Here is a 72,089-nt window from a genome sequence, read left to right as displayed (position 1 = left end):
TTCCTTCTGAGAGTATCCTTTGGTCACTAACTCATCTTGTACCTGATACCTCTCTGCTCTAAAGCCCCTCCTTGTGTTGGTAAATCCATTTGCAACCAATGAGTTTCTTCCCTTGTGGCAACTGCACCAATCACCACGTCTCGTTCTTTGGAGATACTGCATCTCCTCGGACATTGCTTGGACCCACCTCTCTGTCCTGACACTCCATGGCTTCCTCATAGGTGTAAGGGTCTCCATTCACTATAACCAGGTATATGACAATGTCTCCTCGAAGCCATATTGTTCTAGTTGCCTAACGTTCCTTTTGGGCTTGTGCAGTGCAACCCCGATGTCCATCCTAGGTCCAGCTTGCTCCTGTTGGACCTCTTGGTTTCTATTACTTGTCCAAGCTCTCTCACCTGTGGAGTCACATCTGAAGAGTGCTCCACCTGAATACCAATTCCTCCGATGCACCTGCAAGAGGCAAAAGAGAATAGAATGTAAGTTGTCTAGCGCTGCCCTGCTGGACCTCCTGCTGCTCTTGTTGCTCTTCCATGCCATCTCATCTTTGGAGAACTGAATTTTCATTGAAGGTGACATCCCTACTGATGACAACCTTCTTCTCTAAGAGATCCCACAGTTGGTATCCCTTAATTCCTCATGGATACTCCAAGAACACCATCTTCTGTGACCTGACATCCAACTTGATCCACTCACCAGCATCGATGGTACATATACTGTGCACCCAATCACCTTAGATGGCTCAGCCCAATCTCCCTTTTAGACCATTTCTCCTCTGAAATACCACCATCTAATCTTGTGTGAGATGATCGATTCATCAAATAGCAGACTGCATCCACTATATCAACCCAGAATGCCTTAGGAGCCCTGCCTACAGCCTCATGCACCGTGCCTTTTCTAAAAAGTTCTATGATCCTCTCGGCCATCCTATTTTGCTGAGAAGTTCTCTCATCGAGAAGTACCTTTTGATGCCGCACTCCTCACAAAAAATATGAAACTTCCTGCTGGTGTACTCTCCATCTACTGGTACTCTCATCATTGTCGGACTGCAGACACTTCAAGCTCTGACCTGTCTCCTTCTCTACCTCAGCTTTCCACACTTTAAATTTGGTGAAGACTTTTAATTTTTCTTCATGAAGTAAACCCATACCTTCCTTGAAAAATTATCTATAAAGGTCAAGAAGTATCTTACCCCATTTCTTGGCTGAAATTGGGGCCGATCCCCACACATCAGTGTGAACTAGTTCCAGTGGGACTGTACTGCGAGCTGAACTGCTGGCAAACTGCACTCTCCTCTGCTTTTCTATCTGGCATGGCTCACATACCTCTAAAATACCTCTATCCAGATCTGAAATCAGACCATGCTTACTCAGCTCCTTCATTCCACGATCACCCATGTGGCCTAGGCGGTAGTGCCACAACCGATGAGCCCCTGCTGATCCTGCACTGCAGCTGCTGCATCAGATTCTCCGATCACCATAGATCTTTCCAATCTGTAGAGGTTATTCTCCATCTTTTTACCTCTCATCACTATCATGTCTCCATTTAAGATGTTCAAGACTCCACTTTTGGCACAACTGCTGAAGCTGAAGCCGCTCCGCTCCAAATAGTCCAGTGACACCAGATTCTTCTTCAATTCTGGGACGTGCTTCATATTTGTGAGAGTCTGTACTATCCCATCAAACATTCTCATCCGAATACTCCCTATACTAGCAACCTTGCATGGGTGATCATGTCCGAGTGTCACGGTCTCCTCATCAATTTTTGTGTATGTCACGAACCAAGATCGATTTGGGGTGTAGTGATGCGAATAGGCTGAATCTAGGGTTCATACATCTGTGTATCATCTGTGACCATCAGATACCACCAAGAGGTCATTCTCTACCTCCTGATCAACCATCGTACTCAGTGCATCAGATCCTCCCTTGTCTTTTTTCTTGCTCTTCCACTGCGGGCAATCTCGCTTGAAGTGCCCGATCTTATTGCACTTGTAGCATGAGCCTCTTTGTTGCTTCACTTTTTTGGGACTTTGATCGTCCTCTTGACTTGCCCTTTTCTTTTCCTCTTCCTGACCACTCCCCCATGGCCAAGCCCTCCTGGGGAGCTCCATCCTTGGTCATCTTTTTCGCTATTCATTGGAGCGCAGCATCGAGACTATGTCTTCATACTCCAGAGTCTTCTTGCCATACAACAGCATTGTCACCAATGGATCATAGGAAGGGGCAGCGAGCATAGCAATAATAGAGATCTATCTTCCTCCTCCATCTTCACCCCGACATTCAGCAACTCGTTGCACATCTGGTCGAATCTCTGAATGTGACCCAAAACATCTTTGCCTTCCTGCATCCGAAGGCTGTACAATCTCTTCTTCAATATCAGCTTGTTGCACATACTTTTTTCCATATACATGGTGTGCAATTTTGACCACAAACCCTTCAAGGTCTTCTCCTCTAACACCGAATAGAGAGCTGCATCTATTAAACATCTTCTAATCATCGAATAAGCCTTCTTCTCCAGGGACATCCATTGATGATCCGACATCCCTTCAGGCTTCTCCTCCAATATCTGATCTAGATCTGCCTGAATCAAGAGATCTTCAACCCTAACTTTTCATATAGAAAAATTCTCTTTTTCATCAAACTTCTCAAAATCGACCTTCATGTTGCTTGCCATGACTAGATCCAAGCAAAATCACAACAGAAAACTCCAAGAGATTTGAGAAATACCTTGACAGGGATCTTGCTGAAATTTTAGCCTTTGAAGATCTTCACTTCTGGTGTCTCGTTCTCCCTCCACGCAACATGGGCTCTGATACCACTTATTGTGCCATATTTTTAGGTGTGTGGAGTACCTCCCACCAGGAGATCAATGAAGAAAACTCCCTGGAAGGGGATGAAACACATTGAAGAAGAATGGTCTTTCTGGTTGCAGCAGCCTTGTAAATCCTGTCGTTATGATTTCTTTCTTTGATTTGAACCCCTTCTTCATCAAATCTGAAATCTACCTGTTGGGTATAAAATTCCCCACCCCGATCGAAGCTTGTAAAGGATCGATCCTTCCTGCGCTCTTCCGGCTCCCGACCTTGTGCGTGGTGCCTCTCCGAACCTCCTCGATCGTCCGGATTTCTCCAATAATGAACTTCTGCATTCATCCATCGGGCCGCCCCGAAGGTCCTCTGAGGCTTACTGTCAGCCGACCTTCTACAGCAACCAACTACCCTCCATACTTTTTTCGGACTTCGTCAGTGTCCGAGCTTCCCCGACAATGAGAGTTCTACGGTAATCAGACTCCACCCGAGTTTCTACGACGGTAGACCACCCCCCGGATCCTAATCGAGCTCCCGCGAGAGCCGAACTTCTACTACGAATGGTCTACTCCAAACACCTATAGCAGGCTGTCTACCTCAAATGTCTACTATAAGCAAATTCCATTCGAGCCTCTACTATGAACAAAATTTTTTTGAACTTCTGTTACAGGTAGACCTCAGCCAAGCTACTCCATAGCGAGGAGATTCCGGACGAACTTCTACAACGGGACACTACTCTGATTTTCCATGACAACTGGCCCTCGCCCGAGCTCCTACAACAAATGGCCCCCTTTCGACCTCTCGCGAGAACCGGATCCCATCCGAACTTCTCCAGCAGATGGATTCTGGATGAGCTTCTGTGACAGACGAGCTCCAACAGCTGGGTCCCTGCGATGGCCGATCGCCCCCGATGTCTGCCGAGCCTCCCCAGTGCTATCCGAAGTCCATCACCGACCGACCTCCTATCAGGCTCCCCGTAAAATCGGGCTTCCCCAGCAGATGATCTTCGGATGAGCCTCCATATCAGATAAATCCCAAACGGACTTTCGTAGCGATCGAACTTTCCCAGACTCCGCCAACAGAAAATCTATATCCGAGCTCCTGCGGCAGGTGACTCCCGCCTAAAACGTCAGCGACATCGAAACATCCGAGCCTCTCCTAGAACGATGATGTGAAGAGCCATTCTGCTCCATCAGGCATCCCAGCTGAGCTTCAACCGACGGATTTGAACTCTCTGACAAGCTACGATAAGAGCCGTCACCCTACTCCACTCTCTGCAATGGATTTCACACAGCTCCACCACTCTCTGACAAGCCACGACAAGAGCCGTCACCCTGCTCCACTCTCTGCAATGGATTCCACGCAGCTCCACCACTCTCTAGCAAGTCACGATAATGGACACCACTCCACTCTCTGCAGCAAGCTCCACGTGGCCCTGGGCGACCTCTGATGCCATTACTCTCCGTAACAAACTCCGCACGTCTCTAAATGGCCCACTTCCAGATGGTTACAGACATCGCTGTCAGTCAGTTACGCTCTCTGTCTATAAATAAGGTGTTGGAGCATGATCCCGGCTCCTCCCATGGACCTTTGGAGCAGTGGAACCAGCAACGAATAGATCTGGAGTCGTCTAGACATGATCCAAGGCCCTTGACAAAATCAGCCTGGTTGTTGTCTTCTTCGTCAGCCTTTCGTTCCAAATGAAGAATGCCTTTGAAACCACTTCTAAAAAATTCAAGATCTGGTACCCAACCAGATCAGACCTGGACCAAGGTCCTCCAATTCATAGATCTCAAATCAAGGTGTTCTAGATGGGATAAAAGATAGATGAAGACAGACCTCGCAGATCTGTCCTGCTGCAGCCTTTCTTGTAGATCTGTTGATAGAGATCTCACCCGTGCCTCAAACGACCTCAGATCAACTCCAGATCTGAGAGAGACTTGTACCAACCTCTTCTCAAGAGATTTCAGATTCTGAACCTGGTGTTTGGATGCCTGCAAGTGGGGGAGAGCAGATCTGGTAGGCGGCTGCAAGGGGGAAGGGGCTAGCGCCTCCCTTCCTTTCTTTCCTTTTATGGACTGGCGGCAAGAAACCCTAGGGTTTCTTGCTCCTGGGGTGTGGAGAATTGTTGGAGAGAGAGGGAGAAGAGAGAGAAAGACTTGGGAGAAAGAGTCATCTATTTTCTTGGCTTCATCAAACCTATACAAGTACATGTATATATAAACACCGGGTCAAGTGACCCAAACCCAAAACTCCCTTGACCAACTCTATGAGAGATTAGGTTAACCCAAGCCCATGTACACCCATGACTTGACCTAATCTCACCTATCCTGGACTCAGACCTGGCCCATAAAGAGTTGGTCCCTTGAGGCCCACATAACCTAGACCTCAAGAATCTGAAAGGCCTACAGCCTTTCAACCTCGGACCCAACTAGCCCTAGAGTCTCCATGAAGCCCTCATGAATGATGGACCTTGGCCTTAGTCTTGGTCCCCTGGGCCTTGGGCACACCACCTGGATCATAACAATCTCCACTTTGGGGTCTCAAGGCCTCAACCAGCTCCATTCTGTCCATCAGTCGAATCAGCTCAACACATCTCTGAAAGCTGTCCCGTGGAATTACCTTCGTAAGTGCATCAGCTGGGTTCTCCTTGGTGTGTACCTTTACCAGCTCTACCTCGCCATCCTCCACAAGCTCCCTAATCCGATGATACCGAATGTCGATGTGCTTTGTCCTTGCATGATAGACTGAGTTCTGTGCTAATAGAAGTGCACTCTGGCTGTCACAGTGCACTCTAATGGCCTCCTGAGTAAGGCCCATCTCTGTCAACAAACCCTTCAGCCAAATTGCCTCCTTAGCTGCTTCTGTCAGCCTGATGTACTTTGCCTCTGTAATGGGTAGGGTCGTGATAGGCTGCAGACTCGATCTTCAAGAAATAGGACCTCCATACAGGCTAAAGATGAAGCCTGTCGTAGACCTTCGGGTATCCACATCTCCATCGAAGTCTGCATCTATATAACTGCCAATCAGCCCCTGAGCCTCCCTGGACATGTCAAAGTATCCCACTGTACCTCCTCGCTGTCCGTAGCAGATGCCAACTCCAACTGAATCTGCCAGGTATCTGAATATCCACTTCAGAGCTCTCCAGTGCTCCCTGCCAGGCTGCGCCATGAACCTGCTAACCTGACTCACTGCATGAGCGATGTCTGGCCTACAACAGACCATCGCATACATCAAGCTCCCAACTCCTGAAGCATAAGGGACCTTCTCCATCTCCTGAGCCTCCACCTCAGTCTGTGGCACCATGGTCTTCGAGAGTCTGAAGTGACCGACAAGTGGCAGCTCCGTCGGCTTTGCTCCCTTCATCCCGAACCTCTTTAAGACCTTCTGTATGTAGCTCTCCTGAGATAGATGCAGCACCCTCCGGGCTCGGTCTCTGAAAATCTCCATGCCTAGGATCTTCCTTGCAGGGCCCAAATCCTTCATCTCAAACTCCCGAGATAAGGATGTCTTCGGATCCTGCACAACCTTCCTACTCTTGCATGCTATAAGCATGTCATCCACATACAAGAGTAGGAACAACCTAGAACCATCCTCAAGAGACTGAACATAAACACAGGGATCAAACTCACACCTGGAAAGTCCAATGCTTAGCACATAAGAGTCGAACCGCTTGTACCATTGCCTCGGCAACTGCTTCAGCCCGTACAGCGACTTCTGCAATAGACAAACCTTTCCCTCTGATCCTGGATCCCTGAAATCGGGTGGTTGCTCCATGTAAATCCTCTCCTCCAAATGCCCATGGAGGAATGCCGTCTTGACATCCATCTGCTCCAGCTCTAAATCCTGAGCTGCTACGATGCTTAGCAACACTCTGATGGAAGTGTGTCTGACGATGGGAGAGAAGACCTCGCTGAAGTCGATGCCTTCCTTCTGGGAGTATCCCTTGGCCACTAATCTCGCCTTGAATCTGATACCTCCCTGCTCTGAAATTCCTTCCTCGTGACTGTAGACCCATTTGCAGCCAATGGGCCTCTTCCCCTGTGGCAATTGCATCAATCGCCACGTCTGGTTCTTGTGGAGAGACTGCATCTCCTCGGACATTGCTTGGACCCACCGCTCTCTGTCCTGGCTCTCAATAGCCTCCTGATACGTATATGGGTCTCCATTCACTATCACCAGGGCATATGACAGCATCTCCTCGAAGCCATATCGGTCCGGTTGCCTAATGGTCCTCTTGGGCTTGTGTAGGGCAACACCGATATCAGTCCTCGGTCCAGCTCGCTCCTGCTGGACCTCTCCACCTCGATCATCCATCCGAGTCTTCTCCACCTGTGGAGACACTTTAAGTAGGTTCTCCATCTGAATGTCATGTCCTCCCGTAGTACCTGCAAGAGGCAAAATAAAAGAGGTAAGCTGTCCAGTAGTGCCCTGCTGGACCTCCTCCTGCTCCTGCTGCTCCTCCATGCCTGCTCGCCTCCATAGGACTGATTCCTCATCAAAAGTCACATCCTGACTAATGATGACCTTCTTTTCCAAGGGATCCCACAGCCTGTATCCCTTGACTCCTCGTGGATAGCCTAGAAACACCGCCTTGCATGATCTGGCATCTAGCTTGCTCCGCTCACCAGCTCCAATGTGCACATAGGCCATGCACCCAAATATCCATAGATGGTCCAGCCCAACTGTCCTCCCAGACCACACCTCCTCTGGAAGCCTACCATCCAACCTGGTTTGAGGTGACCGATTGACCAAGTAACCCGCTGCGTCAACTGTGTCAACCCAGAACTCCTTTGGAAGCCCTGCCTGCAGCCTCATGCATCGTATCTTTTCCAAAAGTGTTCTGTTCATCCTCTCGGCCACCCCATTCTGCTGTGGAGTCTCCCTAACTGAGAAGTGTCTCCTGATCCCACACTCCTCACAGTAGTCCTGGAACTCTCTGCTGGTGTACTCTCCACCATTGTCTGACCTCAAACACTTCACGCTCCTCCCCTGCTCCTTCTCCACCTCCGCTCTCCAGATCTTGAACTTGGTGAAGACCTCTGACTTCTCTCTCATGAAGTAAATCCAGAATTTTCTTGAGAAATCATCAATCAGGGTCATGAAGTATCTGGCCCCATTCCTAGCTAAAACTGGGGCTGGTCCCCACACATCCATGTGTACTAACTCCAGAAGGGCTGCACTCCGGGCTGTACTGATGGTGAACTGAACTCTTCTCTACTTTTTCATTTGGCAAGGCTCACAGATCTCCCCTGTAGCACCATCCTCCAGATCAGAGATGAGTCCTCTCCTGCTCAACTCCCTCAGCCCTCTGTCACCCATGTGGCCTAGGCGGTAGTGCCACATCCTGTAAGCCCCCTGCTGGTCCTGTGCTGCAGCTGCTGCATCAGACTCTTCGGTTACCACAAATTCCTCCATGCGATAGAGGTTATTGTCCAACCTCCTGCCTCTCATCACTACCATAGCTCCATTGGAGATGTTCAGTACTCTGCTTCTAGCCCTACTGCTGAAGCTGTATCCACTGCGCTCCAAGTAGCCTAGTGACACCAGATTCTTTTCCAGCTCCGGGATGTGCTTTACATTTGTCAATGTCCTCACAATCCCATCAAACATCCTCATCCTGACTGTCCCTATCCCAGCCACCTTGCAAGGATGATTGTCGCCTAGAGTCACTGATCCCTCATCTGTCTTGGTGTATGTCGCAAACCAAGACCTGTGTGGTGTGTAGTGATGTGAGCACGCAGAGTCTAGTGTCCACTCCTCTGTGTACTGTCTGTGACCATCTGATACCACAAGTAGATCATCCTCCACCTGCTGCCCAGCAACTGCACTCACTGATTCTGAGCCACTTCTTTCTCCCTTCTTGCTCTTCCATAGTGGACATTCTCGCTTGAAGTGCCCGAACTCATTGCACTTGAAGCATTTCACCTCTTTCTTTCCCTTTCTGGACTTGGATCACCCGCTGGACTTGCTTCTGCCTCTGCCTCTATCTGTCCTCTCCCCTACTGCCAAACCCTCTTGGGGAGCCCGATCTTTGGTCAACTTTTCTCTCTGCTCATTCGACCTCAGCACCGAGACCATGTCCTCATACTCCAAAGTCTCCTTGCCGTAGAGCAGTGTAGTCACCAAAGAATCATATGATCCGGGCAGCGAACATAGAAGCAATAGAGACTTGTCCTCCTCATCCAGCTTCACTCCAATATTCACCAACTCCGTGCACAACTGGTCGAACCTCTGAATGTGGCCAATCACATCAGATCCCTCCTGCATCCGAAGACTGTACAACCTCTTCTTCAGCATCAGCTTGTTGCACATATTCTTCCCCATGTACATGGTGTGCAACTTCGATCAAAGGCCCTTCGAGGTCTTTTCTTCCAACACCGAATACAACGCCGCATCCGCCAAACATCCTCTAATCACCGAGCATGCTTTCTTCTCTAACGATGCCCACTGTCTATCTGTCATTTCCTCAGGCTTCTCATCCAAAGCCTGATCCAGATCTGCTTGCACCAGAAGATCCTCCACTTGGATTTTTCACATGAAAAAATTTTTTTTGCCATCAAACTTCTCGAAATCAACCTTCATATTGCTGCCTATGACTGGATCCAAGCCAAACAAGCAATATAAATTCAAGAAGTGTAGAATATACCTTGATGGTACCTTGCTGAAAATTTTCAGCACTTGGGATCTTCAACTTCTCGCACTTGGAATCGCTTCCTCACCATCGTAGCTCTAATACCAACTATTGGAGCACAATCCCGGCTCCTCCCACGGACCTTTGGTGTAGTGGAACCAGCAACGAATAGATCTGGAGTCGTCTGGACACGATCCAAGACCCTTGACGAAATCAGTCTGGTTGATGTCTTCTTCATCAGCCTTTCGTTCCAGATGAAGAACGTCTTTGAAACCACCTCTAAAAAATCCAAGATCTGGTACCCAACCAGATCAGACCTGGACCAAGGTCCTCCAATTTATAGATCTCAAATTGAGATATTTTAGATGGGGAAGAAGATAGATGAAGACAGACCTTGCAGATCTGTCCTACTGCAGCCTTTCCTGTAGATCTGTTGATAGAGATCTCACCTGTACCTCAAACGACCTCAGATCAACTCCAGATCTGAGAGAGATTTGTACCAACCTCTTCTCAAGAGATTCCAAGTCTTGGACCTGGTGTTTGGGTGCCTACAAGAGGGGGAGAGCAGATCTGATAGGCAGCTGCAAGGGGGAAAGGGCTAGCGCCTCCCTTCCTTTCTTTCCTTTTATGGACTGGCGGCAAGAAACCCTAGGGTTTCTTTCTCCTGGGGCATGGAGAATTGCTGGAGAGAGAGGGAGAAGAGAGAGAGAGACTTGGGAGAAAGAGTCATCTATTTTCTTGGCTTCATCAAACCTATACAAGTATATGTATATATAAACATCGGGTCAAGTGACCCAAACCCAAAACTCCCTTGACCAACTCTATGAGAGATTAGGTTAACCCAAGCCCATGTACACCCATGACTCAACCTAATCTCATCTATCCTGGGCTCAGACTTGGCCCATAAAGAGTTGGTCCCTTGAGGCCCACATAACCTAGACCTCAAGAATCTGAAAGGCCCACAGCCTTTCAACCTAGGGCCTAACTAGCCCTAGAGTCTCCATGAAGCCCTCATGAATGATGGACCTTGGCCTTAGCCTTGGTCTCCTGGGTCTTAGGCACACCACCTGGATCATAACATAAGGATCCTCAGATACGTTCTATTCTAAGCTCTAAACTCTATCTTGAAACTCTGCCAAAATTTTCGTTCGAGCACTCCATTTCTGTTGAAGCAGAGTACTGACTTGAGCATCGGAGGGTCTTACCGGAGCACCCCCAACTCTGGTTTAGACTTTCTTTGCAGGTCCCGGTAGCGGCCGCCGTCATCCCAGCTCCAGCTTCTCCAACTTCGACAGAATTCTGCACCAACAGAATTGATGCTAGAGGAAGGGTTCGTGTGTCTTCGTAGTCCCCTTGTTCTTAAAGGAGTGCTCAACAGGACTGACCCCGATCATCTTCTTCGACATCCTCTTCTCCTTCCTCTACTAGATCTTCACCCGATGCCTCCCTGCAAAGCATCCACCAGGCGATCCACGGCCTCCGCGGTCAGATCTCAGGCTCCGGCCTCACCTCCAGTTTCTCAGGCTCCTCCTCCGGCGATGGCGGTCGGCGTAGAGCAATTTGACCTGCTGGTTCAGCAGGTCAGAGGCCTCGCTGAAGCGGTGCAGGCCATGCAACAGCAATAACAGCCGCAGGCATCGGTGCGGTTGGAGAGAACGTCATCAGAATTTCAAAATCCGACGGTAGGGCAGGCCACTTGGGCCAGTCGCCCCGTCTTTCTCGGAAAGATGAATCCGAGGGTGGAGAGCCCTCTATCCGATCATGATTCTACTCTTGAAAGATCTCTACCTCCATTCTGCCCGAAGACCCTCGATACCCGCAGTCGAGAGGACTTTCTGGATCAAAGGCTCCAGGAGATGAACCGACGGATCGAAGAACTCCACCACGCTCCCTCTGCTTATGGTGAGGATATCTGTACTGACCCTCCCTTCTCTCAAATGATCATGCAGGAACCAATCCCGTCAAACTTCAAGCTCCCTCAATTCAAAAGCTACGACGGGACCTCGGACCCAGTCGACCACCTGGAGGCCTTCCGGATAATGATGCTGCTTCATGGCGTGCCAGACGCCATCCTGTGTCGAGCTTTTCCATCCACCTTGAAGGGAGCAGCAAGGAACTGGTACTCGACATTGAAGTCGGATACCATCTTTTTCTTTGATCAGATGAGCCACCAGTTTGTGGCTCATTTTGTTAGCAGCCGGCATTCCTGGAGAGGTTCGGAGTCCCTCATCAACATCAAGCAGAGGGAGGGGGAGTCCATCCGGGCTTATGTCAACCGTTTCAATGTCGCCGTGTTGGAGGTCTGAAACTTGGACCAATCGATCACGATGGCCGCTCTGAAAGGCGGCCTTCAAAAGAACGACCTTCTATTCTCCCTGGAAAAGAAGTACCCCAGAGATTTTGTCGATTTGCTGGCTCGGGCCGAAGGATATGCCCATCAGAAGAAGCCTTCAAGATGAAGGATGAGGAGACCGTGAGGGAGCGGCAGGTGGGAGACTCGAGCAAGCCCGTAGTCGAAAAAGAGCCGAGTGAAGCTCGGCCACATTCTCGAACTCCTCCCAGACATAGGCACGTCCGGACTCCTCTCCGAGCCCGTAAACAGAGAAGCCCAGACTGTTGAGTTCGGTGAGGCTCTCCTCCCGAAAGATTCTACAGCTACGCCCCTCTCAACGCATTGAAAACTCAAGTGCTGATAGAGGTTAGGGAGTAGCTTCCAAGATCGGAGAGGATGCGCTCGCACCCCGAAAAGTGCAACCCAAACAAATTCTGCCTCTATCATCGTGACCATGGCCACGATACGAAAAAATATATTCAGCTCCGAGATGAGATCGAGGAGCTTATCAGATGAGGTCGGCTCGACAGATTCATTCGATGTCGGTCTGAAGGAAGAGAAGATCGGCCTAGGACCCTGCCGCAGTCGGAACCGCCAAGGAGGGAGGAGCAGCCAGGAGATCGGCCTCCAATTGGTATTATCAACTCCATCTCGGGGGGACCCCGACGGGGAGCAGACCTTCTGCAGTTGTAGGGTTCAAAAAATCTACGAATGTATTACCAACAACTTTGCCCTGAATAAAAATTCTTTTCATATTTGTGCATTTTTTCTTTTGATATGAGCTTATAACGACAGGAGATAACTCCCCCATACAAACGAAATTAAGCACGTTAGGAACATGAGAAGAACCTCATCCTAACATGAGCAAAGTCGAAGGCCCAGTTTCTTAAAGACCAGATGGAGGGAGAGGCCCTTACAACGGCCCTTATGTGCCCCCACAGCCTTGTTAGGAACAGGAGGAGAACCTCGTCCTAACATGAGCAAAGTCGAAGGCCCGATTTCTTAAAGATCAGATGAGAGGAGAGGTCCTTACAACGACCCTTATGTGCCCCCACAGCCTTGTTAGGAACAGGAGAAGAACCTCATCCTAACGTGAGCAAAGTCGAAGGTCTGGTTTCTTAAAAATCGGATGGGGGGAGAGACCCTTACAACGGTCCTTATGTGCCCCCACAGCCTTGTTAGGAACAGGAGGAGAACCTCATCCTAACATGAGCAAAGTCAAAGGCCTGATTTCTTAAAGACTGGATGGAGGGAGAGGCCCTTACAACGGCCCTTATGTGCCCCCACAGCCTTGTTAGGAACAGGAGGAGAACTTCGTCCTAACACGAGCTGAAACCGACTGTCGGAAATAAGGGGAGGACCTCGTCCCGACGCAAGCAAAGACTCGATTGATCGACAAGGAAGAAAGCTTCCTCAATGACTCCTCTACACTCTCACGACCCCGTCAAGAGCAGAGGGAAGACCCTCTTCACTGAAATACAGAAGAAAAGGAGAGGTGAAAAGAAAAAACGACGAACGACACCGATGATAGGTGAACAATGAACTACATCAAAGGCACAAGGGACCTCGTCTCGATGAAAGAGAAAATCCTTATCGAAAATCTCTGGTCCCTAAGGGCAAATCGACACGGCAATGATCAGAAACCTTCAAACTATGTCGGCATCAAATAAGATGGAAGACAAAAGAAGTTCGACAAATGATGACTCAAAGCAAGAACCGGAGAGGGATTACGAACTACATCGACGCCAAACAAGACAGAAGACAAATGGAGTTTGGTAAACAACCATTTAATACCAGAATGGACAAGGTAATAGATAATTTTATTTCCATTTCATTGGTGAAGTACACATTACAAAGCCTTAAAGGCCAAAAACAAAAAGATAAAGAAAAAGAAAAAAAAAAGAGGCTCTAAGGAAGCCCAGTTTCTTCCGACTTCGAGCTCTCGATTCCAGCCCCTGCTATGGATTGTCTTAAATTTTTGACTTCCTCTTCTAGTTCCATCTTTTTTAGCAGCATATCCTGGAACATCCGGTGGAACTGTCAGCGCTCGTCCTCCGACTCTCGAAGCCTCCTCCTCAATACCTCGGACTCCGCCTCGGCGTCCTTGACTGCCTGCTGCTCGTGGATCAGCTGAACTTTCAGCCACCGTAATTTGGCTTCCTCCTGCCCAAGGGCTACAGACAGTTCCACCATAGTCCCCCTTAAGGAGCAAAGCTCATCAAAACCTTGTGCTGGGACAAGCTGGACTCTCTCGGACAGCCGCCTTTGAAGGCGGGCAACTTCGTCGGTCGCCGTCTGGAGCCTCCTTTGGTAGTCCTCTACTTGTCTGCTCTAGCTGACTCGGTGGGTGTCGTAAGTCGCCTCGACATCCCATAGCTATTTTTGAAGGTCAGAGAACCTCTTCGACCAATCTTGGTCGCGGTCAGTCTGGACTATGAGCCGGGACGAGCTCCCTTCCAGCTGGCCGATCTTCTCCCATGCGACCGCCAGCTCGACTTTAAGGGAGCTGATCTTGGAGGCCTGAGCCCAAGACCGATCACTGGCACATTTACGGAGTTTCTCAAGCTCCGTGATGAAGTCGGCTTTCTTTTTGGTGTATTCCATGAAACTTTTCTTGTGGAGGTCCCGAAAGCGAGTAGCCTCCGCAGTGGCCTCTGAATGGCTCACCCTCAGCAAGCGAAGTTCGTCTTCCAGCTTCTTGAATTTTCTTGTCAACTGACGAACTTTCCTTTGGAGGTCTCGTATCATCGACTTCAAGGGAACACCCTCTGACAGGGGAAGAGCTTCGATAGGACACTGTCGTTGGAGGGCAAGAGCACCACGACTCAAATTAATACCAGAAGATAAAAAGAAGAAAATGGATACAAAAAAAAAGAGGGGGGGGACCCTCCGTAAAGACAAATTCGACTTCATTGATGAAATAAATTTCAAGTACAAGAGAATGAGGAAAAAATCACCACAACGAAAAAATATAAAACTAGAGGTTCCGGACCTCTGGGGTAGAAGTAGAGGGGGTCGGCATCCCCGGAAGATCGTCAGCGGCAGCCACGGCAGTCGACGAGGTCCCGACTGGAAGAGGATCGACGGTGACTCCAGATGGTCCAGCTTCATCATCGGATGCCTCGTTCAGGAAGTCGAGATCCAATTCGGAAAATCTCCCAGCCACCTTCTCTTGGCAGAGCTCAAACCCCTTGATGAAGGCATCCTGGCCGAACTGGACCTTTAAATCCTCCATCTCGGAGGAGACTTTAAACTCCTCCACCGCTCGAGCCCTTGCCTCTGAGACCAGAGATGGAATCCGCACCTTCAGCTCAAAAATCTGCTCCTTCAGCTCGAAAACCTGCACCCTCAACGTGGAGACCTCGGCCTCAGCCTTTCCTCTCTCCTCCTCCAAGGCGGTCCTCAGATCGGATGAGGTTTGTCCCTCCTTTTCTAGCACCTCCTGGAGGCTCAGGACCTCGACGATCTTCTCCTCAAGGCGGGCGGCTTCGGCTAGGCGACCTTCTTCTGCTCGAGCTGCCTCCCTCTTGGCGATCTTCGCCGCCTCGACGTTGGTGACGAGCTGATGCCCAATCTGCAAGAAAGGTCGGAGAGTCGATATGAGGGCTGGAGAATAAGTTGAAGAAGCAGGAGGGAGGAAAAAGGTGAGTTAGCCTACTTCGAGGAAAGATCCTAGAGAGTTTCAGACCCGTAGCTCGGGATCAGCAAGGATGATCCTCTCGACAACCTCGGGCAGGATGCACCCTTCGACCAGCCTCTTTATTAAGTCCCTGTTGTTGAAGGAATTTTCCCCCAGGTCTTCCTCGGAGCCACCGACCCCCTCGGCGGCAGCCCTACGACTGCGGCTTCTCCGGACTAGGGTCTTCTTTCTCTTCCTCCCTTCGGCCCCGGGCGCCCCCTCGGGACGAACCTCCGAAATGGGACCCTCGGTCGGGGGGCTCTGTGAAAGGGTTCGAGGGACTTCAGGTTCGGCGTCAGAAGGGACTTCGACGGCAGCGGGCATCGGAGCAGGCGCGGTCGAGCTTGTCCCCTCTGTCCTGGCTTTCTTCACCGACCCCAAAGTTGAGGCGTCCTTTCTTTTGTGGGTCTTGAGACCCTGAGCTAACCTCCGAGCCACGCTTGCATCCATGTCTGCGATAAAAGAAGATCAGCATGGCTTCGAGATGGAATAAGAAGAAGGGAAAGTACAAAAAAAAGAAAGAAGAAGAAGAAGAGAAAAAATGAAATAAAAAGGGGAGAGGTACCGGCAGGGTTAAGGGGGCTCAGGCCGACGTTGAACAAAAGTTGTTCCCTCAGAAGTTCGGGGAGGAGGAGGGCTCGATAGGCCTCGAGTTTTTTTGAGGCATCGAGGTCGTCCCTTTCCAGGTTAGAGGCCCGACGGGCGGAATCTCTCAGAGAACCTCAAGGGGGTAACCCTAGCTCTAAGGTCGGGCATCGGACGTAGAAGAACCTCTCCTTCCAATTATGGACAGAAGAGGGGGCACCTTTCAGCAACCCCTTTCTACCAAACTAGGGGGAGAAGTACCACCAATCCTTTACCGAGGGATGACGCTTAAAGGTGTAGAAGTTTCTAAACAAAGAAAGAGTCGGTCGAACTTCGGCTAAACTACAAAGGGAAAGAAACCCTATCAAAAATCTAAAGGAGTTCGGCACGACGGAAACTAGAGAAATGTTCAAAAAATGAAAGAGAGCAATAACAAAGGGCGGCAGTGGGAGCCGAAGTCTAGCACGGAAGGCCTCCTGATACAGACAGAAGCGGCCGGGAGGAGGGGCGCTAGCCCAGTCAGATGGCTCGGGAAGCTCCAGCTCGTACTTCAGAGGAACTCCATACTGAATCCTTATCAGTGAGAGCTCATCCGGAGTCAAGGAGTCGGGGATGGTATCTGGTGCAAAGGCCGGATAAGGTTCGGTCCTAGCTACGGGTTCATCTACGGTACCAGTACTATAGGGAACCGGGGCTGACGAACTCCTAGAACTGCTAGAAGAGAATATATCAGAGGACATTTTGGATCAAACGGAAGCCACAAAAATCCCAAAAAATTGGGAAAAAATAGCAGACAGGCCCCCGAGAAAGTTAAATAAATAGAATACGAAGAAGAAAGGACAGAAAAATAACAGAAAGTTCCAGAACTAACCTAGATCGACCCTAGGAGCACAGGGGGATGGCGAGGACGACGGAGGTCGACTCAGAGAGCGCCTAAGGTCGGAAAGGATGCTAGAGGAAACTGAAGCTCTCGGGGAAGAGGAGGGGAACCGAGGGATTCTCTCAAGCAAAGTGAAACCCATGAAGGAGGAGAACGTATTTAAATAGACTCCGAGATCCGGCGCAATTATGATTGCGGATCTCCGCTGGCCGGCCTACATTCGCCGCATCTCCCACCTACCTTGACAGACTGTTGGAAACGGCAGGCAGCTGACAAAGTTATTATTATGCCGTACCTAGAGCCACGCCCTGGCAGGAATTCTAAAAAGATGAAATCTTTTTCAAAAAGGCTCCAGTACCAGTGTGTCAAACGTCAAATATCTGGCAACCGTCAAGCACGAAAATTGAGGGGGACAGCTTCGGCCATGAAAATTTCTCTGTACTTCCTTCATTTGTAGTCCGAACTCGAAAGTAGGGGGACTGATGTTGGATATAAAATTTCCCATCGATCGAAGCATGTAAAGGACCGATCCTTCCTGCGCTCTTCCAGCTCCCGACCTTGTGCGTGGCACCTCTCCGAACCTCCTCGATCGTCCGGACTTCTCTGACAATGAACTTCTGCATTCGTCCATCGGGCCACCCCGAAGGTCCACTGGGGCTCACTGTCAGCCGACCTTCTACAGCTACCCTCCGCACTTCTTTCGGACTTCGTTAGCGTCCGAGCTTCCCCAACAATGAGAGTTCTACGGTAACCAGACTCCACCCGAGTTTCTACGATAGTCGACCACCCCCCGAATCCTAATCGAGCTCCCGCGAGAGCCAAACTTCTACTACGAATGGTCTACTCCGAACATCTACAGTGGGCTATCTACCTCAAATGTCTACTGTAAGCAAATTCCATTCGAGCCTCTACTATGAACAAAATTTTTTCGAACTTCTGTTACAAGTAGACCTCAGCCGAGCTCCTCCGTAGCGAGGGGATTCCGGACGAACTTCTACAATGGGACACTACTCCGATTTTCCACGACAACTGGCCCTCGCCCGAGCTCCTACAACAAACGGCCCCCTTTCGACCTCTCGTGAGAACCGGATCCCGTTCGAACTTCTCCAGTGGATGGATTCCGGACGAGCTCCAGCAGCTAGGTCCCTGCGATGATCGATCGCCCCCGATGTCTGTCGAGCCTCCCCAGCGCTATCCGAAGTCCATCGCCGACCGACCTCCTATCAGGCTCTCCGTAAAATCGGGCTTTCCCAACGGATGATCTTCGGATGAGCCTCCACATCAGATAAATCCCAGACGGACTTCCCTAGCGATCGGACTTCTCCGAACTCCACCAACAGAAAATCTCCATCCGAGCTCCTGCGGCAGGTGACTCCCGCCTGAAACGTCAGCGACCTCAGAACATCCGAGCCTCTCCCAGAACAACGATGTGAAGAGCCATTCTGCTCCATCAAGCATCCCAGCCGAGCTTCAACCGACGGATCCGAACTCTCTGACAAGCCATGACAAGAGCCATCACCCTGCTCCACTCTCTGCAATGGATTCCACGCAGCTCCACCACTCTCAGACAAGCCACGATAAGAGCCATCACCCTGCTCCACTCTCTGCAATGGATTCCACGCAGCTCCATCACTCTCTGACAAGTCATGACAACGGACACCACTCCACTCTCCGCAGCAAGCTCCACGTGGCCCTGGGCGACCTCTGATGCCACTACTCTCCATAACAAACTCTGCATGTCTCTGAATGGCCCACTTCCAAAAGATTACAGACGTCGCTGTCAGTCAGTTACGCTCTCCGTCTATAAATAAGGACCCCCAGATACGTTCTTTTCTAAGATCTAAACTCTATCTTGAAACTCTGCCAAAATTTTCGTTCGAGCACTCCATTTCTGTTGAAGCAGAGTACTGACTTGAGCATCGGAGGGTCTTGCCGGAGCACCTCCAACTCTGGTTTAGACTTTCTTTGCAGGTCCCGGTAGCGGCCGCCGTCATCGCAGCTCTAGCTTCTCCGACTTCGACGGAATTCTGCACCAACAGAATTGACGCTAGAGGAAGGGTTCGTGTGCCTTCGCAGTCCCCTTGTTCTTAAAGGAGTGCTCAACGGGACTGATCCCGATCATCTTCTCCGACATCCTCTTCTCCTTCCTCTACTAGTCTTCACCCGATGCCTCCCCGCAAAGCATCCACCAGGCTATCTACGGCCTCCGCGGTCAGATCTCAGGCTCCGGCCTCACCTCCAGTTTCTCAGGCTCCTCCTCCTCCTCCAGTGATGGCGGTCGGTGTGGAGTAATTCGACCTTCTGGTTCAACAGGTCAGAGGCCTCACTGAAGTAGTGTAGGCCATGCAACAGCAACAACAGCCGCAGGCATCGGTGCGGTTGCAGAGAATGTCGCCAGAATTTCAATATCCGACGGTAGGGTGGGCCACTTGGGCCAGTCACCCCGTCTTTCCCGGAAAGACGAATCCGAGGGTGGAGAGCCCTCAGTCCGATCACGATTCTACTCCTAGAAGATCTCTACCTCCATTCTGCCTGAAAACCCTCGAGACCCACAGTCGAGAGGACTTCCTGGATCGAAGGCTCCAGGAGATGACCGGCGGATCGAAGAACTCCACCACGCTCCCCTTGCTTATGGTGAGGACATCTGTACTGACCCTCCCTTCTCTCAAATGATCATGCAGGATCCAATCCCGCCAAACTTCAAGCTCCCTCAATTCGAAAGCTACGATGGGACCTCGGACCCAGTCGACCACCTGGAGGCCTTTCGGACAATGATGCTGCTCCATGGCGTGCCAGACGCCATCCTGTGCCGAGCTTTTTTATCCACCTTGAAGGGAGCAGTAAGGAACTGGTACTCGACGTTGAAGTCGGGTACCATCTTTTTTTTTGATCAGATGAGCCACCAGTTTGCGGCTCATTTTGTTAGCAGCCGGTGTCCCTGGAGAGGTTCGAAGTCCCTCATCAACATCAAGCAGAGGGAGGGGGAGTCCATCCGGGCTTACGTTAACCATTTCAATGTCGTCGCGTTGGAGGTCCGAAACTTGGACCAATCGATCGCGATGGCCGCTCTGAAAGGCGGCCTTCAAAAGAACGACCTTCTATTCTCCCTGGAAAAGAAGTACCCCAGGGATTTTGTCGATTTGCTGGCTCGGGCCGAAGGATATACCCGAGCAGAAGAAGCCTTCAAGATGAAGGATGAGGAGACCGCAAGGAAGCGGCAGGCGGGAGACTCGAGCAAGCCCGTAGTCGAAAAAGGATCGAGTGAAGCTCGGCCACGTTCTCGAACTCCTCCTGGACATAGACACGTCCGGACTCCTCCCCGAGCCCGTAAACAGAAAAGCCCAGACCGTCGAGTTCGGCGAGGCTCTCCTCCCGGAAGATTCCACAGCTATGCCCCTCTCAACGCATCGAAAACTCAAGTGCTGATGGAGGTTAGGGAGGAGCTTCCAAGGCCGAAGAGGATGCGCTCGCACCCCAGAAAGTGCAACCCGAGGTTTCTTGGTTCTAGGGCGTGGAGAAGACCAGAGAGAGGGGGAAAGGAAAGAAGAGAGAGAGAATTCTGAGAAAAAATAATTTGATTGATTGAACCTTTCTTACAAACCCTAAATACAAATGTATTTATATAAGGTCAATGTGACCCAACCACAAAACTCCCTTGGCTAACTTGATATGAGATTTGTACTCACCCAAACCCATGTACACCTATGATTTGAATAAATCTCATCTACCTAAAACTCAAATTTAGTCCAAAACAAGTTAGCCCCTTGAGGCTCAAGTCTCCTGAACCTTAAGACCCGAAAGGCTGACAGCCTTTCATCCTAGGACCCAAACTAGTCCTAGAAACTTCATGAGCACCTCATGAACTTTGGACCTTATCCTTAGCCTTGGTCTCCTGAGCCTTGAGAGCATCACATGAGGCCCAACATGTACTCCTGAACAGTCTGATTCTGATGAGATACAGTCTAAAAAGTATTTAAATCACATAAGTTAAAATTAAATACAATTGTCAGTATAATGAAAAATTCACAAGTTATAAATTAAATATGAGATTCTTGGGTCCTCCAATGCCTGACCATCCTCTCCCACATACTCTGGGGATAGTTCTGGATCTAAGAAACAAGCTCCTCCTCTATGTCCCTATGGTGCTCTAGCCACCCTTTTATGGAGCTTGACCTAGTAGTTTTGATACAACTCTCCAATCTTCTACAGTCAGACATCTCGAGCCCTCTTATCATCTGAAAAGTCATACCTCCTCTGCACAAAGTTATCAAAAAGCAGTTATGAAATTATTCTAATCAAACATAGTGTAAATATATCGCATGTATATATATAAGATACACTTATGCAAACCTCCTCCCACATCTGATCCTTGACACCAGCATCCATCAATCATCAATCTATGGGCAGTACGAGAATGATGTCAAATCATCTCACAAGCACATCAAAAAAGGAATGCACCTCTCGCACGATCTTCCCTACTGGCCCCCCCTCCGCATCGTACTCTACCATAACCTGATGCTGACAGTTTCACATATGCGGCATGCATGTGGGACTATGAAAGATCCTATTGGATAATGCACCTGCAATGAAAATATATTACGAACATATAAGAGTGTGCAATAACTATATAAAAAATAAATAAATAAATAACATAATGAAAATCTATTCTTACTAGGATTGTACGACATGGATGTCGATGGAGCCTCATTGGTGGGTGGAGTCTATGCCGGAGATAGAGCTGTCAATTTGGATTGGGCCCGTCGGGTTGGCCCTTCCCGCTATGTAAATGGATGGGTTGGATTTATATTTTAGCAATCCATTTAAAAGCGGATCAAATGACCCGCCCCGTTTGGGTTGGTGGATCGGGGTGGGTTGGGGTGGGCTGATCCATCTCTTTTTATTTATACATATATATATATATATATATATATATATATATATATATATATATATATTTTAAAAAATAATTCTAATATTATTGAAGAGATAATTGATGAAGAAGAAGAGGAAGATGAAGAATTGAATAATGAGGACCACAATAATGATATGGAGGATAATTTTTTGGAATTTTGATTTGTCTTTAAATTAGTTTGAAAATTAGAACTTAAAGTCTTTTAAGTTTGGGTTGCATTAAATATTTAGTTTAAGTTTGATAATTTTATTTTATGACTCTAAGAATCAAGATATAAGACTCTGATAGGTTGATTTGAGCTCAAATTAAATATGAAATTCAGTTTATATTACTATTTATAAGTTTTTTTTTTGAATTTTGGTGGGTTGGTCCATTTAACCAACGGCCCATGACGGGTTGGGTCGGATTGAAATTTTTTCAACCCATCAGTTAAACGGGCTAGCCTGCCCCGACCCATTTAGAGGTGGGTCAGGGTTGGTCGAGGTAGGTCGGGATGGGCTGGTCCATCTTGATAGCTCTAGCCAAAGATGCATAGACTGACGACGTGGCTACTAGAGAAGGCTTAGATGTGTCGGTGGGAGAAGTATGTGCCTGTCAAGTCGAAGCTAATATGGAGGTCGATGGAGTATGCGTCGGTAGCGGCTCAGATGCTGAGCTCTGTGTAGCCCACCAAGGGATGGGGGTGAAAGCTAGATGGCATTTTGGTGCCATCGTAATCTGCAACGGTAATGAATATTAACAAATATAACATGTTGAACAATAATATTAGTAGAGCATCAATAAATAAATACTAACATTTATACTAGGATGTTGAACTCATCATCTACTGGCATCTATAATATGAACATCATTGCTCCTAACAAATATAATGGGATCTCGATAACATCAGATAAGTTTGGTCCTAGAGGAATACTTTGTATGCATGGTCCAACATCATCAACTAATAGGTAAAGATAAATCCTATCCCATTCAGAAATTATATTAATTCTATAGATCAATTATAGTAATCAAATGATATGCAATAGAGGTCAAAAAAAATTTCAACAGTATTTTTTCTTAGTTCTCCCATATAGGAAGAATAAAAAAAAATATTATTCGAAAATTTTTTCGAACTCTCAGCATACCGTTTGATTGCAGTAATTAGCTATAGAATTACTTATATTTTTCAAACTATTCATAATGGATAATCAATTGATCAATGTACATAATTCTTCCATCCATACAAAAATATATAGATGTATAGATGTCATAGAATATATACATTAATCAAATAATAGGTCTATGATTTTATGTAATGTAAAAGAATAAAAGATTTAAAAAATAAAAAAATAAAAGTAAAAAAGATGCTCAAATTCATCATTTAATCATGCATTGCAACGTTACTTTCGGTATCCACTACAATTAAATCAAATTGACTGCGAACGGTTGCCCGTTAAACAGTCGCAGGCCATCCAAGATCGCCTTACCGTCGGAATTGTTAAAATATTTGTAGAAGATGAGAAAAAATAAGAAAAAAATATCATTAAAATCATGCTAAAATTAATCATTTTTTGCCCAAAATTATCCTAACCTCTTTATAAAAAAAAAAAAAAAGAAAAGAAAATACTGTTCATAAAGTGGCATGGCCCATAATCCATCGGCACAGTTTAGAATCTGACAGCCCAGAACCTGCCGACACAGCCCAGAACGCACCAGCACGATCCAAAAAAAATAATTCTAAAAGCAATAATTTGCTTGGTGACAAGAAAAAATATCAAAAAATTTATTATTCTAAAAAATTATTTATTTATTTTAACTAAAAAATGATAAATTTTAAGAACTTATTTTTAAATTTTAAAAGAAAAATAATAGAAATATTATTCTATTCTTCATAGATTTTCTAACCATGAGACATATCTAAGATGAATTTTCATTGAAAGATCAAAAATCATTAGAAGGATCAACTATATTCAATCTGATCTTTTAATCAATCTTTGATATTTTTTGAGATTATTTTTAATATTAAATACTCAAACTAACTAGTTAAGTCATAGTTGATTTTGGATATGTTTGTTAATATTCTCTAATTTCAGAGTCCACCAAAGTGCTTATCACTGAAAATATTAGAAAAATCTCAAGCTCTCACTCTGTTTTAACTTACCTAATGGGCCATATAACCTCAATATTATATTCAAAAAGAGAGAACAAAATGTAAATAAAAAAGAGGAGGGCATGCACAAGCTTAAAGCAATCACAAAAGAATAGATGATAAGAAATCAAAAATCATATGATATGAAGTTTTTAAAGCATCCAAACTCCATCAAATCTATAAACTCCCATGACACAGAGTAATTAGGGAGCCTTACCAAGCATTGCATGGAGGATTTCCGCACCAAAGAACTCCAACGAATGGAGGAGATGGGAGAGGAGGCATGAAGAAATGAAAAGAGAGGATTTTACTTTCGATTAAAGAATGCGGTGGTGGGGCCAAAGGGGCCGAGGCTGAGGGAGGCTGGGCATGGGGCCAAAGGGGGTTGGCACCAAGGGAGGCGGGGCCAAAGGGGGCTAGGGCCAAGGGAGGCGGGGCCAAAGGGACCCGGGCTGAGGGAGGCTGGGTGCGGGGCCCAAAGGGGTCGAGATCGAGGGAGGTGGGGCCGAGGGAGGTGGGGCTAAAGGGGGCCGGTGGTGACCACTATAATAGAACCTATAGCAGCGATTACAGCTCAACTGCTGCTATAGAGGTAGAATATAAATTTTTTTATTTTTTTTTGAATATAATATAATTTTAAAATTTAAAATTTATCTTTATCATTCATTATCTAAATAATTATCGTTAGAATATCATCACAAAAGACCACCTTGATCCGATAGCCCTAGCTATATCGATTAATAAAATTTGATTCAACGGTCATGAACAACCATGTGATGATCTGACAGATAAAGATCATCGATGGATCCAAAAACTTACAACGATGATCTCGATAATATTTATAATATAATATCAAAATTTTATTTCAATCAGACATCATTATCATGATCAATTTAGTAGAAATGATTTCGATCGTTAAATAAAAAATGAATGATCAAAAGGTCAAAAGACGTTCGATTATAAGATAATTTTTTAGATAAATGATCTTTGCTACTATTTTAATTATTTGCATAGTGGTGATCATAAAATTCAACTCGTACCTATATGAACCATCTATGTTAAGCAGATCGTACAAAAGCACATGCATAATTATTTAAGAACTTTAAGAATGAGTATTAAGAGATATATAATTTTAGATCGTTCATATATGTACGGTTTGAATTTTATGATCACTATCATATAAATGATTAAAGTAGTAGTAAAGATTATTTATCTAAAAAATCATCTTATAATTGGATGTTGTTTGGCTTTTTGATCACTCATTTTTTATTTAACGATCCAAATCATCATGTGCTAAATTGATCATGATAATAATATTTGATTGAAGTAAAATTTTGATAGTGTGCTATAAACGTCATCGAGATCATCATTTCAAATTTTTGGATCTATCGATGGTCTTTATCTATTAGATCATCATGTGATCGTTCGCGACCATCGAAATCAAATTTTATTGATTGACATAGCAAGGGCTATCGGATCGAGATAGTCTTTTGTAACGACACTCTAATGATAATTATTTAAATAATAAATAATAAAGATGAATTTTAAATTTTAAAATTATACTATATTCAAAAAAAATATGAAAAAATTTATATTCTGTCTATATAGCAGCAGTTGCACAAAATCGCTGCTATATATCTATAGCAGCGGTTAGGTAACTTCTGCCATATACGTATGACAGCAATTATATATAACCATTGCAATAGATTTGAGATATGCAAGCAGTTATGTATAACCATTGCCACAGGTCACATCTATGACTGCGGTTATACATAACTACTTCCATAAGTCAAACCTATTACAGTAGTTAATCAACCGCTGCAATATCTCAAACATATGGCAGCGATTATGTATAACTGTTGTCATAGATTTGAACAATGATAGTAGTTATCCAATAACCATTGCTATATGTAACCTGTGGTAGTGGTTATCAATAACCGCTACTATAGGTCAAATTTATGACAGCGGTTATATATAACCGCTGTCGTAAACTCTATGGCAGCAGTTTTTGAACCGCTACAGTAATAAATGCTGCCATAAATCTTTTCTGTAGTAGTGAAAATCAATAAAAATAAAGAAATTAAAAGATAAAATCTTTTTCTACATGGATCGATCATTTTTCTTTTCCTTTTTTCTTTTTTTTCTTTTAATTTCTTTCTCTTTTTTGGAGATATGGAAAGGCAAGCAGCTGGGGGAGATTGGAGGGGAAGGCCAACACCAGTGATGATGGGGATGAAGGTGATGAGAGATATCGATGGGAGGTGGTGGCGAGGAGAGCAAGGAGGAGGTCGGCTTCGATCTGTGGGAAGGAAAGCACTTGAGGGAGATTGAAGGGGAAGGTCGAGAGGAAGGCAACAGCAGAGACCGATGGGAGGCGACAATGAGGAGAGCAGGACGGAGAGGAGGTTGGCATCTGCGAGGGATCGGAAGTAGATTGGCATCCACGAGGGGTCGGAAGTAGGTCGGCATCCACGAGGGGTTGGAGAGCTTCAAGAGGGATCGAAAGAGATCTGAAGCCCAAAAAGAAGAGAGAAAAAAGGAGAGTTCAGAGCTAGACACGTGGTGCATCGGGAGAGCCTTGAACTTCCCTTTCATGTATAGTATAGATATAGATATTAATCAAATACAATCCTAACCCTAGCAGAGAGGTGCATATGACCTCATATTATGTAGGTCCTACATTTCTCTGGGACCACATTATCATTATGGAACCCTTCCATAAAACCAACATAGCCCCCATCATCCCAACCTTATTCAAAAGCAATCCATACTATTCCATCAAGACAAATTACCCCACATCAACATATCATCAAACAACATCGCATTTCTTCAAAACAAAGTAGTAGATCCATCCATCACCGGCCATATTACACCGATCGTTACGACAAGCCAACTTGTTGGATCTCCCACTTCCCAGCATAGTTCATCACTATGCTTTGATTGCAATAAAGCCTTAAGCTCTCTATGCCTACAGCCCTGCCTCGATCCCTCTACATGGACACTCATTGGCCCACACAACAACTCAGAATAGGACAATTGTTGAAAGTGGATTGGATAATATCCATCTATGCCTTTTTCATATCCTAATACATCCGAATATAAATAAAAAATTGAGTATCTAATTAATATCTATATCTATATAAAAAAAAAAGATATAGATATAGAAGGATAACTATCCGATCTGTGTCTAAATATCTAATTTTATTTATATAATTATAAAATTTTAATAAAAATAAATAAAATTTTTTTGTCTTCTCACATCCGATTTGTATTGGTATGCATTTAAAAAAATATGGTTTTGCATTTTTTATCCTACTACCATGTATTTGTAAGGAAAAATTAAAGCACAATTTAAAACAAATAAAAAATACTAGCCAATATTTAACGATTTCCTTACATTTGCTGATTAGCAAGAATAATGGCATTTATACAATTTTTCATAGTTCATTCAAATATAGCAGTAATTTATAAATTCAAACTCTACATGAACTAGTAAAATAATATATTTTTCATTGAACTAACCCTGTTTAAATCCAAATATGACATCATCTTTTAAATTCATTGGTCTAATATTTTCGCGACGAGCTGCTTAATCCATTTCAATTCACATATACTATTGAAGGTCTAGTTGCGCCAGGTTAAGTAAAAATATATATTCAAGTTTGATTTAAATACAAAAAGTGCTTGGTTAGACGCCCAAACTATCTTATTACTTCACAAGTTTTGGGTTGGCTTAGGTATTTCTAGCTCCAGGTTTGAGTTAAACTGTAGATAGATCCAATTGATGCCTTGATAACAGCTGTTATTTTCATTATATTTGGGACTGCAATAGGTCAGATTTGATGATAGCCATACCAAGACCTAAATTATATACTAGAGCCAAATCCATCCCTGATCTGCAACATGGTGAGGTGGCCCATGCAGACCTGTACGAGTGAGTGGTTGAGGCTAGATCCATGAACCAGTAGATCGTAATAGAGTGCCAAAAGAGAGAGACTCACGAGTAACCATTAGTGTACCATTCATCACATTAATGCTTACCAGCACCACTGCCACTTCATTATCCATATTGATTTGAAATATAAGTCAATATCCAAATCTAGACAGTATTCTTGGATTGATTCAATAGCTGAAACTAAATCCAATAGCTTGGTGGCCTCTCATTTTCCAGGAAAACAAATTCAAAAATTTAAGAACCAAATTGACATCATATCAGTAAACTATGAACCCTCCTTGCTCCCCTTAAAAATAATTGTAAATTTTAAATTAAAACAATTGTTTTACCAAGGGACATGCCATAATGCTGAACAAAGCTATACACATGCCAGTCGGCGCAAAGTCGTTCACCACCTTCATTTCTGCTCAAAAGGAGGCTTCATGTGCATGAAATGCAATCCTAGCCCTAGCAGAGAGGTGCATATGGCATCACATTATGCAGGTCCCACATGGCTCCGAGAACGTATGGTCATTATTGAACCCTTTCCACAGGACCAACGTAGACCCCATCACACCAACGACATGATTCATACCATCCCATCAACACGAACTTACCCCACATAATCAGTATATCATCAAAGGTCGTCACATTTCTTGAAAGCGAAGTAGTAGATTGGTCCACCGCGGGCCGTATGCCACCGGCCGTTACGACAAGCTGGCCTTTTGAATTTCTCACTTCCCGGAAGTGTGTGATCTCCCGCAGCCTTGCCTCGATCCCTCTACATGCACACTCGTTCGCACGCACCACAACTCGACGCATGCCACCCTTTTCTCTCCAACAATGAAAATGGATCAGATAGTATCCGTTTATTTTTATTTTTATATTTTAATTATTTAAATATAAATAAAAATTTAAGTATCTAATTAATATTGATATGACGGTAATAAAAAAGAAAATACCATCAATTTTACATTGATTGTTATTTAAGGAGAACTTTGACTTATATAGAAAGAGACTATCCTTCCTGTGTGAGGCTATTTTTGGATTAGAATTCAAAAGGCAAAAATGTGAAGCCTATGGATTAGAGCAGATAATACCTCATACATTGGACTATGAGCCTTGACTATACAATAATATCCATATCTATATCCAAATCCTTCAAATAACAAGAATATGGATATAAATAAATAGCTATATAATTAACATATAAATATCTAATTTATTTATAATCTAATTTAATTTAACATAATATTTATAAATTTTTAATAAAAATAAATAATTATTATTAATTTGATTTATTATTTATTTAGTAATATTTTTGATTATATGATCATAAAGTTGATCATCCGATATATCATTTGTATTGATATCTATAATTTATTTGGTTCATGAGAATTGGAGAGAAAAATGATAATTCCAGAAAATCGAAGAAGATTCTCTTTGGTTGGTTGGAGTTTTAAGTGGTAAGAGAATAATTTTTTTTTATATTAATATAATTTATATTTCATGGGAAACAAAAATTCATATCAAAGGTGGATTTTGAGATTTTCACCGGATGGAAATTGATTATTATTTTGTTTAAAAAAATATCTTTTTAAAATTTACAGTTAAAATTTTATAAAATATTAATTAATAATTAAAATAAAATATCGAATAGTGATATATGTCAAGATGTTCATTTTATCCTACTTAACTAATATTATACTAATATTAATATTAATATCTATATCAATAAATTTATTATATTAAAATATTAATATTATAATAATATAATATTAATATATATTTATTAGTATTAATATAATATAAAAATATTATGATATAATGTTATATTATATTAATATTATATTTATATTAATGTAAATATAATATTAATATTGATATAAAATTTGAGAGTAAAAAGATATGATTTTGTATCTATTAAGGATATAATAGATATTTTATATATTTTTTATAAAAAAATATATATTCAACCAAATATAAGCTATAATATAATAATCTATTTTTTTTATCAATAAAATATATAAAAATTATATTAACAGGCTATTATATTTTTATAATATTTTTAGAAAGAAAAATTTTTCCGTAAATCAAATAGATTCTTAATTAAAAAATATAAATTTAAATTTTTTAATCTACTAACGTGGAAAGATCCGGTCTTGGCCCTTCTTTCATCCCGGCACCTCTGCTCTTGCCAATGATAACACACAGCGAGTGCCACGGCCTCTGGCCACAGCGGATCCACGAACTTTCCCGATTCCATGATCCCATTCAACGAACACGTAAACCCGTCACCCTTTCCCCCACCAAGTGATGCTACGCGGCCCAACAACATTACCAACAAACAAGCTACATTTGGGAGACCCGTAGGAGCACCAGTGGCCGCATCAAACGCTGGAGGGATCACATTTGGTACGATATTTGGGCCCCAATACGCTTCGTTTAAATTTTTTTTCCATTTCCCACCCCTACAACTCCAATATATGAGACCGCCCTCCGCTTTCTTCTCCGGCCCATCCGCCTCTCTCAGACTCGGCGCCCCTGTTCCCGGAGGCGCGCCGCCCCACGGACATTACTTCGTCCCGATTATAAATATCTCGAGGGGCTTCTCCGCACTCCTGCACCCTTGTTCGCTTCCTCCGCCGCCTCCGGAGATGATGCCGTACGAGACGATCGCCGCCGCGGAGGCGGCGCTGGGTCGCAACCTGACCGCCGCGGAGACCATCTGGTTCCACTACTCCGCCAAGATGCCCGACAGCCTCCTCTACTTCCACAACTACATTTTTCTCTTCATCGTCTTCACTCTCGTACCCCTTCCCCTCGCCGTCCTGGAGCTCCGCCTCCCCTCCGCCCTCGTCCCCTACAAGCTCCAGCCCATGGTCCAACTCCCCCCGGCCTCCTTCTTCAGGTGCTACAAGGACGTCTTGCGCAGCTTCCTCCTCGTCGTCGGGCCCCTCCAGCTCTTCTCCTACCCCATCATCAAGGTCTCACTTCACTACACCCCTACGCCCGCACAACCCCCACCCCACCTTCAAGGGCTTTCTAGGGTTAGGGTTTTCTTTTCTGATCGGCTTTCTTGGTAGAAGTTGCCTTTTTTGGCTGCATTCCTCTTTTTACTGTTCGCTTTGTTGAAAAGGCTCAAATAAAAAGTTTTTTTTTGGCATTTTTTATGGCCGAAAATGATGCAGTTTGTGGGGATACGGACGGGGCTGCCGCTGCCCTCGGCGGCGGAGATGGCGGCGCAGTTGGCGGTGTACTTCCTGGTGGAGGACTACGGGAACTACTGGATCCACCGGCTGCTGCACGGGCCGTGGGGGTACGAGAAGATCCACCGAGTCCACCACGAGTTCACGGCGCCGATCGGATTCGCCGCGCCCTATGCCCACTGGGCCGAGGTCCTTATCCTCGGGATCCCATCCTTCGTCGGTCCCGCCATCGCCCCGTGCCACATGATCACCTTCTGGCTCTGGATCATCCTCCGCCAGGTTGAGGCCATCGAGACCCACAGCGGGTATTGTTCATGAACTTTTGATTGCTTAATTTATAAAAGTTGCGTCCTTTTCTGATTCATCTAGTTTATATGGTTTTTTTGGCCAACATAATGGATTTTATATTAATTTAGGAGTTTGATGAGAGGGAAATTTTTGAAAGTGCTGCGTATGGTCCACTTGATTCTGTTTTGCGGTGATGATGTCCTGTTTGTTGATTGTTTAACCATGTTGAGGTCATTAGTAGCCTGCTCATATTCTTTTTTTAGTATTAAAGTAAATAGAAGTTGGCTACGAAGAAGAGGAAGTCCTTTTTTTTTTTTGGCTTCCAGGGAAAGCGTCTTTTGAGTAGGGATGGAAAAACAGAATATCCATCACAACATCAATGTATGTGTTTTAAGAGTTACCAACTCTAAAGATTATTCAAGAGGTACTGCTGGTATTGCTGATCTTTTTGATTTCCCGGTTTTCAGACTTTGAGTCCATTTGCTTTTCTTGTCAATGTCTGCCCACCAAGCATCATTATTTATTTGTTATGTACATGATTTGGCTATGGAGAAATGCCCAGCTTGTTGATTATTTAACAACGCCATGGTCATATGCTACTATAGATTACACAAGGAGACTACTAGGTCTCTAGGCTTGGCAATAAATGATAGGATGAAAATATCATATATGTTTTTAGTAACGAAGGAAGTAAAACAGACAGTAAATAAGAGGGAACCCTTTTGCTTCAAGGCCAGGCATACTCCAGGTGGGAGAGCCCGTTTAGAATTTCGTTATTAACTTTTCATACTACCATCAGTTTATTTTGAGATCCTAATATCTTGAAAAGTGAGCCAAACAAAATTCCGTTACTATTTGACTCTTTTATTTTCTTGCTTTTGCAAGTTGAGTCCTTTTAATACCTTGTCACTCATCAATGAACAAAATGGAGCAAATGTAAATCAATTGTTAGAAACTTGACCTTTCACAATGCCAAGAACGTAAGAAATGTTTTGTCTACAATTGGTTTGTGACATACTGCATTGCTTAATCATGTGTTTTCCATATCCAGCCTAAACCTTGCCATCTTGTTATACACAAAAATAAGACAAAAAATGTCATGTCAGTCAGTCCTTTGTTTGATGCATGAATTTCCTCCACAATAAATCAAACTTTTGTGCTCAAGGTTGGTATGCTTAGAAGAATTAACTATTTGGAGTAAATTTCTCATTGCACTTCTGACAAAATCCATTCTCTCTTCTTTTCTTTGGTGCTAGCAGTTTCATGGGTGCATAAAATATATGTAGGTAGGACCTCCATTGCCGATTGATGCAACTGTTATATATATGTGTTTATAATTGCTTTGATTGCCAAAGTTTGACCGAACTGGTTTGTGTTTGCCATTCTTCATGAAATTCAATGAACCCAATCCATCTTTTTCTTTTCTTTTCTTTTTTTTTTTGGTTTTGGTTTTATGGCATGTATATCATGTTTGATCAAAACCACACTCTTTTATTCCCATATCACCTTAGTGGCTCTTATATTTATTTGCTTTCTATATGTCTACTTCAAAGAAAAAGAAAACATCATACAAAGCTTAATCTCACCATCTAATTGACAAGCACGTCCAACTAGTTTGATATGTTGGATCTTTCGATATCTATATTGCAGTCATGCATCCTTAACTCAATATGCATGCATATAATTGAAAAACTAAACCATGGTTTTAAATTATCTACAAACATTGATTTGTTGAGTTTTTTTCCTTTTTTCTAGGTGGAAAAGCCCAATAGCATCTTTTATGCATCAAACATGTGTTAAAACTGAAATTATTAATGTAATGAACCCATCCAATCAAGATTTGCCGTGCCGATACTAGAGTCTGGACCGGTCGGTCAGTGGTACGGTTTGGTATGCCTTCATTCTATTTTGTATTGAGCCCGAACCGACATAGAGAGAGGGCGGAGAGAGAATGGGAGAGGGAGAGAGAGGGGGGAGGGAAGAAGAGAAAGAGGGAGAGAGGGCCTCTGAAGGTTGCTAGAGGGCAGTCGAGCTCGTTGCGCCCCTGTCGAGCTCAATGGAAGCCAAAGAGGGGGAGAGGGAGAGGGAGAGGAGGCTGCTGAAGAGCCGGCAATGCTGTTGCTGTCGAGGTTGGTGAAGGTCGGAGGAGAGGCTCACCCTCCTTCCGATCGAAACAGGAGCTTCAGTCCCTTTTTTTTTTGTATTTTGTCGGATGAAGTTAGCAACTGTATTGCTAACCTCAGTGTTTGGTTTTTTTGGATTTTCAGTTGAAGTCGGCAATCATTGCCAGCTTCAACTAAAAATTCAAAAAACAAACAATGAAGTCGATTGTGTTGCTGACTTTAGCCAATATGATTAAAAAAAAAAAAGAAACAGAGACTTTGGCCCTTATTTCGATCGAGAGGAGGGCAGAGCCTCTCCTACGGCCTTCACTGACCTTGGTAGCGGCATGGTGGTTTTGCTGGCCCTCCAGAGGCCTCCTCTCCCTCTCCCTCCTCCCTTCGCTCTCCTTCAGGTCTACCGAGCTTAGCAGCAGCGCAATGAGCTTGGCTGCTCTATAGCGGCCTCCAGAGGCCCTCTCTCCCTCTCGCTTTTCTTCCCTCTCCCCTCTCTCTCTTCCTCTCTTTCTTCTCCCTCTGTCCCTTCTCGCTGATTTTTCATTTTGAACATCAAAACCATGCCAATCAGCCATCAGTATGGTTTGGCATGCCCCAAATATTCGGAATGGTTTGGCAAACCCTACATCCAATTTAAAGCATAACCTTAGTTGGCAAACTACTGTATTTGTCTTAGTTAGTTATGCTCTTGTTGGTTGATGTCACACTATGCCCTTTTTTGTTTTTCCATTATTTATTTACTCTTTGCTTCATGATACTCATTATACATTGCATATATGTTGAAACTTTTTTGCAAGAAATAAAAATGTGTTGTGCTTGCTTTTCTGGAACATATGGTCTTCAAGAGATAGATAGATATTGTTTGATGCGATAATCAATCCATTTACAAATAATAATGGCATAAAAATCATTTTTGAAAGATGATTTTGACTACAAGTGAGATTTCAAAAATGTTCGGTGATAGTCTAAAGCAAAGTTTTCATTCAATAAGAATGACATGCATTAATAGGAGATGATCAACTAGACAAGTCATCCCTCCAAAAATTGGTAGTTCATAGGATTCTAAAGGAGCTCACTATTAGTTTGCAAGACTAAAATGGAGTTCCAATGAAGCACGAGTAGTTTGGCACTACACATGCAGCAATTGACTAAAATGGAGGTACTGACTGTGCAAACTAGTATCCTCACAGATAAGATCAACTTCATACTTGAAATAGTAAGGGTCCCAAATCATTAATCTTAAATTTACACTGTAGGCAATGTTTATGGAGTTTTCTCACCAACGTTTTATTGTGCCATCAACACTGGAAAATAGGATGACGTGATTGCATGAAAGAAGATAGATGAAGAATGCATAAATATGTTCATTTTTTGTGAACAACATATTGTTTATTGCTTGACTGATCAAACAATTCACAAGGATCTTGATTTGGCCTTCATTGGAACAAACTTTGTGGGGAGAATGGTAGAAGGCAAGATAGGGTTGCATACATGAATTACACCATTGGTTTATATTATATCATATTGTAAACGTGATGGCGAAAGTTGACAGTGATACTGTGGATGCTACATCACACCATATGTTGGGTTTGTCTCGCATAATATGGATCATATCTTGTCATTCTGGTATAGTAGGCTATAGTGCAGCCTTATATGTAAGCAGATTGCTGCATTATGTGTTCAACATACCTAACACCTTTTTGATTAACTATACATATATGTTTGTATTGTTAGGCCCTTAGACTGTAACTTTAGACTGTAACTCTTTATCAAGCATTTTATATGCTTTCTTCTGTTTTACCGAAAGAATGAGATTTCTATTGTTTGCTTTGATGTAGTATACTGCTAACTGATGTTTAACATTATTTTTTTTTTTGCTTTCTTATTTTGACATTTTTATTACATGTGTATGTGTTATAACTTAGCATGCTAAATTTGTTTAAATAGGCAAGAGATCATATAAGTGCATAAAACATATTTTTTTTCCAGAAGGCAATAAAAAGTAGTCTAGATGTAAAGGTAAAAAAGTTGGCCTAGTTAGTACATTCCTATCTCAGATTGTCTTGGTACATAAAACATGTTTCATGCAGTATGATTGGTTTTACCTGCATAAGGAGCATAGCTAGGGCTTTCCATGACTTGTTTGTTTGTTAGCTTCTCTTATATGTTCATATAAATAGGTAAATCCCTTATATGTAGCAAAACCCTTAATTTGCATCTATGAGGATCTGCCACAACAATCACTAAATAAATTAATAATATGCTATTGAAAATGACTCTATCAAAAAGTATGAACTCTAGAAAATGTCTCTTAGTTTGTCTTTTGAAAAATAGATCCTAGTTTAGTGGTAGAGTTATCACAATGGATAGCATAATATCTATAACAGAGAGAAAAATTAGTAAGAATTCAAAGTTATTATTTCTGGAAAAAGCAAGTTCCTGGTCTTTTTTAGTTGAAATGGCAATTTGCCAGTGGAGGGTCTGTAACAGTTGATGAAATGACATGAGAAGAAATCAAATAACTTACAATTAATAATTGCATCATTTGGTCCAAAAAAAAAAAACCCTATAAAAGCCAAAAGACCTCAAATTCTTAACCATTGTGAAAATAGCAGAAAAGTGGAGCCTTTGCTGGAAAAAGTTAAGGGCCAGAAGCTTTCACAATTTGCAGCCAGTAGTTTGACATATAGGAGAAAGAGACTTTGTTTAGGAGATCTTCAAAAATCTCTAGCTCAGCCTGAGATGCTATCAAGATGGGCTGCCACAAATAGATAGTTGACCTGATGGTGACACAAAGCTGGGAAGAGAATCTATATTGTCAAAGTATGGCAAAAGTTAGCAATTAACATCATCATCATCATCCAAGCTGTTTTCATATACGGGGTTGGTTATAGAACACAATTAAGATGAGATGGCTCCTAGGAAGGGTTGTGCAAATCTAGTAATTGGTGGTCAACCTGATGCCAATCCAATAGAAATTGGTGTGAATTCCTGGCTATGAAAATAAAGTCAAGAGAGGGACCTGTCATGAAACTTACATGGCCTTAATAGTAGGAAACTTCTTCCAAGGGTGATTTACTTGTGTCAGAAACTTTGATAGCATCTTAACAAGTTGTCTTGCACTTAGGGGAAGGAATTGAAGGAGTGCTCTTTTTGAAATTGTAGAGCAGATAACCTCTTCTGAAGGCTTTTGAGCATGTAAATGTCTTTTGAACCATTGTTGATTCAAGATGGCTTGTGCAGTGCAAATGTATGGACATAAATGCTTCTTCAACCACTAACAGCATGCCCATACGCTTTTGATGTCAGAGTCCAAGAAATCAGGACAACCAATGGCATAATGAGAAGCATCAGCTAGCGATGACAATCAAGTTGGGTTGAGTCGGATACGGATCAGATTGGATGTAGGTCAGGTTAGATATATATCAACCTGAACCTGACATGTTTATTAAATGGGTCAAAACTCCAAACCTGAATTGACATTTTTATGAAATATATAACCTGGCCGACCCACATAACCCCATTTAATAAACAGGTTGAATCAACTTAAACATGTTAAAATGGATTTTAAGCAGGTTAAATGGATCTTGAATTGGTTAAACAATCTTAAAAGTGCTGGGTTCTGATGTGACCCAATTATTAAACGAGTTAAGACTCTAAATATGAACCCAACCTGTTTAATAAATAGGTCAAGTCTGGTCAACTCATTTACAACCTGAACATGTTTATGCCAAACCTGAACATGCTTAAACTGGGTTGGTTGTAGGTTGGATTGGCACATTGGGTCATAAATTGTCACCCTTGGTATCAGCAACAATAATCTCCAATCATAATGTTTGATTCTTAGAGAGCAGGTTGTCATAACAATAATTTCTGTTAATGCAATTGAACATAGTATCATGTGCCATGGCACTATACATTAGAACGAAATTCATTGTATGTTACGTTTTTGACTATTGACATATATGAAGAGCAAAAGCTTCACAACATTCTCAACATATAACCAAACCATTTTGGATGGCTTGGAGGTCATGTGACATTTTAGGCCTTATTGCTCTTATCCAATTATTTAGATTTGCATTTGCGACCCCCAAAATTGGTTTTTGTAGCGGGTGTGAATTCCTTGATTAATTTCCTGTGTATTATAACTGCACCTGGAAACCAGATTTATGTATGTAAATATTTAATTATACAATATTATAACAAGTGTGCTGGGGTCTTTGGGTCCGTCAAATTTGTCCTTAGTGAAACATTAAATCAATTTTCATGGAAAATTTTATTATAGGATAACTATGAGTATGAAAGAAAATCCTGTTAACTAGCTGCCTAACTATGTCTCTAGTATCATCTCTAACTTTTGCAGTCTAGGAGAAGCTCAACACTAGAGATACTCTCATAAAAAAGGGAATGCTAGGGGATCCTGTCTGACCCCTTGCTACACCAACAAAGAGTCCATCAACAATCTGTTCCTTAGATGCAGGGAAACAAGGACAATTTGGGACCAAATCTTACAGGCACTGAATATTGACAGCTAACCATCATTTATGCATGCTTTTTGGTCAACTGGGCATTGAAGAAATCTAGGCCAGCATGGGATCACCTGATATTGCAATCTGCTGGACAATTTGGAAAGAACGGAACTTCCTGAAGAAATTCAAACCAATATCATTCATTGTAAAACAATGCACAGATCTGTTTAATTGCTTGTTATTTTCAAATCCTAGAATTTCTAATAGTTTTCAGTATATATCAAGAATTTTATGTGATATCAGATTGTGATGTGCATTGATATCTTTAGTCGAATAAACTAGGGAAATAAATTAGGGTGGGTTTTTGCTTCCCTTTTAATCAAAGAAAGAGCATATCTATCTCTAACTGATCTTATCTCTTCCCAAGTTCTCTCTCCAAACCAAAGCTGGCTGAACCAGTACCAGTGATGAAACTAATCGTCGGTTGGTACAGGACTGTGTTGGTTTGGTACTGTACTGACACTCAGTATGGCATTGTGTCCAATCAAAACGGCATGCTTTTTTTTTTTTTTTCTTTTTTTTTTTGATTTCTAAGATATTTAATCAATTTTGCATTATTTTTTGAATAATTTTAAACCTAAATTGATGTTTGTTGATGTTATTTGATATTTGTATCACTTCGGTACACTCGCGATTGAATATGTGATGTGGATCTGCATTTAACATAATGTTATGTTAGAGGAAAACAACCTTACGAAGATTGGATATTATTGAACCCTAAAATAGTCATATCAATGAAAAAATATAAAAAATAAAAAATAACACATGCTGAGATTTAGAATCTCATTGAGCGCCAATGTTATTCATAAATATTTGGATCATTTACATAATCTAGTGGAACATTAGTCTATCTCTCTAATTGTACAGCATTATAGTCCTCTGTATTCATCTCATAAGTTATGCATGCTGGATTGTAACTTATTGTAGATCTCTCGTTGAAGCCCTGGCTTTGAGAGGTGTCTTAGGGTTGATACTACGATTGTGAAGGGATCCATCCGAATATGCTGGTAGTAAAATTCGATTTGTAAGATGCTCTAAACTGTATAGAGTAGTAGTCCTTGGAAGACGATGCCTTAGACATACTATACCTGTATCCGTTATGGATCCTAAGCCGTCTGTGGTTGTGGATAAGAGGATTCAGAATATGACGGAGAACCTGATACTTCTATGGATCCAACTCCACGCATGAGGTCATCTGCAGTTGCATGATATTTTGAATGACCTTGAGGAGCTTGTCGTTTGTGTGAAATCATATCTTTCCACTAGCTCATGTATCATGATCTCTATCCTATGTGGCATGTATAAATTAAGACTCACCAGTAAATCGAAGAATATCTTGTGGCTGCATGCCTGCATTTTATGAACCGTGGTCTCCTGTCCTCTTCTCCTTCCATGTCTGACAGATCCATGACCATCAGAAGAACTATCATTACTTCTCTATTTAGTCTTTGAATCTAAGTAAACTAGATTAACTGATTACTCCATTCTCTCCATCGAGGCTGTAACTATCTTTCTTTTTTTTGTCTTTGCATTAAGCAGCTGTCTGCTCTCTTGTCGTACCTTGTGAGGAAGTCTTCTGTGGTTGATCAATTGGAACCTACAGGGAAGTTACTGGTCGTCCATTGCTTAGCATCCACCCCAATCTCGCTAGCTATGAAACTGGCTGGTTGTTAAGCGATCTTGGTTTATTAAGCCCTGGCTTCTACTACTAACCTATAATCTATCGGGTCATTGGATCCTCATCATTAACAAAGTCATTCACAATCAGATCTGAGTATTTCAACTCAACTCCCTTTTGAATGCATTTTAGTTTCTATCTTAGATTGTAGTGAATATATATAAGGTCATTGAGGTGATTATGTGTCAGATGGTTTCTCTGCTTGCTATGGATAAGAGTGAAGATCTACCAATTACGCTCACGGCCACTTGAGGAGATCGTCTAGGAGAGGATTCGGATGGCAAGTAGCTTTAGAGTAGGAGCCACCAATCCGAAATAGATCCACCATTCAGTTGCAAAAGCATTAAGATTGAATAAAATTTAAAATAAAATTGTATTATATTAGACTTGTTAGTAGTTATATAATGTCAAATAAGAGCTGTTCATATATAATCTATATGGATTCATCTTTTTTTTTTTTTTTTTTTTTTGCTTATGACCATCATATTAGTTCCAAAACTCTTTGTGCTCTCCCTAAACATTTTCATCTGTAAAAAAATATATTTGTTATGATGTATTACTAGTTGAAGATATAGCTAAGTTAATAAAAATCATTCAACCTAACTTCTTTTATGCATATAGTTGCGATTTGTGGATTGGCTTCATCTTATATATCACATTTCGTGGGGATATCAGAAGCTTGGCATCCATACCTGTCCCAGATATATTGGGTTCAGATAGTAAGTTACAGATAAATTTCAAAATTGGTTAAGCATATTTGTACATATATAAGAGTGATCAAACTTTTAGTGTTTTTGATTTACTGCTTATCTACTAGATGCAAATCTCTATCTATCTGATAGTCTTACCATCGATGCTTAATGATTTGGATGTAGTCATGGACATGTTTCAAATCTGTGGATCTAATCTGATCTGTCATTCTTTCCATTATTTGATATAAGAAATCCATTTAGAGATACCTTTCGCTATCTAAGGTCCGAAACACCTAGCTTAAAGGCTTAATAGCCTTCACTATGTTCTTGACCCGTTGTTAGAATGTCTGTCTCGTCACTTAGTTCTCCATATTGCTCCTTTAATACTTGTCCTGGCATATCACCCTTGCCACTCGGGATTGACAAACATCTAACATAGATGTACTTTCTTGTCAATAAGTCTATCAAGCAATGTATACTTTGTAGTAAACCGTGTGCATCTCGTCTCAATGTCTTTTCCTATATACCATCCCATCAGTGATAGGCCCATGTGATTGTAAATTAATCTAATAATAGTTTGCATTGAATCCACTGTCTTCTGTATCCTACTAAGTTTTTCAATGTTCGTCAGTATCAGATCAATACGATATGTAGTACATGTCTAGAATATATGGTTGTCGCTGTATCAGGATCTCCCCTATGGTCCTACATTGTGGTCCATTGTCGGTGATAACCTATATGATATTCTGCTTTTTGACTTGATCGATCACCTCCATCAATCTGAGGATATATATGGCATTATGTACCTGATCTGAAGCATCAATGAACTTTTGAAAAAATATTTTCTCATCATAATATGTCAGAAAGTTGATGATGCTCTGCTTGATAGATCAATCCAACCATCACACATTGCCGTAAATCCATATATCGGCCATTTATTCTGATATAATGCAATCCATTTCTGTAGTTTTTCTTTATTATTGTCAAGAAGCTTACTGTAAATGTCCTTAGATCCTATAGGATCTACATCTGAACCGGCAATTTATATAAAAGCAATGGCAGAGCAATAATATATGTTGCCTGTCGCATGCACAAAGATGTGGCTGAAGTGAAATCAGGATGCAATAGCTTGCCACATATTCTTCTTGTTCTTTTTCAATATATTATTAACCCTATATTGCTTGGAATCCTTATTGGGGAAGGCGTATGGATTTAGGTCATGGATAGTGGTTTCAGTTGGAATCTCTCTAGAGAATTTCTTCCTGCTGCCAAAAGTTTCCAACATAGAAGCAATATGGCTTGTGCTTCTATCGACGGACTTTTTAACTGAGGAAATCCTCCTAAACTCTAACTCTCTTATAATGCTCACAGAGCCTGACCCCGACTCATAAGCTGACGATCCAAATTAAGTCATATATCTGGCCAAATCTTCAAGCTATCACTGATCTTCCAAGCTCGTATTAATGGTAGTTTGGATCTGTGCCTCATCATCTGGGGCTAACATTTTTTCTAACTTTCTAGAGTGATAGAATAGTGGCTGCACGGCGCGATGATCCACTTCTACCTTTTTTAAAGTCCTCTCCTTTGTTGCTTTGAAATCAGTAAAATGTTTCATTAGTTGACAGATCTCTTGTGGGCGCTTTTAGCACATAGCTACATCGGGATAACCATCAGTCAAATGTTGCTTCAACCTAGTTACCCATCCTTGAACTCTGTGTTACATCAATTGTATCTCCAATGGTGCCAATCTGAGAGTATCTGCTCGTGATCCCAACCAATGTCATGCTCTGACTTTTTTATTGATGGATCCATTCCTGAAGGTTGAACAATCATAGTAGTTCGGTAATTATGTAAACATAGTAATTTTTTTTATTTTTTTATTTTTTTAAATTAATTTTATATTTTTTAATTTTTTTAAATTAAAAATATTGTAAAATCTAAAATTATGAAAAATTAATTTGATCCTACATCCATGTAGAATCCTATCGCATATGTTACATATATTTTTCTAAGGCAGTGGGCATGCATGAAATGCTACTTATTTTTTTAATTTCAATTAAATTTAGGCCTAAGTCGCTGTACATATGATGCATCAAAATTTTGATAAACAGATACCAAATTTATATCGAAAGTAACTTGCAAGCCTCTAAACAATATTTTGATTTATCAGTTAATTCTTGAATTATATATTTTTTTAATAACTTATTATTCTAAAAATATATTTTTAATTTAAAAATTATATAATAAAAATTAATAATTTTAATGTCATTGTATAGATTATTTATAGATTTACAATATATAATGAAATCATACCAAAATCAAAAATTTTGGCATGATCTTCTCTTATTTTTTCAATTTTCACGGCTTTTGAAGTTGAAAAAAAAGAGAGAGGAAGAGGAGAAACAGAAGTGGGAGTTAAGCTCACGTACCACTATTTGATGAGTTCTCGTTTTGCACCTTGCTTATACCATAGAAAGGGGGGAGTTTTCTTTCAGGGATGGAAACAATGGAAGAGAAGTGAGAGACTTCCTTTTAAGATCCCTAGGACCCCCACTGTAGCAAACTGCAAGAAAACAGAAAAACAAAGGGAATAGGACCGAACTGACCCATATCGAACCGGATGATTCAAGCCCTATTTCGATTTTCATGGCCGAATCGACCTGATTTCGCATCGATTAGGTTCGGTTCGGTGTGGGCCCAACCAGGCAGTTTGGTCCAGTTTAGCGTACTATGCTCCAAACCCATTCAGATTTTTGATATGAAAACTCTCATCTTGCATAGCCAGTATAATTTGGATGAATTCATGCTCATGTTTATATATAATATATGTAATATATATGTGTCTGCAAAGAGATAGAATCTCTGTAACAATCATGTTTAATTTAATATAGAAAATTGATGGTTTTATTGTTCGATACTTCTCATGCATTTATGCTTTAGTCGGTCCACTAATTAGATAGTAAGTATTACAAAGTTGAATCCCTGCTGGTATCAAAACTGCTTGCATAGAAGTATATATTTGTTTGCCGCATGAGAATTTGGTCAATGAAAACAAAAAAAGGGTAATCAGAAGTTGAAGGCATTTCTTGTTCCAAAGATGTAAATCAACAAAAGCTTTCTGATGCAAAATGTTAAACTATTTGATTCTTCAGCCCTAAAATGCCCACAACATCTATCCGTTTGAGTTCAAGCAGCCTTCAGTATCTTCAGAAAGCTATTGTATCATATCTACATGCAAGGTCTGTATGATCATAGACTTGCTTATGAAGCAGCTTAAAATCCAAGGAAGATTTTCAATTCAAACTGTGTATCATTTTTCCAGAGACTCCTGTTGCACCTTGCTTGTTATCCTTTTCATTCTTTCTCAATATGTAAAGTGATGCATGTCAATTATTGCCTGTTACTAGTGTTAGTCTTATAAATTGAACTGAATAGAACCAGTTTATCAAGGAAAAAAGATAAAACAGTTCTTACGGGTCTCTATGGGTGCTAGACATGGTGTTAGCCAACAATTTCTTGGAAAGAATGCTCATGAAGTCATTGCCAGATTATCTCTTTCTGAATATTAGTATTTTTGTGGATGGGAAATGTTGCTTGTCTCACTGCCCATGTTTCCCATTTCAGCCTATAAATTTAATTTCTTGTCTCTTTTCTCCTGTTTCGATTCATATAATTGGCCATCCATATGCTTCCAGTGTCCTATTAAGTTTTTATGCTTTTTAGCATGAATACATGCCACGATTGCTGAGAAAAGTATAGGTATCCTATAAGTTTTTATGCTTTTTAGCATGAATACATGCCACGATTGCGGAGAAAAGTATAGGTATCTAAAGTTAAATCACTTGCTCAAGCAATTATTGAATCCTATTATATTTTAACTGACAAATGTTTCAAACAGCTATGAGTTCCCTCTAAATCCCACAAAATACATCCCGTTTTATGGAGGGGCAGAGTACCATGATTATCATCATTATGTAGGAAGCCGGAGCCAGAGTAACTTTGCTTCTGTCTTTACCTACTGTGACTACATATATGGAACTGACAAGGTTAGTTAATTTCTTAAACTTTGAGTGTGTGATTAGCTTTGAAGGGAGAGATCTGGTATATTGACGCCATACTTGTTTCTTTATTATCTCAGGGTTACAGATATTACAAGGCTCACCTTGCAAAGGTAGTTCTACTTCTACCTCTCCTTGCGAGTATCTCTACATATTATGTGTCTTCATTCTACAAGTCTCACATACTGCTATTGTATCAAAGTATGCATGGACATGTATACTAGTTTCTGAAAACAAATGTCTCCTAGGCACACACACGCACTCTCTCTCTCTCTCTCTCTCTCTCTCTCTCACTCTCATGTGCAATCATAACATGCTTGAATGCTAATTATTTTAGCATCTGTCTTCACAAGCCTAAACTAAATGGTGATACCGATAACATTATGTGATTTATTTTCACTTATCTGGAAAAAATTCAGGCATTGAGACTTTCAAGTTCCATATATTTCATTATACAAAGTTACAAATGATACCCATGCCATGCATTTAGGTTCGAAGTTGTAATTTCATCATTATTTTTTTCTTCAATATACTCATTGTTTGTCATCTTTGATAGTTGAAGGAGCAATGAGCAACCGGCCAAAATGGAGAAGACAATGGTTGGAATCAAAATAAGAAGTCTGAGTAGGATTAGATCTTCAAGCCCTGTGCATCAAAAATTTGTATGCTTATTTTCATGTGGCTTGTGGGCTTTCTCTACTTGGCACCAAATCCAGGTCATCGTCCATTTTTGGGGCATATTAAAGGCAGCGTTTTAGTAGCACTCATCTAAGTTCACCCCCTTTCTTTTCTACTGATGTTTTCTTTTTGGTTGCTCGACTCTTTAAAGAAAGAACCATCCAGTGATGGCACTTGTTCAACTGATTAAGGCAAGAAGATAATCCCTGCATTTAATACCAAATTTTTGTTTCACTTTGATGTGGCTCGTGTTGGTAAGCCAGCTTCCTTCTGCCTTTTTTTCCGGTAAGAAGAAGCACAAGCTTGTATTAAAGATAAAAGTGTTTACAGAAGTCCACATGGGAGTAAGCAGCCAAAATACAGAGGGACACAGTATAACAAGTAAACATGAAACAGCAGGGAAAAGAGACAAAAGGTGCACTCCCGTATGGACATGAGGAGGAATAGTACAGGAGCTGAGGAGCATTGCAGTTATGATCCTGCGCCAGCAGAAGTAGGACCAGCAGCAGCCATTGTAAATTGAAAAACAAAGGAGCATGTGGTAAAGCAATGGAGTAGAAAGTAGGCATGCTGTAGAAGGAAAACGCAGCAGCAGTTACACCTGATTAGGTAGCAACAGATACACTTGTATGTTGAATAAACCAATCCGTTGAAGCAACATAGGAGTGGAATAACAGCCGACAGAAGCATAATCCATAAGGAAATGATCCATAATTCTTTGAAACAGAAGTAGCATGAGAGAGTGTGAGACTAGATTCTGTTGAGTGCAGGAATTTAAGGGAACCCATTGCAACAACTGATGAAGTAGTCTTCCAAAGCAGTGCATAAAAGTATGACATGATTGAAAGGAGTTGTAAAGTAAACAAGCAAGTAGCACCATGCTAGTCTGTAACTTTGGGGAGGTAAGATGAAGCAGTGAAGAAGGCTCATGCACAAGACTGACGACATCGGCTGAATGAAGGAAGCTGGGCAGTGACCAAAAGGAGTACAAAGGATGGTAGCCATATATAACCATAAAAAGGCAAGCATGATAACGAGCGGCATCTGGATAAACCTGCATGAAAGATAGAAAGAAAAGGAAACAGAAATATTATAGACGGATATAGTTGGTGCCATTTGCATCCGTTTGGAGAAGAGCATTAAGTTTTGGGGACATGGGACTCAGAGGATCAGGCTCATTATAGCCCTAAGCATGCTTCGCAATCCAATCAGCCACCGAATCTGCCTCTCTAAAAATATGAGAAGCAACAAAAACTTTAGGGATCTTTGATATTGCAAGATATCTCGTAAAATAGAATGACCATCACACTTAGAAGAGAAGGGGAAGCAGTCTAAGAGATGACCACAGTGGAATCACCTTCTAGCATGATTTGGTTTTACTTGAGGACATGAACAGCAGCTTGCAATCTTGCCCATGCACCAATGAGCCCAACAAACGGCACAAAGGTAGGGTTCAACCGAATAGCTATAGCCTTTAAAGGGTATCCAGAAGAGTCTTGACTGATATGAAGAAATCTATCAAAATTAACTTTCACTGCACCAAGGGGTGGGGCTAACTAGCTAACAGAAGGAGAAAAGATGAAGAAGATAGTGACATTGAGCTACCTCAATATGATGGAGAGATAAGGCATTTAGTAGTACAGTTATTGTGAAATCTGGTCCATTTAGATTTTTTTTTTTTTTTTGAAATCGATAAATCGATTACTGACTTCAATCATAAATTTTGAAAAAAAAACTTAAGATCAGAACAGAAGAGATCCCGATCCCCTGCCCGATCTTCGTTATTAAGGGATAAGGCCATCGCTGGTGTGAGGTCGTTGGCTGGTACGACTGGTTGAAGGTCATTGGAGGTCAGTGCAATCAGTGAATGGCCGGTGTTACACTAGCCTTATCTTCTCTATGGACGAGCCCTATTTGGACCCTCCCTCTTCCTCGGCAATCAGCATCATCGAGCTTTTCCCCTCTTTCCCTCCTTCCTTCTCTTTGGCGGCCAACAAGCACCTTAACCCAAGTCCTGCCGCCTAAAACACCCTTTTCCTTACCTTGTCCTGTTTGGCTTGATTTCGTGGCTTTTGAAATGCCAAAAAGCCACTATCGTCGATCAAGATTTGCCACATCATTGATCACCGGTGAGCTTTCTTTCCTCCTCTTCTATTCTCCTTGGACCTAAGCCCATTTTTCAAGTTATTTTAACCTATTTCAAACCCTTATTTTTCTACCTCTTTGGCCTTGCTCTTAGGCCACCACCATAGTGTCGCCACCGCTGTCGGACCTTGACTATGCTCCTCATGCCACCACATCCCTATCTAGCCATCAACTCCATCGTTCTCCTTCTTTTCCCTTCCCTCTCTTTCTCTTCTCTTCCTTCTCTTCCTTCCCTTCTTTCCCCTCTATTTTCCATTTCCTACATTATTTCATTATTAAATAAATTTCTACAATGCCATTTTTCTATGTTTGTCTTCTTCTCTGATCTTTGCTTGGATATCATGATCATTGATAGATAAAACCCTTGCACTAACCTAGCTCAGAGTGATTCTCTCTCTATTTTCTATCTCTATTGATTGATTTGGATGGAGCCTAATCACTTTAATTAGTTCAATTTTTTTTAATTCATAATTAGATCTGACTTGAAGATTTTAAATTGATCAGGAGAAATTATAGATCGAATAGCTAGGGACTTGATCACAACCAAATCCATTACATACAAGTAATCATGATTTTTCACCTAAAAGATCTATATTTGATAGATATTTTTAGATCCTAGGGTTAGTCAAGACCTCTAGATGTTAGACAAGATTCGATGATGTAAATTAGAATATTTTCTACTTAAAAGCCTAATAGGATATTTTATTATTTTAATTTTTTGTTGGTATTCCTAGTTGGTAAAGTTTTACGAAAATCTAGAGTAGGAATGGTAAGTTACCTCTACTCCTAATGTATTTTATGTGATTCTATATTTTTTTATTGCTGCAATATTATGTTTAAATAATTATCTTATGTGCTTTATATGAAAATGATTAGTGAAATGTTTGATCAAATATACATATTTTAGCAAAAAATGAATTATATTCCTTTGCATCAAAATGTGTTATGTATTGGTCTACTATTCTCTAGTCCACTATGATCATCTAGTCACCTTTCAGACCTCCAGTGGGGAGATCATTGGCACACACCGATAGATGGTGTGTTGTAATAGGGGCTAGCTTTTCTTTTAGACCTAGCCAGACGTGCTAATTGCTAGTATGTATTGATGAGAGCACATTTTCCATATGATATCAGAATTAATTTTTTTTTCAGACCTCAAATGGGCGATCACTGAGTATGATCGATAGATGGCATATTGTAGTCAGAATTTAGTCTCTTTCAGGGCTAGCTACAGGCTGATTATGGCTACAGTCAAGGCACTAGGAGAGTGAGAGTGAAAGGCCAACATTTGAGTGATTGAAAAATTATTTCAAGCAAGATGTATATTTCAAATCCATATTGATTGTTATAGCATGCTTTTGTACTAATTGAGATACTTTTATGACAATTCATGTAACTTAAAAATTTATTTTTTGCATAAAATATTAATTGAATTAGAGGTTTTGGTAACCTACTGAGGCTATAAAGCTCTTATATTCTTTTTTTTCAGATCCAAAGATCGTATGGGGTTTGGGATTGATCTATAAGGAGCATAGGGTTTTAGGTGTTATTTGCTTAGCTATCTTTAAATGAAAATTATTTTGAACTTTCGTTGGATATTTCTTCTATTTCCTATTTGTCTTAGAGAATTTATATTTATATTGAATAAAAATTAGTGAATTTGCTTTTACCACTACTTGAGTTGGATTGATATATTGATAAAAAGACAGGTTTGCATATTCTTTAGAACCTTGCTTTAAGAAGTGTGCATCCATTACATATTCGATCCGAATACTAGGTTTGAAATGTGATAGCATGGTACCAGAGCTTAGATTTAAGATCTTAAAGTTTAGAATAGTAATGAGAGTGGGGTAGAATTTAGGATTTTGATTGATATCTCGAAATAATTGATAGTACTAGGAGTTCAATGAATTATCTTGTAATTGCTATATTTTGTGGATATAAATTGAGGTCCTTAGGACAATTTGCTTAGGATAAGCACATTAGGTTGACATTGTTAAAAAAAAATCTTGGTGACAAGCAACAAGCCTAGTTTCGAAGAAAAAATGTCATGAATAATTGATATATCGAGATATATTTTGAGTAATATGGACGTGAGGTATTCTATTAACATTCAAATATTTTAGGAATGTAAATTGGATATAATCTCGATATGTGATAGCAATTTTAATTTTATAAAATATTATTTTGGATTAAAAATTTTAATAATAATAAAAAATAGATGTGATTCGAAATTGATGGAATTGGTCTCATTGTGAAATCATAGAGTCTATATCCTTGAGGAGTTTCTAATGAATCCTTGAACTAGATTACTAAATTTTGTGTAAATTATTTTTTTTGAAGTTAAAAATCAGGTTTATGAATTGATCATGAATCTTGCATCATCATTTTTGAAATGCTAGTAGGATTTCATAAAAAACTTAAATAGGTTTGACCTAGAAGAGAAGATTCTAGTGGATTGATTATGCTTATAAGGAAGATAATTTGGAACTTGTAATTTATGGGAGCATAGAATTAACATTCTTGAAAGACAGAGATAATTTTGTATTGCCTGATTGAATTGTTGAGGTAATCCAGAGTTGGATATGGAATATAATAACTTTTACGGCAATTATCTTGACGGTTAATCAGGATCCAATGTATTTGAAAAAGTAAGGACAAAAATCTTAAATTTTATAAAAATTTTAATTTGGGGATCGTTAAGAAATTAATTTTAGAGAATATTGATCAGAGTGCATAGTAAAAATATGGTGGCTTGAGTCATTTAAAAGCTAATAAAAAATATTGATTGTGATTTGAAATATTTTATGAAGGAAGATTTGATTTTCAATAAGAGAGAATTTGATTTTTAGCCTAATCATGCTGTACTGATGGAACTTTGAGCATCTCATGTCTTGGGTTACTTGATTACTGATTTAAGTTGACCTAATTTGTTAAGTATTCGAATCAATCATGTATTATTTCTCTCTCCTTATAATCTTAACTTCAATATAGAAATCATGCTATTAAGTACTTATTAACTTAGACTTACGTTTATAATTCAATATTGATCATTTCATATTTCATGATAGTCTTGTTATCTATATCATCACTATATAATTATGATTATCTTCATAGCCATCTAATAATTTGACTCTAATCAAGATGGATCATTATCTTTTGTAAGATTGAAACTTCACCATAGTGTTTATACCGAATTCATTTCAAGCTCTAACCCCAATACAATTAATTTTAATTATCGATCTTGCTATGAAATTTTTGTATCCAATCAATCCCAATCTAATCTTGAATAAATATGTATTTATATTGTGATGATGATTTCGATCTCAGACTCTTGATCACTTATTTAGTGCTAATTTGTTAGTCTATATCTTAATCATGAATGTAATGAAAAGCTTTAGATAATTGATCCAAATAGGATTATCACACTGATTTTAATCAACAAGAGACAAGATCTTGACTATGTATTATTTGAGGGGCAAAATTTGTGAGTTGGCTCAGATGTTTCGAGTTGTAAAGTAATTTTGGGAAGAGCTTGTGCTTTAGTATAAAAATGCATATGAGCATTGATTTTGATCTGAGTGATTAGATTACTTTTAAGCATTTGAATAGTATGATCATGTGTGTAGTTTTAACTTTAAAAGATTTAAATTTTTAAATTTTGAAGATTAATTTTTTTTAGGAGAATATGAAACCCGATCTGCCTAGGCTCTTTTTTTTTTTCTGAAGTTGGCAAATCCACTGCCAACTTCAACCATAAATTTTGAAAAAAAATTAGGATCAGAATAGGGGAGATATCGATCCCCTATTCGATCCTTGTTATCAAGGATAAGGCCACCCAAGAGTGGCCGGTGCAAGGTCACTGGGTCAATATAACTGGCTGAAGGCCAGTGCAACTAGCAAATGATCGATATTATGCCGATCTTATCTTCACGATGGACAAGCCTTATTTAGACCCTCTTCCTCCCTGGCAATCCATATCACCAAGCTTCTTCCCCTCTTCCCTCCCTTCTTCCTTTCTAGTAGTCGAAAAGACACCTTAGCCTGAGTTCGATTGCCCAAAACACCCCTTTTCCTCCCCCTTCCCATCCTATTTTGGCCCGATTTTGTGGCTTTTGAAATGTCAGAAAGCCACTATCATCAACCAAGATTCGTTGCCCCTATTGATCACTGGTGAACTCTCTTCCCTCTTTTTTATTATCCTTGGACCCGAGCCCTATTTTTTTAGATTATTTTAACCTATTTTAAACCTCTACTTTCTGCCCTTTGCTTTGCTCTTAGGCCGCCACCGTCGGTGCCACCATTCCGTCGAACCTGGGCTGTATTGGCTATGCCACCACCATCCCTACTAACCAGTAACCCACCCTTCTCCTTCTTCTTTTTTCCTTCCCTCTCTTTTCTTCCTTCACTTCTTTCCTTCTTTCCCCTTATTTTCCCATTTCCTGCATTATTTTATTATTGAATTAATTTCTATAATGCATTTTTCTGTGTTTGTCTCCCTTCTTTGATCTTTGCTTTGGATATCATGATCATTGATAGATCAAACCCCTTGACTAACCTACCTAGAGTGATTCTCTCTCTATTTTCCATCTTTATTGATTCACCTAGACCAAGCCTAATCACTTCAATTAGTTCCACTTTTCTTTAATGGATGATTAGATTTGAATTAGGGATTTTAAATTGATTAGGAGGAATCACATATCTGTATAGCGAGAGAATTGATCGCTACCAAATCCATCATATATAGGTAATCATGATTTTTCACCTATAAGACCTATATTTGATAGATATTTTTAGATCCTAGGGTTGGTCGAGACCCCTGGATGTTAGATAGGATTCGATGGTGTAAATTAGAATATTTTCTATTTAAAAGCTTAATAGGATATTTAATTAATTTAGATTTTGATTGATATTTCTAGTGGTAAAGTTTAATGAAAATCTAAAGCAAGAATGGTAAGTTACCTCTACCCTAATGTATTTTATCATGCATGAGATTTGATTCTACATTTATTTATTGCTATAGTATTATGTTTAAATCAATTATCTTATGTGCTCTATATGAAATGATTAGTGAAATGTTTGATCAAATATGCATATTTTAGTAAAAAATAAATTATATTTTTTGCATCAAAATATATTATATGTCGATTACTACTCTCTAGTCAACTATGATCACACAGATTCAGAATCTAATCATCTTTTGGACCTTCAGTGGGACGATCACTGGCACACACTAGTGAACAATGTATTGTAGTTAAGGGTAGCTTTTCTTTGGGACCTAAACAAGCAGAGTTGATTGCTAGCATGTATTAATGAGAGCATGTTTTTTAGATAATATCAAAGCTAGTTTTTTTTCGCACCTCCAATGGGGGATCACTGGTGCATGACTGATGGATGACATATTGTAGTTAGAATCTAGTCTCTTTTGGAGCTAGCTATAGGACGATCATGGTCATAGTTAGAGGGACTAAGAGAGTGAGAGTGGAAGGCTGATCTTTGATCTTTGAGTGATTAAAAAATTTGTATGAAGCAAAATGCATATTTTGAATCCATGTTGATTATTATGGCATGCTTTTGTACTCATTGAGATATTTTTATGAAATTTATGCAACTTAAAAAAAAAATTTATACAAAATACTTAATTGAATTAGATGTTTTGATAACTTGCTGAGCCTGTAAAGCTCACTTCTATATTTTTTTTAGATCTAGAATATTGTATGGGGCTTAAATAAAAATTATTTTAGACAAAGAGAGTCTTTGTTCTATTTCTTATTTGCTATGGAGAATTTATATTTGTATTGAATAAAAAATAGTGAATTTGCTTTTATCACTATCTAAATTTGATTGATGTATTTATAAAATAATAGACCTTGCATATTTTTTAGGATCTTATTCTAAGGAGTGGGTCCCATTACATTCTTGATCCGGATTTAAGTTTGGGGCATGACAGTCATCTTGCAAGAAACAAGATAATCGACGAAGCAACTATCTACAGGAATAGTCTGATGCTCAAATATTCACTAATTCCGACCAGACCATAAAAGCCATAGAGTATAGTGTACAATAATCTTAATTCTCTTCTCTACCTAGGCACCAGTGAGAATAGATACTAGAGTAGGCAAAGAATGGAAAAAGATGTTGTATCGGGTAATTCGGGCTACCACCATCCATAAAGAGGGAGCAAATGGACAAGTAATGAATAAGTGCTCATTATCTTCAATTTGATTAGTACAAAGATCACAATTTGCAGCAACTGATGGAAGAATTTTTTTGGCAACTAAATAGGCTCTTGTAGGAATATATGACCACAAGAACTTCCAACCGAAGAATTTCACATTTGCAGGAAGCTATAACTTCCACAGCCAAGTAAAGGAAAATGAAGGGAAACTAGATAGATGTAAAAGTGAAGAAATATCATGCATAGAAATATTATTAGTCCTTATAGTGCTCCAACAAAGCTGATGAAGTCCAAGTCCATAGGAGATGGGAATATTTTGAATGATAGACATCATGTCAGTAGAGAATACTTGCAGTAAAGCTTGTTGATTTGAGTGCAATTGGAAAGAATACAATCTTGAACTTGGACATTCGCAGATCTACCTCCATATTAAGAAACGTTGGCTAAGTAGCAAGAGGAAGTCAGTAATCCAAGGGTCATAAAAAAATTAACCGAAGAGCTATCAGCTAAAGCCCACTAAAACTGATAGGAGATAAGGCATGCATGAGAGAAATTTGTTTCCATATAGAAGAAGATTTTTGAGGAGGTAAGTAGTGGATCCAAGAGTTCGAAAAGCTATACTTAGCACTAATCAATCGACTCTAGAGAGTATTAGGGTGAAGAATCAAATGTGCTGCTAGCTTAGCCATAAGAACCTTATGAGTAAAAAGTAGGAATGAAGACCCAAATCCCTTTGTCACTTTGGAGAACATACAATAGACCAAGAAATAAAGTGCAAGCCACAACCACCAAGGGAGTGACCCCATAGAAATGCACGAAAATAATGATCAACCTTATGAATTAAAGAGTAAGGAATATAAGTAAAAGACATAGTATATATGGGAAGAGAGGTTAAAATTGATTGAAGCAAGATGGCATGCCCCACAAAGGAAAGAGCTTTCCACTATCAACTCTCAATTATGGACTTGACCTTGTGAGAAGATAAGTAAAATTAGAAACATTTAATCTACCTCTAGAGAGAGGAACTCCAAGATAGATCTATGGGTTAGACTTTGAAGGAGTCCTCGAAGTTGAACAATTGGATGCTTAACTCTAGGATTAGTGGGGGACTAAAAGTGATGTAGGATTTGTGGATATTTATAGATTGACCAGCAAGAGCACAATATAAATTAAGAAGAAGTTTAAGGCAAATACGATCATGAATGGATTCAAGAGTGACCAACAAGCAGTCATCTGAAAAAAATAATAAGGAAAGGACCTTGAGAAGAAGGTCTATAAGCCCACAAAACATATGAATTAACAGCTAATTGAAGGAGCGAAGATAGCATGTGGGAACATAAAATGAAAGGATAAGGGGACAAAGGGCATCCCTGGCTTAACCTCTAAAGTAGGAAACCACAAAGTAGGCACCCCATTGATGAGCAAGGTAAAATTAGCAGAAGTCACACATATCTTATTCCATGACATAAAATGAGGATGGAAGCCAAAATGAGTTAAAACTCAAAAAAGAAAGTCCCATAAGACTTTATGAAAAGTCTTTTCCATATCAATTTTCAGAGTCATAAGACTTTTATTTCAGAAGCAACTCTAAGGAATGCATAATTTCTTGAGACATCAAAATACTTTCAGTAATATGATGATTTGGAACAAAAGCCTCTTGAGTAAAGAAAAGAAGGGTCGAAAGAAAAGGCCTGAGATGATTTGCAAGAAGTTTAGCGATAATCTTATACGTAGTATTACATAGACTGATAGGTCGATAGTCGGTGATCTGCTGAGGATTAGAAATTTTTGGAATAAAGGTAATAAATGTTTGTTTCCATGAATGAGGCATAAAGCAGGAAGTAAAGATATGATTGACAGCTTGGACAACATCATTCTTAACAATTGGCCAAAAAACTTTAAGAAAGAGGGGAGGAAATCCATCTGAGCTCGAAGCTTTATTAGAATTCATATATCAGACTACAGATTCTATTTCTTTGGTAAAGGCTACAAGCAAGGACTCATTTTGAGTAGCAAAAACTTGAGTAGAGATAGGAGGCAACAAAATTAGAAAAGGATTGCTCATCAGAAGACAACCAACAAAGCTTAAAATAATCTAAAAAGAGTTCATGAACCTGAGCAATATCCTTTTCCTTATATCCAGCGGGAGACTAAATTTGATGAACATGATTTTGTCTATGCCACAAAACTGTGGAATTATGAAAGAAACGAGTGTTGTTATTAGCTTCTTTAAGCCACAAAACATGAGATTTTTGATGCCAAAATACTTCTTGCTGATGAAGATCAAGATTATATTGCCCTAGGGAAGCAACAAGAACATGATAATATTGAGAGGATAAACCACCGTGTATATATTCTTTGAGTTGGAGTTGCTCCAGTCTACTACTAAGAAGATCACCTATGCAAAAAAGGATACCAATCTTATGACGATTCCAATGACGAAGAGCTATACAAGTATCGGTTAGAAGAAAAGTTAATCTAACGTCAAGATAATGCTAATGAGGGTATTGCTAAGCACAGTGAACAATGTCACAAACGGGATCACAAAACAACCAAAATTTCTCAAAGCGAAAAGATTTAGGGCCAGATACAAAAGCAGAAGCAATCGTAAGGAATAGAGGATAATGATCTGAAGCAAAGTGTGCTAAATGCCTAGCAAAGGAGTTAGAATAAGAATTAACCTATTAAGCATTAGCAAAAGTCCTATCAATCCTTTCCCAAACATGTTAAGTACCAAGTTGGTTATTGCACCAGTATACTTTGGATCTTGAAAACCTAGATCTATAGGACCTTTCGATTGCTCGAACGATTTGAACTCACTAATATTCCTTTTTAAGGAGAAAGGACGACCATCTTTTTATTTAAAGGACTAAAAATATAATTAAAATCACCTATAAGGAGAGTAGGCAAATTCAAATTAAGAACAATAGTAGTGGTTTGTCAAAGTGTACGATACTGCATACCAATAGTACTAGTATACACAATACTAATAATCCAATGATCACTTGAAGAAGGGGTAATAACACGAAAAATAATTTGCTGATCAGAATGGATGAGATCTAGAGCACTAAGATCTTTATGCCAAAAAATCAAAATACCACCCGACAAGCCAATAGAGAGCAACATAAATAAATTCCAATGTGGCTCTAAAATACGCTCTACCCTAATCCTAGCTACATTAGACAAATGAGTTTTCAAAATGCGACAAACATCGGGCCGATGAATCCGAATAAGATTCTTAAGGTAATTAGCAAAGGGATGCTTAGGAGCTCCCCTACAATTCCAAGATAAGATCATCATATGGAGGGGGAAGCATCTAGAGGCGTTGACTTAGACAAACTGTGAAGAACAACAGATAACTCAGGAAGTGTCAGTAGATTGGTTTAATTTAGTACCTAGAGCTTCTCACAACTGATCAAACATTTGAGCATGGGAACTGGAGGCAGAAGATTGGGAGTTTGAAGGAGAAGAGTCAGCTGAAAAGCCAGTAGTACGACTAGTAGAAGGAGCAGCCTCTAGGCCAGAAACAGAAAATGTATGGGAGTTAATTGCAAGGTCACTGACGTTAGAAGATGGGCTGGACACAGAAGTAGTAATATCATGCTTAGGCTTAGATTGAGGAGGAGAATCTGATTGTTGAATCGATAGGACCTTTATTTTAGGAGATCTTTTTCTCTTTAATCCAATAGCTATTGTAATGAAATCATTAATAAGCTTGGGCCAATCCTACCTTCAAATGTAAGGAATTCATCCTCGGTCAAAATCTCCTCACACTGATCAGTCAAATGATTCTTCACCTAATTATGGATATTTATCTATATACATTTGAAAAATCGATTGGTTGATTACATCACCCTCGAAGATCATTCTTGCATTTATTGATTTTAGTGCATTTTTTCCTTCTTCTCTCTCTTGCTCCCCCTATGATTGGTGACTGAATACTCTCTTTCCCTTCGAGTTTAAATACACTTTTTATGCAGAATTCTGTGGTAATGGATAAAATCATGAACGCATTATTTATGATTAATCCTGTTACACGATCAATAAGCATAGTCAACGAGCAGAGTTGTCCAAGAAACATTGTCCTGAGCCTTAGAAAATTAGCAATCTCAAACCAAAAGGCAACCATTCAAATGGCTGATAACAACACATGCAGAAGAATTGGCTTCGTTTCTTATCAAGCAAGTTTATGGGCTAAGAAAAACATTGAATTCAAGCATAGAGACTTGCTGTCACTTGAATAATGTGCCTTTGGCAGATGCAATACTACCGGCCTCACAAAAACCAGTTGCTGAGGGAGAGCTGCTTCTAGTACAAGGGTGATGCATACCATCGAAATCATTTGGTTGCAGTTGATCTCCTGGTCACATCTGCCCAAAGAAAATTCAACGCCAGCAGTTTTCGGGAAGTATAGCAGCTGAGCCAATCACCTGGAAGCAACACCAGCACAAGAAACAATCCAAATGATAGCCAAACCATGCTTACGTGAAAAATTAGTCACAATCACAGGATATGAGACTCCACCATAAAGTTTAATTATTAACTGTTACAGGCCTATAAAGATGACTCCACTAAATCCAAATCCTGTCCAATAATCAAGATATAACCACGCAAATAAACTCAAAATGCAGTTCATCTAAAATTTGGTCCAGAGCTCAGATATTCAGCTGCAGAGCATCACGTTGAGGCCGCCACCAATCATTCAGTACCTTCGTGGGCCACGGTCCAGGAACCTCCCAGAAGGACACTCGTATGCCCAGTGACCCCTTCCACCACAGTTGTGGCAGATTACCAGTGGCCCCATGCAGTCCCTGCTCATGTGGCCGAATTGGTTACAATTCCGGCATACCACATCCCGGTATCCACCACGAAGCCCACCACTCCTTTCGCCGATAACCTCTGCCTTTGGACATTGCCTGGCCACATGCCCAGCAACATTACACAGGTTGCACACAGGCTCATTTTGGCAGTCACGAGCCAGGTGCCCCGTCTTCCTGCAGTTGTTGCAGGCCTTCTCGTTGGTGCAATCAGCAGCAATGTGTCCTTGCTTGTAGCAATTGTTGCAGAGTCTTAAATCACCCGGTGGCAGCTGGGGAGCAGTACAGTCCCTCGCAAGATGGCCAACCTTGCCACAGGTATGGCAAATACCCTCATTCGGGCACTTGCTTGCTGTATGGCCAGGCTCTTTGCAGTTCCAACAGAGGGCCTTTGTAGTGCATTCTGCCGCTATGTGCCTGATTAAATGGGTTGCATCATAATACATCTAAAACCAATGAAAACTAAGGAATAAAACTTTTCACTCATTGGAAAATCAAATTATGCATGTGAATATTTCTGGGATAAGAAAAGATGAAGGCTAGTAGAACAGTTAGAAAAGTGATCTGAATGAAGATGGGGAAGAATAGAGGACGTATTTACAGTTAATATGCAGTTCAACGGCAATCAGATGTCATTGATGATTCAAATTAACCTGCAAAACCACACTGCCAAAACCCATTCAAACTTGCTATTACCATTTTACATTGTATTTGATCAAGCAAACTGCATTGGGATTATGACTCACGTATTGGTTTTCAGTTTATGATGCACTGTGATGCAATGTAAATCATCACAGATATGACATATATCTACACTGCCATCAACAGTAAGATCCACCAATCAAAAATCAAGTACTGGCAAAATCCAAACCACAAGCCTACTAAGACCATGTAAATATATAGTGAGGCATATTATATTCTGATTCTTACCCCGGTAGGCCACAATTATTGCAGACAGCCACATTTGGGCATTCCCTAGCATAGTGTCCAGGTCGCTTGCAATTCTTGCACAGATCAAGACGCCTAAAAAGAAAAAACAAATGAAAAATTTTCAAATATCCAAGCAATCGCACTCTATTGACAAAAATAATTTTAAAAAACATACTAACTGCATTAAGGACCATTTTCAAGTAATCAATAATATATTTCTATTAATAAAGTTAACATGTAATATCATGTCTTCTGTTCTTGTGCCAGAATTGGGAGTGGAGCAGATGCAGGAGCAGGTGCAGGTGTGGGTCTAAAGACACCTGAAGGAAGCACTTATGAAGCAGGTGCAGGTTCAAGTTTCCACAGAATTTCCAAAGCAGGTACGTTACCTTAGGTACCAGTTTCCAGCTACCCAGCTTTGCTACACTGGCAATTAAATTCATGCTAGTAAACTGAAAATGCAATCAATACATCAGTAATTTGCCATATTAACCAAGCAAGAAATATGATGCACATTTTAACATATTAACAAAGCTCATTCTTGGATAAAGGTATTTCATCTGGAAAAGCACAGAATCAGCGAAAGCATGGTTAGAGAAAACCTTTGGTCATTCTTGAAAACTTCATACAACAAGCTTTTCCAAATTCCTTCCTCAATCTCCATGATGGGTTTACTTGGATTCCCTACTTTATGTGTCAACACACATCAAAACCTGCCGCAGCAGAGCTCCATATTGATTTGATAAAGCATGAACAAGATGCGTTCCCCATATCCATAACTTCACCCACATGCAATATCTAGCCTTCCCGAAACTGATTCATGTCTGTCTCAAATTCGAAGTCCAAGTCACTTTTTTGCTTCTCTTCAATCTAATCTTTAGTGTTAGAGTCCTCTTTATTCCTCAAGTTGTATGATGCATGCAAACATAACATCCTCAATTTTTGTAACCAGCAAGTGGAGAACAGACAACATTCTAGAAGAGCATATCCATTATCTCCATCAAGAGGCATGCATGCACACACAATTCTTATCTTTAAATGGCAGGGCCCTCTTTACAACTCAAATTGTAAAACTAGAACCAAAATTAATGTCCTTTGTAACCAGCAAATGGAAATCAAACAACACTGTAGAAGTGCATATCTATTACCTCCACCAAGCCACAAACAAGCACATGAACACCCATGCACCCAGCCTCATATTTATGCACATGTACAGAGATATTGAATATGTCATGATGTATAGAAAAAGACTTGCAAGATAACAGAGAAAAAAGAAAGGAAAAAATGTCACTTGGTCCTCAAAATAAAGGAATGAAACATTACTTCCAGAAATCCACTGGACATTGACTCTGACACCAATATTTCAGATCTGGCTGCTTTCATCAAGGTGGATCGGGAGTCATGTAAGAATGCATGAAGCACGATGATGTGTAAGGATGCATTTAAGTAAATTAAATCAAAAGACATGAGATAATCCAAAAAGCACATGATAATGATCAATATGTAAAGTAACCCATTCAGAAACATATTCCTCCAAGTTGTGCTATGTCTCAATCTTAAACTAGCATAGCATGCATCCTTTCATGCCAACCAACTAGAAGACATCTAATTATGTAATGTAGAGACCAAACTGGACCTAAAGAGTAACCTTTTTTTCATGCAAAATTAGGACTACATTTTTTACTATAGAAACTTTGATGTTCTATCATGGTCCTGTAATATTTCAGTCACAATACCAGATCACATTGTGGCAAAGAGAAATCAGTTATCACTTAATCATTTACACCTAATTACTATCTTTTACTTACCATTTCTTTGTCAAGAATCTTTACTTTAACAAAATATGCTATGTAAGGTCACTGCTTAAATTGCTTAGTTTACTTCTCCTCTATATTCTCTCACCTTTCCTGCATGGTTTCAGTATGGTTATGGTTTCAGTATTTCATTCAAGAACCTATTTGAGTTTTTATCCAAAGGTTTGATAATTTACAATCTACAACAAGTTAGAGAAGTTCATAAACATGGTTATGATAAAGGTCTAATCAGCTTATTGTAGTTTATGAAACCCAGCAAAAAGAATGTCTTCCATATGATAATGCTATATCAGTTCCATACAACTTGACCATATAGCCCAAAAGATTGACATCATACGTTGCTTGTTTTTTGGATTGTTTCATAAACCATTCCTTTAACAGGTCCTTATTTCAACTAATACCATATGATGTACATAATTGTCAAGTAGCGCAGGCAATTGTAGCCAAGAAATTAAGTTACAACCTAATATATTCCAGGCTACAGACATAGCACAAACTACAAAGTGATAGAGGACAATCTATGGGAGGGGATCTATAAGGGCTTAGGATAGGACAAGAAAAAAAGTGTGTGGAAAAATTCAATTTATATGTGATCCCTAATTAAAATTGAATTAAGAAAGGAGGACAAAAAGGTTTGTCAGGGTTTTAAAGGTTCACATCTAGTAGCAATTCACTATATCCGATCAGGTTTGATTGGATGCTGTTGGCTGCAGATGAAAATACAGCGAAAGAAAAAAGAGGCAAAAAAGCAAAGCGAAAAGGTAAAGAAGCAAGTATAGGGAGACAGAAGATTGGAAGAAAAATACAAACGAACTCCCACACGGACAGACATATTATACCAATCTAAGTAATCTTCTATATACGTGATCCAACCAAGAAAATCACGTGGTTCAAGATCTACTGTGGAATCTTCATCAAGGAAGTGTTCACAACTCATAAAGGCATTTTTGCCAGTCAGATATGTTCCATGAATTGGATCAGATGCTATGCTGGCTTTCCAAAGGTTTGGATACCAAACTAATGTAGGAAATCTATGGTAGAGGTCTATAGGAACTTTAGAATCAAGGTTAAACCTATAGATTGCTGGAAATTCAAGTTTAGACCAGAGTTTTCACTAATTTGAACTATGAAAGTTGAAATTTCAAGACCAAAACTGATCATAGATGTGGCAATGAACCCAGAATATAAAATAGGTTTTAAGTGTGGACAAAAGTCTATAAGAAGCAAACATGCGGATCTGAAAGATTGTTGAATGATTGAAGTAAACATCAACTATGCATAAAGGTGATCATGCTCAGTCAAAATTGCAGTCATATAAAATTTGCTCCTCTCATTAGGCTCCAAATTATAAATAAGCTCATTAGACATTCGCACGGCAACTCATAAGGCCTTATCAACTGGGAAAGGGTCTGCTTGATTGTAAAGAATAGGGCTGACCTTGTAGCTGCATACAAATAGACTTAACCATCTCTAGTTGTGCATTCCAATCTATATAAGTCTAAGCAAACATTCAAGAGAAGTTATGTTTCAGCAAGTTGGCAATATTTGGATCATTTAATATGATTAGGAAAAACAACCACACATAGTGTGCCAATCACTTCTCTTTTATTTATTTTTTCTTTTCTAATAATGGATTTTTAGTTTTGTTAAGCCGGAATGCATAATCTATCATTTTGATATAGAGATTAACCAATAATGATTAGATGCTTCTACAAAACTACCTCAAGATCCGTATGTTGCACTCTTAAAGACTGGAGATTTAATTTACACACAAGCCGAGGAGGCAAGGACATATACATATATATTTATACAGGTTCACAGGTAGCGGAGGGGCGATAGTGCAGTCAATGGAAAAATGAAGAAATGCCTTATGTTTGGTTGGGAGTCGGGAGAGAGATGAAAATGTAGCTTTCCCATGGAAATAAGATTCTCATATTTCATGGGGGAAAAACCCATATGGGACATGGGAAAGTCCAATTCCCAACTGTTGGGAATTGGGGTGATTTTTTTCCTAAAAGTGCCATTCGAGTTTTTAGATATAATGGGGTTAGGTATTTCCCTTTATTAAGGGTATAATAGATATTTTTTATAATTTTTTCAGAAAAATAGATGCTCAACTAAACATTAGCCACTCTAAAATGTGCCATTTTCCCACGGTCAATTAAACATGTAAAAACTACTTTCCCAAGCATTATATACCCAATCATCAGCTTTCTAGAAAAAAATATTCCAATGAGGGAAAATTATTCCCATCAACCAAACAAGTCCAAAAGGGAGGGAGAAGATAGGTTTTGTCATATATATCAAGATGAAGAGGAAAGACATGTTTGAAGTGAGAGCAAACAACTTCAAAATTTGAGTGGTTTCCTGAATTGCTTTCTCAATTGGAGTTTTGCCCTTTGTGTCAGCTGTTCTCCTTTTTTGTTCCATATTTTTGAAGATGCAGCAAAGTGAAGATTATACACTGCTTTTTTAGTATTTTATTAGCCTATAATTCAAAGACAAATTCTGGCACTTCTGCTTGTTGTTAAGCAGCTGTCCAGCTGAAACATGTTGTTAATCAAGTACTGTTTAATAGGTAGCCTTGAAAGTTTCATGTTTGACATGGTCCAGCTGATCTATACCCTACATGAGGTGTGCATATATTAAGCATGAGGTAGGAGGGTCCACAAAGAACTTGAACCACATGAAACCCTCATGAAGTGGGTGATGCATTAGATAATGCAGCATGCAAATCAAGACAGATTTGATTAGTTCAAGTTGCATGTAGGCAGCTAATTTGTTCTTAAAACACTTATGATATATGATATGGATTTTACTATACTGATCAAAATGGCCTTGAACATTCCTGATCTCATTTTTGGATCATGATTAGTCTAGAAATAAGATCCAAATCTATAATATACATCACACACTCCCATGGATCATAAGATTCAACTTAATCATGTTATTTATATATTAGATCATATGGCATCCTATTTCATATAATTTATTGGATTAGATGCCTTTAAACTTGCTTGTTCATCCATAACAATCTTGAACATGTAAAAGTAGCATGTTAGTTACAGTTTTTGACTTCTAAAAAGTCAACAAACAGAAACTTTGGAATTTATGGAATTACGATCAACAGGAAAAATTTCATACTTCTGCAATCATTTTCAAAATTTGATACACTTTTCTCAAAAGTATTCTACCTAAAAGAATATTCAATTGATAGGTTCAGTACACATACCTTGAAAAAGTAGACATGACGCTTATTTCATCAGACATACCATATATAGGTTTATGATTGTGGAAATGAGGATTGTTATATGTATGGCCTCTTATTATTCACTAATCTAATAACAGACTCATTTTTCAATTTTTTTAATTTATTTTATATTTTTAAGATTTTGTAGAAATTTAAAAAAAAAAAACTTATGATCAGCAATTGAATCCATGATCACTATGATCAAAATTCTCAATGATTTCTAACTTGATCCCAATCCTAACAACATCCAGTGGGCATGCATCTCAGTTGTTTAGCTGCCAATTGGTGCATATGAGGCATTTGTACAGCGATTGAAAGCATCGCAAGAATGATCATGTATTTCTTCCACATGAGTAGTCCATGTAGCAAACAACAAAAATAAAAGGTTTGAATGTATGAGCTCTATTTTTTTTCACTCCCTAAATATATAAAACAAAAAGGCATCGAAGGAAATCTAGAGGGCTCAAGAGGCAACTTTTGCATTGCAATAAAATATTGGCATCATTTCTAGTGGGGCATTGGTATATATATTATTTCTTAATTCAAGTTCTCCTCACTTATGCAACATGAAATGCATGTACAACTGCAGACTATTACATCTAACTCTAAACAAAGTATGTGGGAAAAGCACGTAGCCAAAACATAGCAATATAGTTCAAATCCAAAATAGAATAGGTAAGCCATAGGTGTATACTGGATCAAATGAAGGATATCACAGATTTGATGATACTCAGATGGAAGGAAAATGAATAAGGACCTGGAACCTCGGCGAATGTCCCTCCTGTATGGAGCATCACGATATGAGGATCGTTCAGTGCGGATCCTGCGGTCCTTGGAGGGCTGCGACTGCTTTGACTCATCTTCAGTCTTTATCCTTAACACAACCAGCTGCCACCAATCTGCACTACCACCAACAAAACGACCAACACCACCACCACTACAACCACCACCAACACCTTCCTCCCTGTCCACAACAAAACCAGACATCCAAAGCCACCTCCATGAGTCCAAATCAAACCACCAATTCTTTCCTTCCAAAAAAGAAACAACCCCGATTCCAACACTACAACACAGGCTGCACCAAATAAATTTACCAAATTCTCCACTCCACATTACTATACCTTTCCCCACGACCCCATTAACTTTAACCCCATTGCTTCAACCACCTTACTTCGGTCAGTTAAACGGACCCATTAACTATAAAAAATAAAAGGAAAAAAAAAAGAAAATCTGTTACAAACATCCTCCTCCACCATTAGGCACTCCTACACCCCAAATCTCAAAAATAAGAGCAACCCAGAGCACATATAATTTTTGACCCAATATGGAATCAGCATCCGATGAGACAATAAATGAAAAACGTTTCAAAACAATACAAACAAAAAGGGCAAACAGAAAAGCGACGGGACAAAATCATCCACCATGTATTCAAAGTAAAAGCATGCTTTCTTTCTTTTTTTGTTAATGCAGAACATTAGTAAACCTATTTAGGAGGTGAGGAAAACAGCTTCAGATGACAAAAGGACAAATTAGAAAAGAAACAAATTATCTTGTCTAAATATTCGATCCAAAATCCATTTTGTTAAGCGCCCTATATTAGTTAGTGACCTATTTCCTTCAAAATCAAAAATACCTTATCGATATCCAACACAACTACCATAACAGGAAATAGACTGCATACAAAATTCAATTGACACGAGATTTCAGGAAAAAACACAATTTACAAGTTCCATTTTTTTTTAATAAAAGGTCAAATAAAGAATAATATTAGCAAATTTTGAAAGTCCAGAAACTGAAACCAAGGTGTTGAAAACAGAAGGCGATTTTCTTTTTGCCAGCAGAAGAAAAGAAAAAGGGGTAGATTAGGAGAAACAACCAGATTACTCCACAAAAAAATCATCAAATTCCTTCAAAAAACTTTTTTTGGCAACCAAAAAAACGAATATAGAGAAGCAGGAAAACATAGAAATGAAACACGAATGTCAGAAACAAATCATTTCCCCTCCGTCCCTCTCTCCCTTCCTTCAATTCGCTACAGATCTCAACGGCACCAGTGATCAGAATAATCTCAGGACTACCTCCATAAACAAGTTATGAATTAGCACCGAACGCACATCGATCTACCGAATACAAGAGAAAAGGAAGAACCTTTTTACGATCCCCGCATCACAACCCCCTTCCGATCTCTCCGATCCCCTTTTACGCGCGAAAATTAACGTACTGCTTGAGAGATACCGACCTCTTAATGTCTACAGTCGAAGCCGGCTAGGGTTTCCCTCCTCACTTCTCCGCCCCGCTCGCCTTCCATTCCCCCTACGGTGAGCTATATCCAAGAAAACTTAAAATAGAAGCGAGGATGACAATATCCGTACTTTATCCCACCCGGCGTCAAACAATGGGCCGGGCGGGGCCCATAACGGTAGAACCGCCACCGTTCCAAACGCGGATCCCATTTTTTTTTTTTTTTTTTTTTTAACACAAAAAATTATGGGGGGAGAGAGGGGCGTAACCGGGATAGCAGAGATAGCAACTCCTTATTTAATCAACTGCACATGGTCTCGAACCTATGATGCACTGCAGATGCCAAGGCCTGTTCCGCACGGATTACCACCGCGGTGGTCACATTTTCCATTCACTCTGACGCATTTGTCTGCAACCAAGCGCCGATGTTCTGTTTCTCTGTTGGATTCTCATGGTTCGTGTTGACTCAAGCCATATCACATGATACTAGAGCTATCTTCTTAAGTCCAGCAATCTCTTCATTTTTCAAATTAATAGCATTTAATGATCCAAATAAGATGAGACCGTAGATCTAAAATCATTAATGATTCAAATTTTATACTCATATAATCTTAATGTTCTAAAATTACTATATTTGATAGATCATAATTCAATAATTAAAAATTCTTAGATATCTATGAGTAAGATTGCTGACTATATAATATCAAAACTATCTATAATAATTTTATAAAAATATATTTATTAATTATATAAAATATATTATAATAAAATATTAACATATTTTAATAATTAATATATTTATAAAAATATATTTATGGGTCCTTAAATTATTAATCTTATAAAACTATATTAATTATTATTATTATAGAACTAATATCTTTATTTATACTTATAATATATTATTTATTGAAAAAATATTTATTTTGATTAAAAAAGGTAAATAGAAGTAATATATTAAATATTTTATTATATAAATATAAAGTATAGTAAGATATTTTTATTCTAATTTAAAATTAAGATAAATTAAAAAAAATATCTCTTCAATTTTAAGCTAATTTTACATGCACTCGTATTTTAGAAATATCAAAACTGACACGATAGTTATCGAAATATTTCATCGTAATCCCGACGTTCACTTAACTATTGATGATGTTAGCTTGCTGTTGTAATGGATAAAATTACCCCTCCCTTATATAGACGATTTGAAATGAGTTTCGACTATGCCCCTCTTAATTCCAAAGGTTCTTTCTTTGGGCTCTCTTGCCTTTGTCTTTCTTTTTTTGGCAAATTTTGGGCAACCATTGGCCATCCCACCCTCTACCCTGATCTACATCATCGCTGAAGCCACCTTCAAGATTGTCGCTCCCGAATCTACTCTCATTCTCATCTTTCTTGTTCCTCGTACTGTATCCACATCCCATCCTCCACTACCACCCCTAATGGCTGCACCCCTGATAACCGATGATAGACTCTTATCCTATTGCCTGTCCATTTTTACTTGTTGGTCGAGAAAATAAAAAAAATCAACTAAAAAGACTCATAAAAAAAATTATGAGTATGCATGAAGGGAGGGAGGGAGGCGGGGGGGGAAGAGAGAGAGAAGGAGGGAGAGGTTATCGAGGCAAGAGAGAGGCCGAGGGAGTTGAGCAAATGCTTGAGGAAGGGGAGATGAGGTGCGACTGGGAGATGTAAAGACCCATACCTTTATATTTTTCTATACATGACTTTAAAAGCATCCAAAAAATGAAAACCTCATGTACTGAGGTAGGGGAAGAAAGACTCCTGATTCCAACTGAGAAAGAGGCTTTAGGGCAAGTGAAAATCTAATCAAAAGTCTAGGATCTCATCTATAAAGGGCTCCTCCTTTGGATTCCAATCCCAAAATCTTGAGAAATTCTGCTAATTTCTAAGAGTTTCATTGAATTTTTTCCATGGATTTCACTGGAAATAGGTTGCCAAAATTACTTATTTAGTCTCATTGAAGTTGAGGTAACGACCTTGGACCTTCTTTTCCTTCTCCGATTTGTTGGCCATCGTATTTGCTTTAATTTATGACTAGCAAGTCGTCAGATTTTTTTGATATTGAGATCCTCTGTTTCAACTTCCTTCTTATTTAGCTAACCACCACCGACATGCTGATGTCAGATAGTGTTTAGGGATGCATCGCCAAGTTTCCACCGTCTGATGGTCTAAGGGGTTGCCGGTTATTAAGCTTGTAGCTATGGTTAGGGAAGAGAGAGAAGAGGGTATCCCCTATTTTGAAGAAAAGAAGAGCCCCCTCTTCTCTCTCCTCTCTTCTCTCTTCTTTCTTTTCTCTCCCATTTCTAATTTTCTCTCTCCTCTCTCTTCATTTTTTTCTAGATGATGTGAGGGGTTTAGGGGACTTAAGGTTGAACCCCTGATGAATCCCAACCAAGGGCTTTGGAAAAATGATTTCTATCTTATAGATTTTATTTTTTTAATATTAAATTTGATTTTGTAAGAGAATGATTTATTAGATCAAAAAATATTGAGACGGACTTTTGACACCCTAGTTATCAAATCAACATGTAGACCAAATTGAGTTATCACTAATACAGGATCCTGACCGATATTGATATGACCACCCACTGTATTGGTCTCCATCCTAGCTTTTATTGAACACCATCATTGACAATATTTGATATATCAATTTTGAACTGATTTGATTCTTTTTTCATGATCTACTGATCAAGTCTTCATCCGAGTACCCATGTCCTTTCTCTCTCATAATCTTTCTACCATGATCACAGTCACTCTGTGATTTCTTCTAATTATGAGATTTAGTGATGTATGAGTACAATCACCTAGATGAGAAGATATTGAGCAAGGGGACCAACACTCTAATTTGTAAATCAAGATAAATTCCTAGATCTTTATTCATGAATTAATCATGTATTAGGTAGGATCAAGAAATATGGGATTAAGAGTAATTTGGATATTAGAGCTCTAATATAAGAATCTAACAATTATTTCTTATTTCTTATGCTAACATTTGATTAAGGATGAGTTGTTATGTACTGATTGATTGGATATGCTAGGTGTGGACTATTAAACATTGTGACTGAGTTTTATTGTCAATAAAGATAAGAATCCCTATACATGATCACCATTATATATACTTACCATTAGATTTATACCGTTAGTTTTGTATCGTTGAATTCGTGTTGATGGATTTATCTTATTTGAGACACTATTATTCCTATACGATTTTTTCAACATGAGTACATTATATGTTAACTATAATTATATATATATATATATATTATATATATATATATATATATATATATATATATATATATATATATATATATATATTATATATATATATATATCAACGATTGATGATATGGCTATATGATTATGGTATGCTTATCTCAGTCATACTGTGAATTAAAATTAATATACTGAAACCAATATGTAATAACTGGATGAAAAATATATGGTTTGGACTAATCTCATCATATAGATAGTCAGCTAGGGGCTTATGCCACGGACAGCCTCTATGTGTTTATATATTGAGATAGTCTCCAGGAGCTTATGCATGCAATAGTCGCTTCTAAGAGCTTATGCCTAGGATAGTCTCCACGAGCTTATGCATAGGAATTTGGTTAGTCATGGACTAGGATATGATCTTAGTTAGTCCAAAATCGAAAAGTAAAATGTTAAGAAAATCTAGAATTTTGATAAAAGAAACGGATGATAAGACATAAAATTAATGTTGAATAAAAGGTTTCACTAGTTGGCATATGATGACATGTCTTTTGACAAGATAGATATTTGATATACATTTATATAGATATTTAAGTTATTCTGAATATTTATTATGAGATTTCATACTTTATTGCTTATTGTTACTTTCAAATTTATTATTATATTAGTGTGGATGTGCAGAGATTCTTACTAGCCTCACAATCCTCTTTTTTTTTTTTAAGTTGCAGGATGCTTATACTTGGCTAAGTTGAGATCTCAATTTGAAAAATTGATTAGCTAGAATCACTAATATCAATTGGATGATCAAATTTTATAAATTATACAAGATTTGATATTTATTCATATGAAATATTTGTTACAAATAGAGATCAATAGTATACATGAGATTTTGAAATTGTAACAAATTTTAAGATGTTACATATTTTTTAAGGCATTGCCCTAGAGAATATGTGGCTGTCGTGTGGCCGACCCTGATATTGGATTCGAGATGTGATAGAGTAGTATCAGAGTTTAGATTATGATCACTAGAGACTTGAGAGACATAGTAAAATAGATTCAGAGTTTAGGTTTAAGCTCATTAAGCATTGCGATCAAAATCTATGCACAAGTTGGCATATGATGAGTACAAAAAGGTTGAATAATTTATTTTTTCTAGTCATAATAAGTAGAGTTGTCCTACTAGTAAGAGATGTTGACTCTGAAATATAGTTTGCGATATTGGTATGTTGTAGTTGTGTGTACTTATTTAATTATTATTTAGATGATTTTGAAATCTAAATTTGATGTGGGTGCAAACATAATACCCCCCTAGTTTCATTATTGATTGTTTGGTTACAAATTTTGGATTTAGCAACAAATTATTTAGAGTATGAAATATTTTTTGAAGATTGCACATATTGGTAGATTATGTATTATATCGATATTAAATTTTATTGATTGATTTAGATTTTTATTAAAAGAACATGAGATATACATCATGATAGAATCTTTGATAACTTACATTATCATCTTTGGATTAGCTTACTTAATTTTTCTTATATTTGTTGGAGATTATTGGTATATTAGATTTTAAATCAGTGTTGAGATTTTTGAGCAGATCTAAGATATCTTGCTATTGTTATCAAATTGAGATGAGAAAGTTTTGGAAGACTTATACGAATTTTAATATATAAGAGATAAGATTTTATGTTGGTTTATTTATTGATGCTAAGGATTGTAGTGAAGGAAGCTCTATGTGAATAATCAGTTGATTCTACTTTTAGAGATACTAATTTGAACTTTTCTAATTTATTGAGGTTTTGAGTTAATCCTTTTACAAAGAAATATCAACTTGAAATTATCTAATTGTCTGGTAGATATAGGACTAACTCTAAATTAGTTTCAGATTTATGAGGTTCTAGATGCATGGTGGAAGCTTATGCAATGGTTTCAAATATGAAAAATAGATAAAATTTAATCTTGATGTGATGTACTTGAGGATATTTAGGACAAGAAACTCAAAGTTTTGCTCTAATTCTATCTAAAAATTTAAAAAATTGGATCTTTCTTAGATTCTAATATAAGGTCGTATTTTTGTCAGAATTCATTTGATAAACTTATAGAATTTAGAAAAATTAGATCAGGGTGCACAGTGGAAGTGTAGTGGTTTGAACTAATTAAAAATATTAACTTTTTAATTTAAAAAATATTATGATGAAAGACTTGAGTTAGTTTCCTACTAAAGAAGGATTTTATGATAAGGGAAGGACAATGCTATTGATTCTTGACATAACATGGACATAGTCATGCAATTTCAACTAGTAGGATCTCCTATTGTAGACAATGCTAGGGAGAACATTGG

The 72,089-nt window shown here is 39.7% G+C and overlaps 2 protein-coding genes across 2 annotated transcripts; one reads left to right on the top strand and one right to left on the bottom strand.

Moving 5' to 3' along the window:
* The first annotated feature begins 30,323 nt into the window (after positions 1–30,323).
* LOC105033591 (very-long-chain aldehyde decarbonylase GL1-10) lies at positions 30,324–45,373 on the top strand. Its single transcript, XM_073246216.1, has 5 exons — positions 30,324–30,877; positions 31,082–31,404; positions 44,302–44,449; positions 44,542–44,574; positions 45,018–45,373. Exons 1-5 carry the CDS (start codon positions 30,377–30,379, stop codon positions 45,030–45,032), a joined length of 1,020 nt encoding a protein of 339 aa, XP_073102317.1. The 5' UTR covers positions 30,324–30,376; the 3' UTR covers positions 45,033–45,373.
* Positions 45,374–57,926: 12,553 nt separating this feature from the next.
* On the bottom strand, positions 57,927–66,606 carry LOC105033590 (uncharacterized). The gene is made up of 3 exons (XM_019846700.3): positions 65,031–66,606; positions 59,210–59,302; positions 57,927–58,696 (listed from the first exon to the last, which is right to left on the bottom strand). The coding sequence occupies exons 1-3, from the start codon at positions 65,384–65,386 to the stop codon at positions 58,165–58,167; spliced, it is 981 nt and encodes a 326-aa protein (XP_019702259.2). The 5' UTR covers positions 65,387–66,606; the 3' UTR covers positions 57,927–58,164.
* Between the last annotated feature and the right edge of the window lie 5,483 nt (positions 66,607–72,089).

Source organism: Elaeis guineensis, chromosome 11 (assembly GCF_000442705.2).
Source record: "Elaeis guineensis isolate ETL-2024a chromosome 11, EG11, whole genome shotgun sequence".
Taxonomy (NCBI): domain Eukaryota; kingdom Viridiplantae; phylum Streptophyta; class Magnoliopsida; order Arecales; family Arecaceae; genus Elaeis; species Elaeis guineensis.
This window is presented reverse-complemented; position numbering and strand designations above follow the sequence as displayed.

What these genes read in the sequence shown, in the direction of transcription:
- LOC105033590 (XM_019846700.3), bottom strand. Translation starts at nt 65,386, where the DNA reads ATGTGGAGTGGAGAATTTGGTAAATTTATTTGGTGCAGCCTGTGTTGT. An exon ending in GACATTCGCCGAGGTTCCAG is followed by an intron (nt 59,303 to 65,030) that starts GTCCTTATTCAT and finishes TTTTCTTTTTAG; the next exon opens with GCGTCTTGATCTGTGCAAGA. An exon ending in AATAATTGTGGCCTACCGGG is followed by an intron (nt 58,697 to 59,209) that starts GTAAGAATCAGA and finishes CCATTTAATCAG; the next exon opens with GCACATAGCGGCAGAATGCA.
- LOC105033591 (XM_073246216.1), top strand. Translation starts at nt 30,377, where the DNA reads ATGAGACCGCCCTCCGCTTTCTTCTCCGGCCCATCCGCCTCTCTCAGA. An exon ending in GCCATCGAGACCCACAGCGG is followed by an intron (nt 31,405 to 44,301) that starts GTATTGTTCATG and finishes TGTTTCAAACAG; the next exon opens with CTATGAGTTCCCTCTAAATC. An exon ending in ACATATATGGAACTGACAAG is followed by an intron (nt 44,450 to 44,541) that starts GTTAGTTAATTT and finishes TTATTATCTCAG; the next exon opens with GGTTACAGATATTACAAGGC.